Raw genomic sequence first — 72,089 nt, 5'->3', positions numbered from 1 at the left:
TCCCACTCTAGGGAAGCAGGAGGTTGAAATTAGTGAATCAGTCATGCTTGGTGGTGGTGGTGGGAGGGGTTCTGCAGCACTATAGGGAATGAGTGTTTGCCCTGGGCTAGGCCTAGCCTTGGGTCTCCTGGGCCTTGGTCTGCCTCACCTCACGCCTCTGCTCCTCACCTGTGCTCTAACTGCCTCGTGATGTTGCTTTGCTGCATTTGCTGTTCCCCTGCTGCTTCTCAGTACTATCATTCTCCCACTGAAGACAGGCTGGGTTGCTTCCAGATTGGGGCCATTATGAATAAAACTTTAAAAACATTCAAGGACAAGTTTTTGTGTGAGCGTAAGTTTTCAGTTCTCTGGGATAAATGTCCAAAAGTCTAATTGCTGAGTCACTCTGTAGTTTCATGCTTAGTTTATGAAGAGGTTTAAAGTGTTAAACAGTGATTATTTCAATAATACCAAATAAAAAATACATTTTCTCCAATTTTCATGCCACCTGGGATGGATTATTTATAGATAAGACATAGTTTATTTTCTAGCACTTCCTCCCCATTACTTTCTTAATTCTAGACAATAAACAAAACAACAAATCACGCTGTGATCTGCAACATTTATCAATTTTCCTGGTATAAATTTTCCTGCCACGTTCTATTTCAGGCTGCCAATTATATATAAATGAACATAGAGATGGGGAAAGATGCTCAGTAGCATGCATGATCTAGTAATTCTACCACATGAACACATCAAACATGACCCCAAGAACATAAACAATAGTGCAATTCAGTAAAATAATTATGAAGTGGTGGTTTCAGGTTTTTTTTTTTTTGGTCTTTATTTAACTGTAAGGTCATATATAATTTAATTTTTAATAAGAGCTGTGCTCAGCAACTAATTTGCAAAGTTCCTAAAACTTTAGCACTCAGGCCTCAGGAACTGTTATGAATTGGCTTCAGACAACAAACCAGTTAGTTATTCTTTAATTTTGTACCTAATTTTTCCCCATATTTTCTGTGTGTTCTGGTATAGTGGCCAAAATATACTGTACTTAGCTTACCCTCCAGATTAGCTCTTAAAATGGTCAATTTCTCTTCTGCAAGCATTTATTTTATAGGGAACCATATTTTTAAATATGATAATATTTGCTTTTTTCTTGATTACATAACTAGTACTTATTGGCTGTGGAAAATTTGGAAATATGAAGACAAATATAAAAATCATTAATGATTTTATCACCTCCATAATATTAATTTCCAAAATATATTGGAATTTTATCCTATGCCTAGTCTTAGTTGCAGAGAGCTAAATAATGATTTAATCTTTGATTATTTCTTCCCTAAAACACATTCTCCCTCCCTCTCTCTCTCTATACATACATATATGTATACTAACCTCTTAATGCATATGTATGTACATACATGCATTTTTCGGCTGAGAAATTCACCGTTATTAATTCCCACACATTTCTTCCCAACAGTAGTAAGATTAAGTTTGCAGCATCTTCATGCCTTTCTCTAGGATTTGTATTTCCTTAGGCCAAGTAGACAGTCCCATCCTCCCTTTTTCCAGTCTCTCTTGTGACTAGAAATGGCCCAAGTGAACCATGTTGGATAAAAATTCAAGTGGGCCGCTAAGTAGATGCTTATCTACTTTTATTTTCCAGATAAAAGTTGATAGGTGTTTTAAGTCAATGCAATTTCTCCATCTTCCTGCCTTAAACATAGATGTCTGGAACTGCCTGACACCCAGAGAGGATATGGTAACAAACACAGAGGAAAAGGGAAGGAGAATTTCAGAGATGTCAGCTTTGACATCTGTGAGCTATTGAAGCGAAGCCAGAGCTTCCTACCTCCAGAATTCTTTCCAGGGAAGAAGAAAGAGTCTTCTGTGTTTAATCCACTGTTAGTGAGGCATTCCTACATGGTTCACCTGCCTTCCCTTTCATAGTCTGGATTCTAGACATACTGAGCCACTCTCTCTTATGTTTTTTGTGCTTCTGCCTTACATAGGCACCTCTGACTAGGAAGTGCTTTTTCTCCTTTATGACACAGCTTTCAGTGTAAGGTAAGATGTAATTTTCCGTGTAACTATTTTGACTCTTCCTTTAATCATCTCTCCGTATCAGATTGAAAACAGTTTCTCTTTTGGTCTTTACTGTACCTTATGCGTTTCTCTGAGATAGTGACCGCATTGTCCACATTTGTTTATATCTGCATCTCTATGATCTTTCTTGAACACGGTAGTTTTCTTTATTTTATTGTTCTCCCTTTGAATCAATTTTGTGCTGTTTCTCGCCAAAATACCTTTTTCTCCTCACTGATTTTAGTAAAACGGATACACCCTGTATCTGTTTATGTACTTAAATACATATCTGGTTTTATACCCAAAAAGTAGTAAGATTCTTCACTGCCAGAAGAATTCATTTTTACTCACTTTGGGCAATATCACCTTTGTTGAGATATATGCTGTAGCAAAATGCCTACTTCATAGTAAGTATTCTGTAGACATTTGGGGAATTAGATAATTTTGACTTTTAGAAACTCAACTCAAAAGATATGTCTGCATAGGGCAAGCAGATAAAATTGTAAAGAAACTTCTGATTTATTCTTGCAAGTTATTTCTGTCCTCTGCTTCTCCCTTTTATCTCTATGAGTCTTTTGTCCTCCTTGGGATTCCTTCTGTTGAGAATTATAGGTATCTGGACTCCAAAGGCCTAAAGCAAAAGAGATTTTATTGCTTTCAGAGATGGAAAACATTGGGTCTGATTTGACTTCAGGCATAGCTTGATCCAGATTCTCAAAAAGTATCACCAACATCCTATTATCCTCTTTCTTTTGGGTCTGTTCTCTTCTCCAAGTTTGATTTAGTTCCAGACTTTCCCTGTCTGAATTTGCCATCATCTTTCCCCTGGCTCCTGGGTTATGATCCTGTGGCTTTTACAAGACCAGAGTAAAAGACTTTCATCTGCTAGGGGAAATTACATTGCATTTCATTTCATTGCTTGGACAAGTGCTCATCTGTGGACTAACAGCTGAAAATCGGAGAAAGCAAAACTGCACTGAGGGGTGGTGAGTGAGGACTGCAGAGAAGAACTGTGAACGGCAAGAACAAGCTGTAAAATAAGAAGTGGAACTTGCAGAAGCACTGGAGTGGGAAAATACAAACTGGGATTACTTTAAATGTGTGCTGATATAGGCTGAATTGTGTGTCCCCAAATTCATATGTTGAAGCCTAAACCACAGTACCTCAGAATGTGACTAGATGTGAAGATAAGTCCTTAAGGAGGTAACACAGGTGAAAGGAGATCATTTTACCTCAGTGTGACTGATATTCTTATATAATAAGACAGGATAGAAGGATAACCCTGTGAAGACTGAGGAAGAGTACAGCCACCAAAGTCTAGGAGACAGACCTTATAAGAAATCAACCCTGCTGATACTCCAGCCTTGTATTCTAGCACCCACAATTTGAGACAATATATTTCTGTTTTTTAAGCCACATAGTCTGGAGTACTTTGTTATAGCACCCTGAGCTGACTAATACTAGCTCAGTACCTTCCAAGAAGGGACTTGCTCATTGACTGCAGAATTAATTTTGCTCTTTCGTGTCTATGAAGTGAAGAGACATTAACGGTTTCCACAGCAGCTCTTCGCTGAGGGAGGTTATTGCACTGGGATATGTTCTCTCAGTTTTTGCTCCAAGGTACTCTCACTGCAAAAATAAATTGACGTTTAAGGCCTTTTCTGAGGTGAATTGTTATGATGAATTTTGACACCTCAATCCACTTAAATTTGGTGCCTTAATGCAGCTAGAGAAGTGGAGATTATTTTTGGTCAGCTTTTCTTTTATAATCCCTTAAAGGTTGAAGTGAGTGCTTTGAAGAGTAGTACACCTGGCAGGTTGAAGGGCAAGGCCAGAAGTCCAATAGCTGAGAAGGATGAAGGGATTCTCTCTTCCTTAAGCCCCAGAGCCTGGGTGGAACACAGAGCCTCTTCCAAAATGCCAGAAGTATCTTTCATGGCAATCTTCTTTATTGTGCATGTTTAACTGAAATCTGCATTTGTAAACTTTCTTACAAATGTTTCTTTTTTGAATGTTTTCTCTCTAGGAAGTATAGCTGGTAGTTAAAGGCACTGCTGTTGGCATTGAAAAACAAACAAACAAACTTGGTTTAGGACCTCATTCCCTTCGTCATAGTTGCCTAAACTCTCTTTATTCATCTGGAAAATTGAGAGCCTGATATGACTCACCTGATAGAACTATAAGGATTACATTTGATAATGCTTTGAAAACATCCAGTATGATGCTAGGTGCATATGGAGGGTGCTTGTATGCTAGGATAGATAGTATTAAATGGGAGTTAGTACAGTTGCACAGAATACCACAGACCATTTTGATCGCACTGAAGAAAGAACACGGCTTCTTAATATAGCAAGCACCATTCAAGAAGGAACAGGGAATAGGATCCTCATTAAGCATGCATTTACAGCTAAAGGATATCTATTTGTCTAAAGTGTAAAAATTCAACTGTTGTTATTTCAAGGACTAAAAAAATTATGCTAAAAGGGGCCTGTGCTTGATGTATCTTTGGCTGACTTGGAGTTTTTGCTCTCTTTATTGGTAACTGGTAGGTTTTATTTTTTGGTATTCCAGTTTCTTAATTTCCCTGAATTTTAGGAGGGATTCCTTCAGGGCTCTCTTTTGTGCCTGCCACTACTGCTGAGGTATTATTTTGAGGGTTTCAGTCTTATTTCCTGCTGGTGTTCCACTTTGGAACAACTTTTTGCTATACTCTCTGTCTAATTTTTTTTCATTTTAATGCACACAGTGAATGAATCTCAGTTTCATATCATCGTATTTTGGTCTTGAATAAAAATAAAAGCAGGCTAAAAAATTTAGTGGAGTAAATTATAGTGTAAGTAATTAAAACTTTAGGAGACATATTGAATAGTATTTACTTGGATTAATTTTTCTAAGATTTCACACTGTCATAAATATTTTATGTCTGATATTTTTATTAGACTTCTTACATACTAAAATTATGTAGCAGTTTTGAAAAAGGCATCATATAATATGATGTAGGCATGTAGAGAGATTATTTATTTGTTTTAGCTAAATATTATATAGGTACCCATATCTCTATGTATGTATCATACATGTGTACCATAACCAAGCAAAGTTTATCTGCCTATCTATGTAATGCACATACACATGCATATATACAATATGTAAAGTAAACAACAAATACGCTATGGATGTTTAATAAATGTGGCGTACATTTTGAGTACAGAAACTCCATGGCAAATTATACTAAAATTGAACAGTCTTTCCAGAGCTAGTAAATCTTATCAAGAATAGTCTCTGTAGCAAGGAGGGACAATTGTTGCAGAAAACACTGTTAGGAGTCTTTTGTTCTGGGTTTCATCATCATGAATTAGATATATAATCATAAAATACTTTTTATGTATAAATTTGAGTATTCTATGTGCAAATAAGGTGAGGAATTTTCCAGATATCATCTGGTTTATGCCACTGCTGATAGAAAGCTTATGACACATAAAAGTGAATATCAGGGATGATGTTTTACATAGAAGGGAAAATGAAATAGGAGTTTGGAGAAATTAGCTTCCAATCAGCTACCATCCAGAAATAAATTTGTGAAAAGTCTTCCTTTTCTAGACCTCAGCTCCTCGTCTACACAAAATAAGCTGGGGGGAAATAAGCATATCTACAAACCTTCCTCTTGTAGGGTTAATGATTCTGCCTTTGGATTGACTGTTGTTGATATTCAACGACAGTCATGTGGCTGGAAGACAGTGAGAAGATGGAGGAGCAGAAGGAGACATTAGAAATAGCTTTATGAGTGACTGTGGTAAAATGGGAAGCTCAGTGGTCTCATAGTCCAACATAATTAGGTTCGAATCCTCGGTTTACAAGTCAGAAGGAATCATCTGATTTCTCCAACTCCACTTTCCTTATGTGTAATGAGACAATTTCCAGTGTTTGAATCCCCACCTCACTCCAACTTCTTCAGTCACAGCATCCATCCCTCTGGAGCTGAGTCTCCCAATGAACATGCATTGTCTCTAAGACTGGTAGAACAAAAACCCATGGGAACCACAGCTGACCACGCAGCTAATTTCATCTTATTTTGCAAAGTGCATTGCATTTGTGGCAACTACTTATTTTTCTTGAGGAAGATAGTGGGACACGGCCTTGCTCTTTTTAACTACCCACTCTTGTGGTGACGTAGCTCCTTCTTTGATTCCATAAGTCTTGTACTAAGGACATGTAGGAAACATGTTAGATAATATTATGAACTTTTAATGTACAGAGGTCAAATGTGTGTCTTATCAATCTCTTACTCTTGAAATCTCAAGTATACAGTCATGTCTATAACAATGCTCAATAAATGTTGCCTGAGTAATTCACTTGATAAAAATTATGTAAAGTGCTCATGAATTTCTGCATAAGTATATATTTTAAAGCATGTTAAGTACAGATTATTTTCCCTTTATTATTTCTACAATGTCAAAAATTCAGAAGCCTATGTTTTAAGTGCATTTTTTTTTTTTTTGCATTCATGAAACAGACATAATAGATTCCAGGCTTCTGTTTTCTACATAGAAATTTTCAAAGTATTCTAATAATAAATCCTATGAAAGGTTTTGACCATAATGGCTTTTCAAAGCTTCCACACAAAGAAACTCAGTTAAGACCAGGCCATAAATAAGACCTCACTGCTGAAGCAGGGGAAGGCCCTGTATATCTAAATCCATTAAATGAATCATTTATTTTGCTACTCATCTGTCATGTTTTGAAGGTCACATAACAATGCTTATTTCTTACGGCCCATCGGCAAGCTGTAGAATCAGAGGCTGAACCAAGTCCTTGAGTCAAATACTTGAGATGGGTAATTGTATTTTCAGGACTAATACCTATAGTTGTCTTCACAGGGTAAAATCGAATCTCATGCCCCGGGAGGGCACAGCATACCTACAAGGGCAGGAAAAAGATTTCTCTACATCCTTTTTCAGGCTCTGAATAGCTATGTCATACTGAAATATTTCTGGACCATGGATCATAGTTAGCTTTTTTTTTTGTCTCCCTAAATACATGACAGGAGATTTTTACAAGTTGAGATGATATGCATAATTGCGTGGACAGGAAATATATGTGCAACAGATGGATTTGGGTTTGAAATGCTGTTAGAAAAATCCTGTGCTGCCTATCTTTGGTTGAATGGTGAACCTCTCTGAACCTCCTCCTTATCTATAAATTGAGGCCCTTGCTATCTATCTTATAAGACTGCTGTGAGGATCTAATCATTTAACACATGCAATGTGATTTCCACTGTGCTCAATGCAGGGTAGATGTTCAGTATGTGTTTCTGGTCCTCATTCTCCTTCTCTTCCATATTGCCAGACTCACTTAATGGCTAGAATCCTCCCCTGGGATACGCAGGAGAGCCTCTGGCAACTCCAGTAAAACCAACTTTGCACATTACTAAATGTTCTATTTGTTCTTTCATATATTTGTTAAATGGTAATTTATTAAGTTATGACTTATATATGGTGAGGGGAACAAATGTATATAGCTCAAAGGATTTTAACATAGACACACACCTGAACGACTGCCACCCTAATGGATATATGGAGCATTTCCAACCTCTAGGAGGTCCACTTGTGCATTTTTTTAAAGTCATTTATACTCAGAATCAGATGCATAATCTGCCACTCAGAGTCAAAATGAAAATTTGTGTCTGTGTGTCCAAAGAGTATTAAGAAGTCCCCAGACAATGAGAGCATAGCTTAAGACTAAGCACAGGACCTAAGTGTGGGCTTCCCATAAAGCTTGCCTTGATTAATTCCCTGCCACCACCACAATTAGCTACTATTTCAATCTCATTTGCTATCAGTTATGCTGGTGAATTTCATGTAAATGGAATTGTAAGGTGCACACTAATTTGTGTCTAGGTTTTAAAAATTATTACCATAATATCTATGAGGTTCATCCATGATGTTGTCTTATAGTATTTTTTAATTTTCTTCCTGTGTACATTCTACTGTATAAACATATACTTTAATTTATTTATCTATCCTCTTATTGATGGATATTCGGATCATTTTCTGCTTTTGACTATTGGAAATATGACTGCTTCTACATATATCTTTTAATGAATATATGTGGATTATTTCTGTAAGAATGTATTTTGGAATGCATTTGATGAGTTATGAGCAAAACATCCTTAGTAGAACTTTCATCTGAAATGATTACACATCAAGGAAATGTAAATTAAAACCACAATAAGATCTCTCTAAATACTCATGAGAATGGCAAAAAACAACAACAACAAAAAAAAAAAAAAACAAAAAAAAAAAACAAATAACCCAATCCACAAATGGGCCAAGGACCTGAACAGACACTTCTCAGAAGAGGATATACAATCAGTCAACAAATATATGAAAAAAATGTTCATCATAGCTAGCAATTAGAGAAATGAAAATAAAAACTACTCTAAGATTTCCTCTCACTCCTGTCAGAATGGCAGATATTATGAAGACAAACCACAATAAGTGTTGGTGAGGATGTGGGGGAAAAGGTACACTCATACATTGATGGTGGGACTGCAAATGGGTGCAGCCAATATGGAAAGCAGTATGGAAATTTCTTGGAAAATTGGGGATGGAACCACCATTTGACCCAGCTATTCCCTCTCCTCAATCTATACCCAAAGGACTTAAAACCAGCATACTACAGGGACACAGCCACATCAATGTTTATAGCAGCACAATTCACAATAGCTAAACTGTGGGACCAACCTAGATGTCCTTCAATAGATGAATGGACAAAAAAATGTGGCATATATACACAATGGAATATTACTCAGCATTAAAAGAGAATAAAATCATGGCATTTTCAGGTAAATGGATGGAGTTAGAGAAGATAATGCTAAGTGAAGTTAGCCAATCCCAAAAAACCAAATGCTAAATGTTTTATCTGATTTAAAGAGGCTGATTCATAGTGGGGAAGAAAAGGGGAATGTGGTTGGAATAGATGAACTCTAGATAGGGCAGAGGTGTGGGAGGGGAAGGGAGGGGGCACGGGATTATTAATGATGGTGTAATGTGATGAACATTATTATCCAAAGTACATGTATGAAGACACAAGTTGGTGTGAATATGCATTGTATACAACCAGAGATATGAAAATTTGTGCTCTACATGTGTAATAAAAATTATAATGTATTCCACTGTTGTATATAAATAAAAAAATAGTTAAAAATACTTTTATACAGCTATGCTAATGGTCAACCTCTTGTCAATTTGTGCCCCTGAATTTTCAGTTTCTCAACCTAAGTTTTTTCTTCAAAATCATAAACAGATCAAAAAAAACATTGATGTTTTTGAAGAAAAAAAAAAGAATAGCTAAAATTAAAGATTGAAAATACCAGATATTGGCAGGGATGAAGAATAGCAGCTCTCCTATGTACTATAGGTAGTGTGAATTGGTTTTATTGTTTTAGGTTGGCAAATGCCCAGCTTTGAGGAAACAAATCAAGGGAGAATTCAACATGCATTTTTGCCTGATCCTTGACTTATTGAAATGCTACAGTGGCCTTTTGGACTAAAGGTCAAGGGGTCAAACCTAAGTTGCTGGTTGTGTTAGTCAGCTTTCTGTCACTAGGACCAACACTTCAGGCAGCCAACTTATAAGGAGAAAAGGTTTATTTTGCCTCACAGTTCTAGAGGTTCCCATCCAGAATTGGTTGGCCCCATTGTTTTAGGACTGTGGTGGCATATCACGGCAGGTGGGTACAGCAGAGGAATAACCCACTGGCTTCATAGCCTGGAAGTGAAAATGAGAAATAGGAAGGGATGCAGATTTCCACAATTCCCTACATGATCACACTCCCAAAGATCCAGGGACCTCCCGCTAGGCGCCAGCTCTTAAAGACTCCACTACCTCCCAGTGCCAAGCTGGGGATGAAGCCTTGAACCGTGGGCCTTTGGGAGAGATTCCCTGTCTTAACTATGGCACTGATCGAGGTGGTTAGCTCTGCATTGTTTTTTGTTTATTTAAAATTTCTGGCCCTATTCCCTCAGTCTTCCCAGCTGTAGGCAAGAGATGGGTCAAAGCCTCAGAGACCAATCACTGAGAACCATCTTCCATTTCCCCCTTTCTGATAACTTAGTGGTGGAGGAAAGCAGGGAAAAGACATGTAGGTTTTTGAGGTTTGGTGAAGCACAGGTTAAAAGCCCTGGGTATATCCCTAAAGAGGTGAGCACAGGCTGATGTGCAAAATCTGTTCAGCAAGTTTCCCGTCACAAATGTGAAATCCCACAGCATCAGGCTCACTCTCACCTACATCCTTAGCTCATTGATTTCTAGACACTGGACTTGAAAATTTATTCTAATGTCATGAGAAAATCTTAAAAAATTCACATTCCCTTTTGTTATCTCTTAGATATTCTAATTAGGCAGAACTGTGCTGGAATCTAGACTCTACATTTTTTTTTAAATATATAATGCTGCTTTTAATACTATATTTATTTAAAGTATTTTTTTTCTTTTTTATTTTTATTATTAGTTGTTCAAAACATTACATAGCTCTTGACATATCATATTTCATACATTTGATTCAAGTGGGTTATGAACTCCCATTTTTACCCAGTATACAGATTGCAGAATCACATCGGTTATACATCCACGTTTTTACATACTAAGGTGCCCTTCTGATGGTATAGTAGCAGAACATGTCATGGTAAAAACTGTACAAAGTTTAGAACTTCATTGAGCCTGAGTCTACTCAGCTGAAGCATGAATACCCAGACAGACTTTTGCCAACTCCCTCCCCAGATGAATTTTTCATTTTCGTAATCACCATGGAAGCCAAAAATTGAAGTCCTAAGAATTGACTGATGTCAGCACTACCATAACAAGAGTACGATCCATGGCTTTGACCATCTCCTTCAGCAGATCTTGCCTATTGAATGGATCCTTATTAGAAAATAAATGTCTAAACTCTTTAGCTAATTACCATGCCCTTTGCTTTCTCAGGAGTCTTTGAGAGAGACCACCTCTGTAGCTGAGCCAGGTAACGATTAATAGTATTTATTGAACATTTACTTTGGATTAGTCCCTTGGCACATAAATCATCTTGCAACAACCTTTGTGAGCTTGATGCTATGATTATGCTCAGTTTATAACAGAGAAAACAAAGACTCAACAGTTGTAATCAATAGTGAGAGTGCTAACCTGGGTGCAGGGTTGCACTCCTGTAATCCCAGCTACTCCAGAGAATGAGGCAGGAGGATCAAATTTGAGGCCAGCTCACAAACAAAACAAAACAAAATAAAACAAACAACAGCAACAACAACAACAAAAGCAAAAAATAACAAGAGTGGTATAGAACTACTAAACACAGCCTAGGAGGAGTGTATTGGGGGTTTCTAGAAAGAAACCAAATTTGAACCCAAGTCTTTCCAATTTTCTAAACGATGGTGTATATCTCTAGTCTGAACATCTTTTGCTTCCTTGCCCACACATATTATGGCTTTTATTTAGCATATTATAAATGCTTGACTTGAGAGGTCCGGGATTACAAAGAAAGAAATCCTTACTCCCTCCTATAGAAATGGTCTGTATTTTAGTAGGCATGTCAAAGTGCAGGGATCAGGGGTTATTTCAAAATGAAGCTTCATGGCAGGGTGTGCGTAAATCGGATTGTTCTTCTTAGTTATGTTTTTTTGAAGCCCACAGCAGGTTGACCTAAATGAATAGATAATTACTCAGGCTGTTACAAACATTCCAATCCATCGGGTGATCCCTTTATTAAACGAAACAGGCCCTTTTATTTCTTTTCTGATACTGCCTGTTAATAGAATAATCTCAAAGCTATTAGCATTTAAAGAGGAATTAGACAAAGTTGTCCTGAAATGTCCCTTATCCTGGCTCTTGGTGCTCATGGGACCCTTGCTTTAGCTAATTAGCCTGAAATGAATATTAAATGCATTGATCTCTATCAACCACATCACAGAAAGAAAGCTTTTGTGAAAGTCATTTCAGTGGCAGACTTAGGTTGACTATACCAATATCTGTCTACATTTAGAGCAATCAAAAAGGTGCTGAAGACATTCCTGAAAATAAAACACACACACACACACACACACACACACACACATATATATGCAGGCGCATGTGCGCGCGCTCACACACACACACACACACACACACACACACACAAGATCACATGAGAAGGGTTATTACTTTTCTTCAAATGACCTTTCTTAAGCTTCAGATCTCTATAGTTTACTGTGATTTTTATAATAACTAAGCAGAAGAGAACTTTACCTTTTCTTCTCTGCTCACCCCCAAAATTTACAATTAGTGTATCTCATGGTATAGTACCAGGAAAGCTGTGGAAACAGAGTCCTGGGTTCAAATCCTGTACCGAGAACTAAGCTTCGATACTTGACAACCACTAAGTTGTTTCTCAAGGGAAAACACCCAACACACACACTTAAAAACTCGGATGCTCTTTTGGAGTCATTTCCACTTCCTGCCACTTGACATTGATTCAGAGAGTAAGACTGTGTGAACTCTGTTCTGCTTTCTAACTCACTCCAGAGCTTGGAGAGACTAGAACAATATATGTGCTTTTCCTGGGGCTAGGAAAGTATCTTTTCTAATCACCAATAAGAAACTTAGGCCCTGCACCTACAGTCTGTGTCTCTTTAAGCTTCCAACCAGGCAAAGCCACCTGGGGGTTTCCCTCTAGATATTCTGACTTGGATTCCTGCACTTCCCCAGACTTCTCAGTCCTCTAACCACCGTGCTGAGCGCTGCAGGGTTCAGAGCCCTCCTGCTGGAGCTGCAGGACCAGCTGCAGATCCTCCTTAATTCCCCTCTTCATCTGAGCCACGTGTGTCTCAGTCCCAATAAGGCACCTGTCCCAGCAGTGCCCTTGTTGCCATGACAACCAGCACAGGCTGGGGACCAGGCAGGCGGCACAGAGGGAGGTCTGGGCTGCCACTCTCCTGCTGGTGGTGCTGCTGACATACAGTCCTCCCCACTGCTGCCTGGGTGGCCTTGCCCTGCACCCCTGGGGTGGGAACAAGGGATGGGACTGGAGCTAGGGCTAGAGGTTAAATTCCAGGAAGAGCTTAGGTTTGAGAAGCAGAAGTTCTGAGGCTCCTGAGAAGCAGAGGGTGGGCTTTATTTTCCTCTTAGCACTCTCTGAGTTGTAATATTTTAACAGGTGAGATATTTCTTCATGATTAGGAAGAAAGAAGAAAAAGCAAATTTTGGGGTTGGGGAGGGGTTCCTGGGGAGGGATTGCACCCAGAGGTGCTTAACCACTGAGCCACATCCTGATCCCTTTTGAATATTTTCTTTAGGGACAGGATCTCACTGAGTTACTTGAGGCCTCTAAATTGCTGAGGCAGGCATTGAACTTGTGATCCTCCTGCTTCAGCCCCCAGAGCTGCTAGGATTTGTAAAAAGGAAACTTAAGGAGTTGTTTATTGAGGCTACCTTATGTTTAACTATCCACTTCTCTCATCCCCCAGCCACCACCATCAAATGAACAGCACTGGACAATTAAACACAGTAAAATATGCAGAAGCTGTAGACTAAGAGGGACAGGTTCTAATTCCAGCCCTGTCACCAACTGTGGGACTTTGTCAACTCTGGAACTTTTGGAGGCTTTCGGATTAGGCACTGATTACTAATCAACAGACCTACCACTGATTTTCTATGAGGGTTAAAGGAAGGCAAAAACTATTATATGCCAATAAATGTGTTGCCAGGCAAGAGATGTTAGATATGAAAATGCCAATGAGCCAGATGGACAATGATTTGTGGGCTTTTGTTTATTACCATGGACCTAGAAGTATCCATAAGTCAAAATTAAGACTTTTAACATCTTTGATCTGAATGTAGTGGTAACGGACAGAAAAATTTCACCAGGATCTTCAGCATCTAGTATTGTGAATATTCGTTGTCCTCTAAAATGTGCTCCCAGGACACAGTATTAGCTTCTTATGGAGGCTTCAGGCAGAGGCAATAACTATCATGCCCATCACTGTCATCATTACCATCACTGTCACCATCACCTACTGTCAGCGTCCTGCCCACCAGACCAAGCAAACCTTGTCAGACTTCAGTAGGTACCAGGGCAGGATGCCTGTTGACCACGTACACCCCAGGTTGACCAGTTGTACAGCGACACATGCCAAAACAACACCTTCACAAGTCCCCTTTAATGACAGCCATTTGAACCAGAGGTCACTTTCCATAAATCAAGACAATGTGAAAACTTTTCAGGAATGTGTCTCTTTTTCTCCACCCGTCTAGGTCTATTTTATGAAAGACAAAGGGATAGGAGGAAGAAGAGAAAGAGGCACTGAACACCAGAATATTTATCCAAAGTGATCCGACTGTTAATGAAATAACAATGCTTACTTACATTTGGTGAAAACGGAAATAAAGCAAGCAAACAGTAAACACTTATGTTGGAACAAGGTGGAAAACAAAAATTTGTCTTCTCTAAGCAGATGGTTGAGTTTGCTCGGATTTCCAATCAGAAGCAATTAAGGTTTCATTTTTTTTCTTATGTGAGTCATAGAATATAAATGTCACCCCTCTCAGTACCTGAGCATGGCATGCTCGACTCAGCTTTTCTTTGGAGGAGGAAAGTGAGACTCTCTGTCATGTCAAATGATCCACACGAAGGGGTTTCCCTAAATAGAGAGGAATTTCTGATTCTGTGAGAGTGCTGCTGCTCAATGAATATGGCTGAATGAATATGTATGTTCATTTATGATAAATAAATATCTCCATACACAAGGAAGCATTCCTATGAACACTTTGAGATGATAACATCAGGCATGTGTTTCCCTGCCAAATAATGTACTTAACTCTATTCCTCTGATCACACCCCAAACTGAACCTTTTAACCTTTATAAGTTAAATAAGGACCAGGTACTACAGAGTCCCTATGGCTTTAGTGACCTGTCTCATCCATGTCCAGCTTCCTTCTTCCTCGTTCACGTGGGCCTGGACATGCTGCTGTTCTCACTGTGCTCAGCAGAGTGCCCATGTTTTTGTGCTAAGGTCTTTGCAATGTCCTTGCAGCTTGCAGTGGTTTCGGTAAGTGGCCTGCAGGGGTCCATGTGTTAAAGTCTTGGTCTCAGCCATGGTACTATCAGGAGGTGGCTTTTAGTTCACTGGCCCATGTCCCTGAAGGGCACTGCTTTCTCCATGAGTTTAGGGGTTTTGCTTTGCCACACATTCTCCCCCATGATGTGCTTCCTTCCCACAAGCTGACTTGCAATAAATGGGACCAATCAATCAGAGACTGGAGCTTCTAAAACCATGATCCAAATAAACCTTTTTTTTTCTTTATAATTTAATTATCGAAAGTATTTGTTACAGGAGTAAAGTTGACCAACCCATGGAGTGAATAGCCTTCTCCCAAATACATGCAGGGTTAGGTCTCCCATCTCTTCCAAGCCTTTGTACAAAAGCTGAATTTTCAGAGGCACACACTCCTCATCTTATAACTAGAGGACCCAAGTACTTCACTTTAAAACTAGATGACTCCAGTACTTCACCTCAGAACTACTTGTCTATCTTGCTGGCTTTATCTTTCCTCCTATTGCATTTAGCAATTTTTGACACACTGTACTATTTATATACTTTTGAGTCTGTAGTTTGTATTTTCTTTACCTTCTGCAGGAGTCATTTTTGCCTATTTTAAAAAACTCTTTCAAACTGGGCACAGTGGTGCACACCTGTAATCCTAGTGATTTATAAGTCTGAGGCAGGAGGATGGAAAGTTTGAGGCCAGTCTCAGCAACTTAGTGAGGCCCTGTTTCAAGATAAAAAGTAAAAATGGAGTAGGGATGCAGTTCAGTGGTGGAGTGCCCCTGGGTTCAATCCCTAGTGCCCCAAATAAATAAATGAATAAATAAAACTGTTCAATTCACTAGGGTAGTACCTTTAACATACTAAACACTCAGCAAATTATATGCTGAGTAGTTTAGTCAACTTTTTCACTGCTGTGACTAAAGGGCCCGACTGGCACGAATTATACAAGGGGAAAAGTTCATCTGGGGTCTCATGGTTTCAGAGTCTCAGACAGCTGGCCTCATTCCTCAGAGCTGGAAGTGAGGCTGAACATCATGGCAGAAGCGTGAGGTGTCGGGAAGCAGCTCACATGATGATCAGGAAACAGAGAGAGACACTCCACTGGCCAGATACAAATATGTAGCCCAAAGCCATGTCGTAATTCCCACCTCCTCCAGCCACACCCCACCACTTCAGATGCCTCTCAGTTAATCCCTATCAGTGGATTAATTCACTGATTGGGTTAAGACTCTCACAACCCAGTCTTTTCTCCTCTGAACCTTCTTGCATTGTCTCATACGGGACTTTTTGGGGGACACCTCACATCCAAACCATAACACTGAATGAAGGAGTGAGGAATGATAGGGTAACCACTCAGTGAAAACCTTCTAAGATGTCTTTTGTAACGTTAATAATAATTAGTCTCTAAAAGACTGCTGATTTTTTTTTAGTGCATTCTTCTGTAAAGATATAACTTGATAGATATTTGTACCTACTATCTCTAAAGATACCTTTACTTTTGCATAAAAAAAAAGAAAGAAAGAAAAAGAAAATCACCTAGTTATCTTTAATAGCAATTAGCTAGAGGAAAGGCCAATTGCGAGTTCCCATTTGCTTCTCAAAGATGTCGCAAGCTTTCTTTGAGATTTGGGGGGGCTGGTTTACCCATAAAAGACACCTAATAAAGAAACGTCCTCATGAAATGTCACTGGCACCACTCGTCTCCAAGAACTCATTAACATGTCACGTGTGCAGCATGTTGCTTTACTTTAACTACCTGGGTCCCTTTGCTGTGAGGTACCTCATGACAGGGAGGTGGTGCATCTCTTTGATTTTTTTTCTTTTTCCCGTCTCACGCCAGATCTCAAGTGAGAAAGATTGTCCTCGATCCAATGCTGATCCAGATGGGTTGAGAGGCAATGATGGAATCTTCAAAAGAAACTACGGTGGCTCTTCTCACGTGGAGTCTTTCTGAGATGTGAATACTCAGGGCCTTGGGTCCTTGGGATACTTTTGTTGCTAAAGAAACTGAATTCCTTTCAAGTGTGGTTATATTGAAAAGAGGAACAATGTTGGGGAGCCATTGTTATGCCTTTCTAGACCAAATGTGCACAGCTTTCAAGTTAAAACCATATATTTGAAAATCTGAAGGCTGCTTTCACGGACCTTTGTATTAGCAACTCTCTGTAACACATGGATCAGTGGGAGGCTTTGGAACCTGTGGCTATTGTGCCTGTATAAAATAGGCCAGACCCCACCAGGAGAAAAAACAAAGAGTAAACTGTCCATGCACTTGGTGGGACTGGGTAGGGGGAAGGGTGGGGGGTTAGTTCTTTCAGAAGATCAAGTCAAAATACAAACATAGGAATATAAGATATGAGGTAATAATGTAGAGAAGAAGAGCTATTTACGGTTAGTATGTCGGCCATTCAGATATTCGATTTCTCATAGAAAAATCCACTTGATGTAATTTTTAGTGTCCCTTTTAATTGATGTAAACATGAACCATAGTTTGATTTTATAAAAGCATTTCTGCCGCAATGACCTTGTGTACTATAACATTAAAATATGAAAAACAGGTGCTGGGGCTATAGCTCAGTGGTATAGCGCCTTCCTTGCACATGTGGGGCACTGGGTTTGATCCTCAGCACTACATATAAATAAATAAATAAAGATATTTTTAAAAATATGAAAAACAGAAGGAAATTGTACTCACAAATGTATGTTGAGTTTTAAAGTCCAAAATGGAACAATAGCTTTATCAGACACATGCTTCACAGGTTTTTTAGTTGGTTTATCTGTTTTTCAATTTTTATTTAGACACTCTGGCATAAAGACGATTCACTGCATAGGATTTTGGTGACCTAAACTTGGTTGCTGCCAAAATATGAGAAAAATTTTTTTTCTTAAATACTCATTTTATGTTAGAATCTATTAAGTGAAAAGACTTTATTTCACTAAATCTATACAACTCTGAGAGATTATTATCTCAGTTTTTCAAAAGATGAAACTGACTCTCAAAATATAAGTTATTGGTTCATTATTTCACAATTTCCAAGTGAGGCAGTAGCCACTAAGTCAACTGCTCTTCTGACCAATGAACTTAAGCTCTTCACCTTCGCATATGCATGCTCTCCAATGAGAAAAATGATTTTATTTCCTGCCAGAAACTGAATCTATTTGTTACCACATTAACTAAAATAAATAAATAAATAAATAAAGTTTTTAAAATTGCAAGAAACATTACTGATGTCAACAGTTTAAAATAAATATAATCATGTTTATATGTAAATTTAGGCAAATGTATTTTTCAGTTATTATCAGTATAGAGTTTTATATTCTGTTTTTAGAATTTCATGTCTTACCTGATTTGCATGGTGTTGCAAAGTTTTAAAATGTTTTTTAATGTCTATGCAACATTCTAATGAATGAGCAAATAATAGTGAGTGCATTAGTTCCTTTTCTGTGGTAAAGCAACATACCTACAGCTAAGTAAAGGCTTATTCAGCTCATGGCTTTGAAGGCTAAAATTCCAAACAACAAAACATTGGCTCTGGCAAGTTACCCTTGTCTGGGTCACCTCATGGCAGATGGCATCAGAGTTGAAGTGAGTGCAAGAGGCAGATCTTGCACCTTAAGACAGAGAGCCAGAGAACAAGGAAGTGCTCTTTTATAAAAAACTTGCTCTCAGAAGAACCCAGGGTCCCATGAGAACTATCTTGATAGCACCCCAATGACCAACCAACCCCCACTAAAATCCATCCTTTGAAGGTCCCATCAACTCAACACTACCACACTGAGGGCGAAACTTCCAACATGAAGGAAGGAAAAAAGTCCTATACAAAAGGTGTCTCCTGGAAAATTCTTGCAAATGGCATTATTGCCATATCTTTATATCTTTTGATAAACATATGTTACTTTGCAATAGATAGAACTACATGACTATTGTATGAGAAATTGAGTTTATAAATTTTACCACTACCTCATCATCTTTGGCAATTGTGATTTACTTAAAAATGTATCTGTGCAATATCAATGAAATGTGACCTCATTGTTCTAATTTGCATTTATTTGATAATTTGCAAAACTGAACAATCCCCTATGTATTCATTTAGAATTTTCATTTTCTCTTTTGATCATGCAGATCTGTGGCATTGCTTAAGCACATTATTTTGTCATTTTTAGTATTCACAAAGGATCTTTCTAAAGATATATACATATATATTTATGTGTAAATATATGTACATTTATAAATACGTGTACATTTCACTTTCAGGAAAGAGTAAATCATTGCAGAGCACATGATTTGAAAATTGAAAAGATTATTTTCTCTGATGAAAATGAAATACTAAACAGTCTAATGTCTTTGGTATATACTACTGAGGACTTAAATTATTTAGTTATTTAAATGAGATAATTTATTATACTTTCCTTTAACTTTCAAGTTTCAAATAACACAATGATACAGTCACACCAGTCTTACTATGAAACTAGAATATCACTGGTCTCAGGCTGGTGGCTTCTATAGACAAGGAAGATGTAACCAGGAATGTAGAAGGTGGACACCACACCTGGTGCAGTCACGGCACCTGGACCCACTGTCACACATCTGCCCCTGGGACCTGGAGCTAAGGTTAGGCCCAAGATCTTCATCCTGACTTTTGGTTCAACTCACAACATGAAAAATAAGTTCTGAATGGTACACACTGCAGCTGCCACCCAGAGATGAATTTAGTCATAGGCATTTTTTAAAATCTCATAAACTTATGTAAAACTGTGGCCAGAGAAAGAATTTATAAAACTTATAAGTATAAAAGTTATCCTTAAAGTAAGAACAATAGAGTCTGTATACTTGTTGGTAATGCTACCACCATAGGAATAAGTACTGATGCTTTAGAGGGATGAAGGGCTTTGTCAACACAGACTACAGGATTGGGCTTTCCCAGTAAGCCCAGGGCCACACTGGCAGTACTTCACAGGTTCTTTGATCAGCAAGTGGGCAATGTAAGGTCATGATGTTTGAGGGAAGTAAGAAGAGCATGTGACACTAATTTTTCATTTTCGCTTCATAATTAAACCATCTTTACCATTAATCAAGAACTTAACACTTGTATGGTACTAGGAATTCCAAGAAAGTAGAAGACTTTAGAACTGACATCATTCATTTAAAAAAATAAGTTCACACTGGGTGTGGTGGCTTACACCTGTAATCCCAGCAGCTTTGGAGGCTGAGGCAGGAGGATCTCGAGTTCAAAGACAGCCTTTGAGGTGCTAAGCACCTCAGTGAGACCTTGTCTCTAAATAAAATACAATATAAGGCTGGGGATGTGACTCAGTGACCCAGTGCCCTTGAGTTCAATCTCCGGTGGGCCCTCCCCACAAAAGAGTTCATTTATCCTATCATTTATTTATTAACCATAGAGGCAGGGTACGACATGTAATATTGAAAACTTTCTTCAGTGTTGTCTGAAGTTCTTGGTCATTTTTTTAGTTGATATCTTTGAATTAGATATACAACATATAGGTATTTAAAATTTACTGACCTGATTAAATAACCAATAACTGAATAACATCTTCCTGGATATATCCACTATTTTTGCACATCAAGCTGTAACATCTCATAAAATTATTTGTTTTTTCTACTATTCACATACTATGCTGTTAGAAATCACCTGTATCTGTAAAAATGTTTCCATAAAGGGTAGACATTTTTTGTGTGTGCCAAAGCTTTAAGGATACTAATGTCATCACATTTAAAGAGCTGATTCTTGAAGCAATCATTTGTCTGTTTGATGTGTTCTTTTCTTTAATAGGTGTTTCTTTTCAACAAATATACATAGTAAGTCAACATGATTCATCATGGAGCTAGAGATAGAGCATTGAATGAAGGAAATGTAAAAAACAAAACAAAACTGTCTTTTCTACTGTAATGGATTTTTAAAAAAAATTCTTCTTCAAATCATCACCAAAAACCTTTAGTTCTGATTGCAAAGTCCCATGTCTGTCCTGATAGCCTCTCACATTCATACTTTCATTCTTCCATTCATATGTGATCGTGACAGTTCTCTATGAAAGTACAGGCAAAAGAAGGTAAAGATTAAGAAGAGGGCTCATGTAGTTAGAAAGATTGGGCTTTGAATTCCAATTCTGCTATTAGCATTTTTTGGCTAAACACTTTACATATGCCATTTTAAACCGAAAAATACATGGGCTTCTGCTGGGTGCAGTGGCACATTCCTGTAATCCTACTTGTAATCCCGGGAGGCTGAGGCAGGAGGAATGTGAGTTCAAAGCCAGCCTCAGACACTTAGTAAGGCCTTAAGTAATTCAGCTAGACCCTGTCTCTAAATAAAATATAAAAATGTCTGGGGATGTGTCTCAGTGGTGGAACCCCTGGGTTCAATACTCAGTAACCCCCCTCCAAAATACCCTGCCTTTTTTTATGCATATTTGAAAAGAAGGTGCATAACTAAATATCTAACAGAGAAAAGATTTGATAGACAAATAATTATTTCAAGATTAAACCTTTTAAAATAACAACATCAGTATCCTTAAAGTGTTTGCACATTCACATAATACCTGCACTTTACAAAAACTCCTTTGTAGATGCAAGAGATTTTTGAACTTAGCATCTAATAAGTGCTATTTTCATTTATATAGGAGAAAATTAAAGCTCAGAAAGGTGGAGATGTTTTCCCAAGGTCATACACCTAGCTCTAAAATATAAGACAATGTAACTCATAGAAGGTTAGTAACTTTTTTTCTATAATAATAGTAATAAAATGTTTCATATTTCCCTGACTCTTGATAGTCTGCAAACCTCTAGAGGTAGTGCAATAGTAAGGTCTCTAAATACTTCTTCGCCTTATTAAAAATCAACATTCTCCTGTTGAAAGAGTTGCCTGGCTGGAGAAAACACTTTTTCTTGCTTCTTAATGGAAATGCAAGCCTCCTGATTAAAACAGAGTAATAGTTTCAAAAGCTTCCTCTTGACAAAGCATTTGCTTTCTCATTTCCTAATGAATTACTCCCCAACAAAATTCTTTACATTTCAAGGCACAAGGCTCCCCAGAGACCTCCCCACCTCCACCATTCACTTTAGAAAATGGTCATCACTTTCAAAAATGGTCATCATTTAGAAATCCATAAGCCTTGCCAAATTCACCAAATTGATCCCTCCACTCTTTTGCTTGCCAATCTCTCTTCGTTCTATTCTATGATTGAAAGAAATGCATTCTACTGTCATGTAGGACTAATTAAAACACATTAATTTTTTTTTTAAAAAGAGAGAAATGTTGCCCCTTAGATAAACAGAAAAGGAAGCCTTCTCTTACTTACAGATAAGGACTATTGTGCTGAGAAGATAGGAAGACATGATAATTATTACTACTATGATGTTTTGTTATTATTACTATTATATTAGTTTGGAATCATTCCTCATTGAAGTGTAAACACAAAAGTTTTATTTTGTCTGGTAAGAACAACAATGATCAATGATCAAATCCATTGATCAAATCCATGCTAAGGATCAAATCCATTGCCTCACACATGCGAGGCAAGCATTCTGGCACTGAGCTACAACCCTAGCCCAAATTTCTTTATTTAGCTCCTAAGGTTCAGACCTTTTAATTGTAAAGCCCCAGACCCCTGTTTGAAAGAAACCTCTCCTTTTCCTTCCCTAACCATGAAAGCCCCCTGTCATTCTGTTGCACCCACATAACATAGCTAAAGCTGGGGGAATGAGGTAGGGTGTCTGCTCTCCTTTAAGCCATCCTTCGTCACTATGGTAACGTGATGGGTACCCAGTGAGAAGAGAGGGCCAGAGAACATGTAAGTTCTTTTCTTCTTCCTTTCTTTTCTGGGACTGTGTGGTCTGCTTTCCTACCTTGTGAGTATGAGCGTGATAAGAATGGGTGCTGTCTTAAATGTTTCCTACTCATGGAGATTCAAGTCCAGGCAGCCACATTGGACCCTGGATTTGTGAGGCTCAGCCCCTAAGTCCTGTTGATGATCTCATGCTATCTTTTTTGGTTGTGTGAATCTTCCTGCTTCATACTCCTTGTTATGGCTTAGATAATAGGTATCCCCCCAAAGCTCATGTGTGAGACAATGAAAGAAAGTTAACAGGTGAGTATACTCATACTTTACCTTTACCCTTTACCTAATCAGTACATTAATCCTCTGATAAGGATTAACTGGGTGGTAACTGTAGGCAAGGTAGGGTGTGGCTGGAGGAGATCATTACCTGGGGACATGCCTTTGGGGTTTATATTTTGCTGTTTTTGAGTGGAGCTCTCTCTGATTCCTGGTACCATATTTCCAGATGCTTTCTTCTGCCACGATGTTCTGCCTCATCTCAGACCCTGAGGAATGGAGCTGCCCATCTATGACCTGAGACCTCCGAAACCGTGAGCCTCCAAATAATTGTTCTTGTTACTCTGGCAAAAACAAAAACAAAACCCAATTAAAACACTCATCTAAAACCAGAGTCTGATCTCACATATCTCTTACCCTCGCCTCTGATAACTTTCCCTTCTACCATGTAATTCTTCCTCCAGGGCTTTTCTTTGCTCTGTAAGCACTGAGTAGGTTACCCAGACTAATAGCCTCCAGTGATAGAAATGCCACTCTCTCTTTGTAGGCATTTCCTAAGGCTATCCTAACAAATGGCCTTGAATAGAGCTTAAAACAACCAATTCATTCTCCTATGCTCACAAGGCTGGAAGTCCAAGATCAAAGTCATGGTAGGACAATAGGGTCATACACTGTCTAAGACCCAGTATCCCCCTTCCCTGCCTGAAGTTAGCTTTTGATGGTGGCTCTTGATCCCTGGCATTCCTTGGCTTGCAGTCACATCACTCAAATCCCTGTCTTGGTGTCACATGGTCTTCCCCCTGGGTCTCCCCACTGTCTTCTCATAAGGATTTGTTAGATTTAGAGGCCACCCTACATGATCTCATCTAATGTAACTGCTATAAGTTCATGTGCAATGACTCCTATTTCTAAATAAAATCAAATTCTGAGGCATTAGGTGTTTGGACTTCAACATATCTTCAAGGGGGACACAATTCAACCATTACAAATTTTCTTCCTGGCGTTTCTGTATTTGACAAGTGAGCCTATTATTCTGTTGGCTTTGAGAAGCAGGAGTAATTTGCAGGATGACCCTCTCCCTCAAATGGAATATGTAGAGAAGAAGTAGAATTTCTTTTTGCATATTGGGTTATTCAGAAAGATAACATTTTACCCTTTCCCAGTAAGTTTTTATTTTTTTGAACCCAGGGGCCCTTAACCACTGAGTCACATCTCCAGTTCTTTTTCTTTTTGATTTTGAGATTAGGGTCTCACTAAATTGCTGAGATTGGCCTTGAAATTGTGATCCTCCTGCCTCAGCCTCACAAATGGCTGGGATTCCAGGCATGACCCACCAGTACTTTCATTTTTAAACATAAAAAAAAAAATTCATATCTTAGAGAGGAGGAGTTTCCCCATTTGGGGCTCATGGTTTCAAAGGTCTCAGTCCACAGATGGCCAACTGCATTGCTCTGGGCCCAAGGTGAGGCAGCTCATCTTGGGGAAAGAGCCCAGTAGAGGAAAGCTGCCCAGCTTATGGCAGGGTCAGGAAGAAGAGAGAGAGGTAAAGAGAGAAAGAGGAAGGGAAGGGGCCACAGGGAAGGTGCACCCTCCCAGGGCATTTCCCTAGTGACCCACCTCCTCTTCTTCGTTTTTTACTTTTTCATTTGGAAATAATTTTAGCCTTGCAAAAAACTGTTACAAAAATAGAGAGGTTCCATCTGCCCCTCATCTCACTTCCCTTAATATTCATATCTTAGGGCTGGGGATGTAGCTCAAGTGGTAACGTGCTCGCCTGGTATGAGCGGGGCGCTGGGTTCGATCCTCAGCACCTCATAAAGTAAAATAAAGATGTTGTGTCCACCGAAAACTGAAAAATAAATATTAAAAAATTCTCTCTCTCTCTCCTCTCTCTCTCTCTCTTAAAAAAATCCATATCTTAGAGAGGAGGAGTTTCCCCATACAGTGCTGGGCTCTGCCAGGTTGGCTTTGGGGTCACCTTATCTTGGAGCATCCACTCTGCAGGTCAGCATTTCCTGCCAGAGAAAAAGGTAGGAAGGAGAGCAGAAATTTCTAGAGAAAACCCAGCTACTATACTAATGGGGGCAGGAGATAGGCTGGCCTAACCTGGGTAACCTAGGGAGCAAAGGGTAGTAAGTGGTGCCTTGAGATATCTTTATAGCAACAGTGGCTGGAGGAGGCTGCTCAGGGCATGTGAGCAGCTCTAGGAGCCTGGGGTGATTGGAGTCATCCAAAGCCAAGGCACTCCAGTGCCTTATTTTTTAACCCCTGACTAGGCAATTCTGAAACCATCCCCATGCAGGAGACCAGACAGTCTACTAGGGTATCCCCCACCCTGGTCTCAAGAACAGAAGAAGCTCTCTCAAGTGCCTTTCCCCATTGAGAGGAAAGCCATAGGGGAGCTGAGCATGGATGAGGAACTGATCAAGAACTGGAAGCCCATTGGTCTCCTGCAGTTCCTGGGAGAGGAAGAGATAGTGCAGGTAAAGTGGCTTAGAATAGGGCCAGGAGTAAAGCTGAGCAGGCTGAACTTCCATCCCAAGGAGCATCCATTCCTGCCTGTCTTGTCCCTCCCACCTCTCCCTGCATGTCTTACAGACCACGCTAGGCATCTCAAGCAGTACACAGGGCCGCGGAAGAGGTGTCCCATTTTTCTTTTAATCATTTTACCTCCACTGCACATAGTCTACTTAGAATGGCACCTTGAGCCAAGGTCCTTAGTGCAGACAAGGGAAGGCCCTGAGCGTGAAAGGTAGAAGTCCTGTTTACTAGTGGCTTCTTCTTCTTCTTCCTCTTCTTCTTTTTTTTAAGAGAGAGAGAGAGAGAGAGAGAGAGAGAGAGAGAGAGAGAGAATTTTTAATATTTATTTTTTAGTTTCGGTGGACACAACATCTTTGTTTGTATGTGGTGCTGAGGATCGAACGCGGGTCGCACACGTGCCAGGTGAGCGCACTACTGCTTGAGCCACAGCCCCAGCCCTACTAGTGGCTTCTTAACTAAGGACCTGCTTGAGTAGGGGATGGAAAATCTCTGCTAATCTTGGCCATGAAAGAAGCAGAAAAGATTCTTTGCGTTCCCAGAGCCAGGCCAGGATTGAATGTCACCTGCATGGGATTTACTAAACAAAGTAACAAACGTTTCTTACCTTTCCCCAGAGAAGTTGGCTCCAGAAGGTTGAAAATGTACCCTAAGTATTTACACATTATATGTACTTTACAATAACTAGCTAAAGAAATCAATCACCCAATCAATGGAGCTACTCATGGGCTTCTAGTGATTGTTGAAATAATCCTATATGTGGGCATCAGAAAATAAGCCCTTCCTCACACTAATGTCAAATTAGCACCTTGACTTCTACAGGGTAGGGCGCCTTATCCTCTTGTGTATTTTAGAATTCTCCATGAGATTCTGGGCAAATATTTTGTTTCTACTATATGTTTCTATATTTTAATGTATATTGTAGTACCAGAGAGCAAACCCAGGTGTGTCATGTACACTAGGCAAGTGCCCTACCACTGAACTACACCCCAGGCCTCTTTAAAATGAATTAATTAATTATCATTATTATTAATTTGGGAATTAACCTGGAAATTGAACTTAGGGCAGTTTACCATTGAGCTACATTCCCTGTCCATTTTATTTGTTATTTTGAGAAAGAAACACTAAGTTGCTGAGGTTGGCCTCAAATTTGGTTATCCTCCTGCCTCAGCCTCCAGCATTGGTTTCTGGGATTATAGGCATGCTTACCACAGTGTCTGGCTTTTATTTTTTAATCTTGAAACACAGTCCATAAATTGCCAAGGCTGACCTTGAACTTGGGATCCTCTTACCACAGTCTCCTGAGTTGCTGGCATTACAGGCATGAGCTTCTGCAGGTAACTTTTAATCTTCCCTTTAGTAACAAAGTAAAAAGGGAGACTTTAGGGGAGAGGAACAGACAGTTGGTCACCTTTCTGGGATTGTGTCGAACAAGTTTGGTTTCGTTTTTAATTGCACATTACTCCTCATATTGATCTGAAAAAAAAATATTTATTACACTTGTACTCAAAATGAGGATTTTGAGCAAAATGTTAGGGCCAACTAACTGCAACATGACTCAGAAATCAGATACAGTGATGACTGCACACACCAGAACATGAAGAAGGGGCATTTTACTGCCACAAAACAGGAAGGCAGCAGAGCAATCAAGACGTATTTGGTGACTGAATGAATGAATTAGTGCCCATTCTTGATCATTCACTTATTCTCCAGATATTGGTACCTCAGTGGTCTAGGCTGGGGATATGGATCACAACTATGTTTTTATTTGAGATGGCGTCTTGCCCTCTTGCTACCTAGAGTTACTTAATGCATGCATGCTGATGGCTTCCAGATTTCCTCCTTGAGATCTCAACTCCAAATGCAGCCACCCCAGCATGACCCCCACAGAGTGCATGTCATCTCACACTACTGCACTATGCACAGAGCTCTGCGTTTGTGTGTCTGTTGGAGGGCCACTACAACTTGCTGAAACTCAGTGCCCATCAAGACTTGTGTTACAAGCAAGTTGTTGTGGTTTGGATGTGAAGTGCCCCCCAAAAACTCACATGTGAGACAATGCAGGAAAGTTCAGAGGAGAAATGATTGGGTTTTAAGAGTCTTAAACCAATCAGTGAATCAATCCCTGGTGGGATTAGTATAAGTGGTGTTGTGTGGCTTGAGAAGGTGGGAACTAGGGTGTGGCTAGGGGGTACATATTTTGTATCTGGAGAGTGGACTCTATGCTTCTGGATCATCATGGTGTAAGCTGCTTCCTTCTGTCACCCTCTCCTGCCATGATGCTCAGCCTCACTTTGAGCCCCAAGGAATGGAGCTGGCCTTCTATGGACTGAGATCTCTGAAACCACAGCTCTCAAATTAACTTTTCCTCCTCTACAGTTTTGCTGGTTGGGTCCTTTAGTTACAGCAGCAAAAAATCTGACTAAAACACAAGTTGTATGGGGGAGTAAGTAGCCACCCACCCCCTAAGAGTAACTTCTAATCTTTTGGGGGTTTAGAAGGCTCTTTGAAAATATTAAATAATTTGGAGACCCTCAGGGCCTTCATAGGACCTGATTTTAAAACCCATCCCAGGTACTTCAGAGTCTGTTGTTAAATCAAGCCACACCCCTAGAAGTGGTGCTTAGATATCCTCAATTAGGCATTCTAAAATTGCTTTTTCTAATTGTATTTTGTCATGAAACTCTACTGGTACTGGAGGGCATTTTGAATCTCAGATGCCGCTGTTCACGTGTCATGTGTACAGATCTCACTCCTGGCTTTATTTTATTTTTTTTTTCTGACATCATTTTTCTTCTGTATTAATTTCCTTTATTTGATTTTAACATAAGTGTACTTTTTTTTTTGTAAATCACTTTAAATCTTTTCTAGAATAAAAAAATAGTGAATAAAATAAATGTTGGCTGGCAAAAAAAATATTCATACCCTTTACAACTTGAGTAAAATGATTTTAAAGATCAGGAAATTAACCTTGTGTAACACTATTAACTAAATTAAAAATGTTTTTGTATTTTACTTGTTTTCTCACTGAGATCCGTTTTCCAATCCACAGCCTTCTCTAGGATCCTACATTACATTTGGTTGTTATTTCTTTTTAGTTCCCTTTACTCTGTAATTGACAATTGTGAATAAAACTTTCTATGTGGACATCAGTTTTTCAGTTCATTTAGATATATACATAAGAGTATGAGTTTTTACTCATAAGTTTATCTTTGGCTTTGGAGAAAGCTGCCAAACCTGTCTTCCAAAGTGGCTGTACTATTTTGTGTTCTTCCAGCCGTGAATGGAAGTTCCTGTTGCTTCACATTCTTGCCAGCATTCGATGTTGTCAATGTATTTCTGACTCAGTGTTTGTCCTCACATTTCCAAATGTTTGAGAATTTTTGATTCATTTTAAGTGTAGTGTTATAGTTTTTGTAGCTTCAGGATTTGGGTGGGGGCACGGGAAGGAAAGAAAGAAATTTCACTAATGTGGTTTTATTTGTATTTTCTATTATTATGTCTGCAGTTTTTGTGGATAGGGTCATAATCCTTTGCCATTTCCATTCAGTTTTGTTTTTTTCTTCATAGATTTATTGAGGTAAAATTGAAGTACAATAAAATGCACATATTTGAAGTATGCAATTTGATCAGTTTTGACAAGTTTTGACATGCATGTAGCCAAAAACGATCAGTATAAAAAGCGTGTCCATTACATTTTTAAACATTAAAATCATGCTGACTGTGTTTCTTGCATGATTTATTACATTAGAAATCAATCACCTTAAGATATATAGAACCCTACCACCATATCTCAAGTACTTCAAAATTAAGTGGCACACTTATAAATAACTCACGGGTTAAAGAAGAAAGCACAAGAAAAGTAAATAAAAAGTTCTTTGAACTAAGCTTAAAATATCAGAATTTCTGGGATGAAACAGTTCTCATATGAATATTTATAACTCAAAGTATTTGCATCAGAAAGAAGTTAGATTAAGAATCAAATTATTTTCAAATTAGGTAGTAGGAAGAAAAATTAAGAGTAGGAGCAGAAATACATGGAATAGAAAATAAATAATACAACTAAAAGTTGATAAAAATTAAACAATTCTAATCAAGATAAAAAGGAAGAAAACAAAAATAATCAATGTCAATGGGAAGGCAGCTAGCCAAACAATCCTACAGAAGCTAAAATACATTAAGGTGATATTACAAATATATGCCAACATATGTGATAGCTCGCATTCATGGTGTATATTAAAGAAGGATCTGTGTGATGCTGAGAAGACAGTATGTTCAGTCATTGATGGATAAGATAGTCTATGTCTATTAAGTCTAAATTATCAATTGTGTTTTTTAGTTCTATAGCTTCTTTATTTCGTTTTTGGTTGAAGGATCTATCCAGTGGTGACAGAAGAATGTTAAAGTTACGCAGTATTATTGTGTTGTGATCTATTTGATTCTTGAAATTGAGAAAGGTTTGTTTGATGTAGGTAGATGCTCCATTGTCTGGGGCATAAATATTTCTGACTGTTTTGTCTTGTTGATGTATAGTTCCCTCAAGCAGTATGAAATGTCCTTCTTTACTCCTTCTGATTAACTTTGGCTTGAAGTCCACTTTATCTGATATTAGGATAGAAACCCCTGCTTGTTTACATGATCCAAGCTAGTGATATGTTTTTTCCCATCCTTTTACAGTCAGTCTGAGGATGTCTTTATCTAAGAGGTGAGTCTCTTGAAGACAGCTTATTGTTTAATCCAATCCCCAGTCTATGTCTCCTGATAGATGAGTTTAGGCCATTGACATAAAATATTATTATTGAGAAATGACCCTTGTTTCCTGTCATTTGGTTTGAATTAGTTTCTCTTTTGACTATTCTTCTAGTGTAGTCCCTCCCTTTGCTGTTTTTCAAGTTTACTTTTCATTTCTTCTTCATGAAATATTTTATTGAGAATAGTTTGTAGTGCAGGCTTTCTCATTATGAATTCTTTTAACTTTAATTTATCATGGAATGTTTTACATCATCATCAATGCTGAAGCTTAATTTTGCTGGGTACAGTATTCTCAGCTGACATTCAGTTTCTTTCAGAGCTCGGTATACATTATTCCAAGAACTCCCAGCTCTGAGGGTCTGGATTGAGAAACTGGCTGAGATCTGGATTGATTTCCCTCTCTAGCAGCCTTTAAAAAAATGTCATCTATATTCTCTGAGCTAGGCATTTTCATAATAATTTGCCTTGGTGTGGGTCTGTTGTAATTTTGTATATTGGGGGTCCTATAAGCCTTCTTTATTTAATTTTCCATTTCATTCTTTGGCTTTGAGAAATTTTCTGATATTATTTCATTGAAAAGATTGTGTATTTCTTTGGTTTGTATCTGCTAGCCTTCATGTATCCCAATAAATCTTCAATTTGGTCTTTTCAGGTTATTCCATATTTCTTGAAAGTTCTGTTCATGATGTCTTAACATCTTTTCTCCATGGTCAACCTAGTTTTCAAGATTATATATTTTGTTTTCATTTCCTGAAACTTTTGTCTTCCAAGCAATCTAGTCTGTAGATGATGATTTCTATTGAATTCTTAATTTAAACCAGAATCTCTATTTCTTTGTTGAGGTAATATTTCACTTAATAATATTTTTATTCTGATTTTATTCCCAACATCGTCCTTTACTTCATAGATCAGTTTGACTATGTGAATTCTAAATTCCTTCTCTGACATTTTTTCCCACCGTCATGTCCTTAGATTCTGTTACTGGAGTATCTTGGTTTGTTTGGGGTGATTTTTCCCTTGCTTTTTCACATTATTTGTATATCTACATCTAGCAGGATGGATCTGAGGGAGTAGAATTTCTACCCTATAGACTTATAGTGTCCCTGAAGGTTTCCACTACCTCACAGCTTAGGGGGAGACAAATAATAACAACAACTTGCTGAAAAACTCTGTGTCTGCTGTCTTGGTTTTACATCATGGGGCAGCCTGAAAAGTGACCTTCTCTATTCCGCCATCTTGAAACCCTCTCCATTCCGTCTTAGCTCAGGAACTCCTTATCCCCTCATTTGTGCCCTCTCTTGTGGTCAGTTTCTTTTATGGTTGTTGATGGTGGTAGTATGGATTTGAGGAGCCTCATTTCTTTTTTGGTTCTATATAAGATCCTCAGTTTCACCTACCTTTTCCCTTTGACCATTGCTGTGTTGGATTTTCACAAAATTTCGCTTTTTCTCATTCTTTCTCTCTCCATGAAGTTCCCTTAACCTATTCCATTCTCCATGGATATGGTCTTGAAGCAATGGGTAGAGACCCTGTTGGAATTTCTAAATCGACTACAGTTAACTTTAAAGTGGTGCCTTTTTATTATTGTTATTCTAGTTGGTCAGGACATATTCTTTTTGTTTAGGTTACAGATTGTTTTGGTGAGGTGAGGGTAGTAGATTATACCATTATAACAAATTGCATAAACCAGGTGGATTAAGCAACAGAAATTAATTTTAGAATTTGTCACGAGCTGCCCATGGGCTGTGTGTGGACTGTTGCACATAGTAGCCTCATGAGGGGATAAATCTGGCACTGGGAACTTCCTGTGGCACGCCCCCCGCCACAGGGATTAACCAGCTGATGCAGGTGAACTTCCCCCTCAAGCTCTGCCAAAGATCCCACACAGCAGCTGAGATAGATGTGACTTGCCAAGATGTCAATCAATCTGCTGACTGAAAGACACCATGAAGCAAGACTCTGCCCTTGAAACCTTATCCCTGCCTTTAATGTACTTCCTTAAATAAACCACCAGAGCCATCTTTTCTTTGTCTAGTTCCAGAACCCATGTGGACTAGATCTATCAGTAACTTTGCCTATTGTAAATATATTTCTGAGTATTTGTGTTTTGTTATTCACTAATTATTTGAGATTTTTAATTTTAGGGTGGCTTATACCCTCCGGCGCAAGAAGAACCCCCAATGAGATGCTGGCCATGGACCCCCCAAAACAGCCTAGAAAGTCCACGCCATTGGCATTTCTGATGTCCAATGAGAAACTGCTTCCTGGATTGCATATGGCTGTTCTCATACCTCCAATGGTGGCTCCATCCTGCATGAACTAATTACTCTCTAGGGCACCCAGCTACTGAGGCCATCACAATAGGAGTTAGAATTTCAACGTAATGATTTTAGAAGGGCATATCCATTCGGCTTATCACACTAGCCAAAAGGTTAAAAAAAAATAGCAGACAATTAATAAGTAAATAATTTCTTAGGGAAAACAACATTTTGTGTGCATTCATCTCATTGTACAAATGACAAGTGTTCAACAAGGTGGAAGAGGTGATATGACCTGTATCTCAGTTGTAAAGGAAACTCACACCAAGTCTAAAAGTTTCTGAGACACTGACTTGGTAGGATGAGTGATGATCAGGGCATGAAAGAGAGAGAGAGAGAGGTATAAATTAGGGAAAAGGAATCTCATTCAGCCTGTGTTCCCTCTACTTGGCATATAGAAGTTTTCTGTGGGTACAAAGGACATTGTATAAGGAGACAGAGCTTAAGATATACTGAAAGCCACTTAAATGAGCAGATGGGTATACCGAGCTAACAAAATCAGACAGAAAATGAGGTGGCCTATTCCTTGTAATTTGGAGAGACAGATGAACCATTTCTTCCTTCATCATCTTGCTATAGAAGTACTCAGAGAGAAGATGTCATGGACTCCCAATTAACCAAGTGTACATCCAAGTTTACAGCAGCACTTTAGAGGGGTCAGCAGATAATTAATGCCAGATGAGAAACTGGCAGGAGGTAGGGGTGTGGGAGATGAGGACAGAGAAACAATAAGTCAGTGAGCCTGGGTAGTCACCCTCAAAGCTGACATTGTCCTGCAAGGTAGAGCATTTCCTGTATTGCTACCTCCCTTACACACACACACACACACACACACACACACACATACACACACACACACACACACACTCTTATTCTGGAAAGTCTTCCTACATGTCTGGCAGTAGATGATTGGGATGGAGTATAGAAGATAGTAATGATATTTAGAGCTGACTAAATAACTAACCAAAATGACCCTACTTCAAGTGAGAAGAGAAAGGTTTGGGAGTGAGGTTTATCAGAAAGACTGACATACAATTAATTGCTTTCTCTCTCTACTCTCTGCCCAGGTAATTTGCAGAAAGTAGAAATAAAACAATAATAAGTTTGTATTATTAATAACCAAATAAATCAAATCTGCCATTGATATTGTATTCCACAGTTCTCTGTTCCATTTCTTATTACAAAGACTAAAACTCTGTCACTAGAGGGTCATTCCATTTAGATTATAAAAGTGACTAAAACTTGGGCTGGGCATGTGGCTCAAGCGGTAACGCGATCACCTGGCATGCGTGGGGCACTGGCTTCGATCCTCAGCACCACATAAAAAAAAAATAAAAGATGTTGTGTCCATCGAAAACTAAAAAAGAAATATTAAAAAATTCTCTCTCTCTCTCTTTAAAAAAAGTGACTAAAACTTGTTCATCTGTCCTTACATATTTGTTGAAAAAAATTATCATTGTCAGGTGTAAAATAATCATACTGCTATAAAATAATAATGGAGATGATGAAAACTTGTATGTAATTACCATTGTAAGTTGTAAAATAACTGTACTGCTGCCAAATAATGGTAATGATCATAAGGATAAATCATACTCTCAATTAAAGTCTGAGTTAAGAGAGGTCCTTTATAGAATTCTATAAAAGACTAAACTTTTGTTTTAGTCCATTTATTTCTAGCCACTTTGTGAACCAATGGGAGACTCAAAAGCCAAAAGTTGAGGAGAAAAAATAATTTGATTAATAATGAATGAAAATAAAATGAGTATTTCAAACAATTTTTGGTGGATAAGCAAAGAATAGCTCCTCAGCAGTTTGTAAAACAAAGCAAACACAATCAATAAACTGATCTTTTTCTCTTTCATTTGGTCCAGCAAGAAATAACACTTTCATTACCTGCCTGCCTAGAGCTCTAGATACATGCTGAACAGAGCTGTCCTCCTGTATCAGAAACTTTTGATGGCCTTTAACCCGCTTCTTTATAACTATGCATGCCTGTGTTTTGAGTGCTTAATATGTGATACTCGCTGTCTTAAGGAACTTCTATGTGTTGTGTTATTTTAATACCCACTAGGAACCTATAAAGTAGTCACAAATGTTTTTCTAACTATATGCAAGGGAAACTGAGATGCAGAGGGATTAAATAAATTGGTAGTCATACAGTTGTAAATTATAGAGGTAAAGTTCAAACTCAGCAAGTCTGAACCCAGGCCACAGTCTTGATTATTAACTTAAACTGTAACTTTTGTGGTTTACTCTCCTGTTTTTAAGCATAGATATTTGTAAACTTTCCAATTTAAGTGATAGTCTGATTGCTTCTGAAATGAAAATGTATTCCTGCTCTTGCTTATCTGTTTAAATTTGCACACACACACACACACACACACACACACACAATTTCTTTTAACTTTGGAAAAACTGCCTAATGAACTAACCGTCTTTTTCCCCTGGATTCGTTTTATCTTTAAAAATGGCCTAGTTTAAGGATTCATATTGCCATTCATTTAAGAGCACTGGAGTAAGAATTATTCTATCCAAGGCCACCGTTTATTAGCTCTGCATGTCCTTGGGTGAGTCTAAAACTTTCTGAGCTTTAATTTCCTTTTCCTTAAGGAAAAGTACTTCTACTCACCTTGCAGGTGGTTTTGGAGATTATGCTGCTTGTGAATACTGAAGACTTTTGTAAATGAATGGTGCTTCTGATAGCTAATTTGTCTTCTATCTTCTATATCATCTTTTCTTTTCTCCTTGAAAAATGAGATTTCCCTTGGCCTTCCATTCCCTGCTCCTACTCTAGAGTTTAAGCAAATAACCTAAGTTTCTCACATGGCAACTTCACCAAAGTAGTAAGAAATATGTATTTGGAAGTACAGAAAAATGAGGCCAAGGAGCCATGCAGTGGAACTGGACCCAGGAGCAGTTCTAACACATGGTCTAAATTCATTTTCTTTAGATTATAGTGGATCCTTTTTCCTCCCTCTGTGATTTTTCTTTCATTTTCTCACTATAATATTTTCACCTCTACTTAGGGCTAAAGAAGGAAAAGATGAAACAAAAATTAATTCAACGCTCAATTCAACAAGGTCTTTTTCATCAGTTTTTGGGTTCTTAGTTCTGTGTTTACATTTAAAGGATATAAATTGGTAAGAACTGAAACTTCTGTGGTCTTTATTGTTTTAGAACATTCATAGCAAAAACTATTCAATATGATTTAAGATAGATCAAATAGATGGAATCATTTCTATTTAAAAGATAAGAAAACAGAAGCTCAGAGGAACTGGAGAGAACAAACTATTGGCTTAAGGTTCACAGCTAGTCAGAGGAAGAGATAGAGTGAAAGGAAAAAGATCTTAAAAGATAAAACAGAATGCAATTCCCTTTTCATCTGAAATGTTACTATATACCACTTGATCAGAACTATTCAATTAAGAGTTTCCAAACTTGGACCAGAACTTGATAACACATGAAACCCTCTTGTTTCTTCATTGCAATGGAAAACATAGAGCTCAAAAACCCATCATATCCAACCCTGGCTGGCTAGGACTTTAAGAAGAGTTTCAAATAATATTGTACTTGGTAAATGATCGTTGTGAGCTCCAGGCACTTGCTGGAAATGTTCTGGGGAGAGGAAACATTTGTAGAAAGAAAGCAATTTTCAGTATATGATAGGTAATCATCTCACATATATTTGAATATCTGAGTACTATTGGATAATTGGTGTATATGATTGTTTTCTTCCATTAGTAATGAGTATGCTGTTTGTTCTGCTTCTCTGCTTCACACCACTACCAAATGTATTGCTGGAGTCCATTGAGCCCTGCAGAGCTATGCCTGAGGTTTGGAGTCTCCCTCAAAGAGTTCACTGTACAGTAGAAGTGCTTTCAGAATTTCAAAATCATCTTCAATGGAGAAAACACATTCATTTTTTTTAATATCTGGAGAGATGATAAATCATGGTGATTGTAGTACATGGTAATGGAAAAGAGGGTTTCTGATTAATGATGATACCTTGTTAGGCTTACATAGTCCTAAAAAGCATTATCATTTTGCATGGCAGCAGATAACCAACATGTACTCTTTTGTTGGTATATATAAACAATGCTCTAGTTAAATTTTATGATGGCCACAAAATAAAGTGGCATGACATATCGGCTAGAGTCAGTCACAAACAAGCAAATAACCCCCCCCCCCAAACTCCATGTAGATGATGCATCTTAAATGACTCTATAAGAAGGAAAAGGTAGAGGTTGAGATGTTGGGGTATATCCAGGAAAAGTTGCCAGGTTGACCTTCAAGAAATCTAATAGGTTGATATTATTTTAGAAGTAGTAGTCTTACAAAAGTCCTACTAGAGACCCTCAGTTTTGAAAATCCAGAATCTTGTCAATGCATCTGAGTTTGGGTTGGTTCAGAAAGACTGATCCACGATGAATAAGCTCACAAGAGACTAAAATATGTGTACAAAAATGAAAGCAATTTGTTAATTTTTTTAATAATGAAAACTTTATGCATCTCCTTGTTGGAAAATAATAATCAAATATTAGCTTGTTGAATATATATTTACAATTAAAATTAGCTATAAAACCTGAAAAAATTAAGAGTATAGGTCCCTTGAGGACTAGGGTATTAGTTAATTTATTTAGAACTCTTTATTTTGATTAGAATTTAATTTCATATGTTTAAAATGTGGCTAAGAAAAAAAATTCTAACCCTATTACTTAATATATGTTCAGATTCTTTATTTTTACTTAGCATCAAACTTCGGCTTGATCTGGTATTTTATTTTTTTCACTTAATATATTACATGTGATGCATCTTGGGTTGATTTTGTAGTTAATCCTTGATAGGTTATACTACTTTCTGTTTATAAACATTATAAAAACATATTTTTGTTTCCATGCAAAATCTAGGGATCTTTCAGAATAGTTGGAATCAATAGAAGCAGTTGGAAAATTTGGGAGCATTTCCAGATTTTCCTAATCAGGCTAATAGTAAATCTAATGGCATGAATGAGAGTGAAAGGTAGTAATGAGTGGTATGGGTGAAGAGTTGAAGAAGACAGGGTTGACCTGAACAAGCAAAAATTATAGTTAAGTTATGAAGATGAATTGGATGGGTACCAGAGAAAGATGGTTTTGAGGTATGAAGTTGCAGAGATTCTAGAGTGGAATACCAAGGTTTGATAAAATATGGACCTCAGAACTTTTGCAAGCCCTTACATAGGAAAGAGTGAAGTGGTGTTATTTTCATTATGGAACATCTATTGATTGAGTACCAGTTTGTTTCTAGCCCCTTTGGGCCCTGGGGACACAGAACTGGAAGCTTCCTGTCACAGAATCTAGAGAAGACAGACATTAAAACAATATAAAAATTCATTTAATAGTCATAGTATGAAAATGCTATAAAATAGAACTTTAGGATTCCATAGGAGTGCCTCACCATGGGAAGAAACAGAATCTATGGGGGAGTTATATTCAGAAGCAACTCTCTGTAATAATAGATTCACTTGTTTATAAGTAGGAATCTTCAATTATTAGCAGGAAAAATTAGAATGCCTAAAAAGTGAAGTAAGATATGAGTTGCTTATTGGGAGCACAAGAGGGTTTGACATTCTCTTAGTTTTATTTTTAAAATACCAATAGCAGAAGCTGATGTCCTTGGGCAAACATTTCAGATTCTCAGTGAATGCTCAGACATGTCTGGGTGATAACTTTTCTCCCTGGGATTCTATACTTTATCCAGCTTGAGTGCATTTACTCAATGACCCTATTCATATTACATATTCCAAATGTCAATTTTGAGAAGTTACTACCTTTAAAAATATGGGGAATGTGTCAGAGACAGGAGCAAGGAGACAAAGCACTAATGAACTGTACTTGGAAACAAAAACTGAGGTAGGACCACACATAAAGTTCTTGGTCCTCATTCATACATTCTGAAATTATTATTCACTTCCAAATATGAAGCCAAGATGGTAGTGAGATTCAAGGAGAGTAGTGTTAGCAGATCATTTCCTCTCTCTTCTCCTGAAGGTTGAAATGTTACCAGAACCCTGATGTGAGATAGAGAATTTTAATGTACATTCAGGTATATGATTCTTTCTATTATCATTTTGATTATTATTAACATTATTCACATCCTATTAGCTTTTCACCTTGAGTTAATGTGACATTTCAGTACTATGGAAAATCAATGAGGCAAAAGTTTCTCATGCTACCACAAACAATTACTGTTGATTTAAGTACAAAGACTAAATACCACATGGACAATATGGATAAAGAGATTAAAATGCACACACATACATTATATCCATTACTGAGAATCTTTTAAGTGGTTTTCAAAATTAGTGTTTTCTGCTGGGAAGAAAAGATTCCCTTATTGAATGACCATAACCTGAACTGAAACTTGCTTTCAGCATAATTAGCCATGTCCTCACTTCTGATAACGATACCAAACTTTGGATTTAATTAGACTCTAATTGCTGTTTTAAATTGTCTCCTGCCTCTCTGACTTTGCTTTCTTTGCCATCTCATTCTTTTTTTTTTTTAATTTTCTATTTTCATTCTGGTATTGAGACCACAAAACCAAAACAGTTAGTCCAAAAACTTTTTAACAGTGTTGTTATAACAGAACACATTTTCCAAGATACTCCTTTTGATACTGATTTTATGAAATAGAGAAGGGCTATAATTTCAGCTTCTCTTGGGAAACAGTTCTCCCATGATTCCTTTCACTTAGGTGTGGTCATGTGACTAAGTTCTAGCCAATGGAAGAGAAGCAGTCCTGGTCCATGAAACCTTTCACAGGATTGTCCATTATGTTTCTTCCCTGGTCTGCTGACTGAACGGTGATGTCCAACATATCTTGAAGGTTGTGAATAGTGTCTAAGCTTCTGTTAAGTTCTGTTTATTCCTCATGCATCTAACTAATGGATTTTCATTATATGAATGTGAAACAATCTTCTAATGGGTTAAGCTATAAAGATTTGAGGTCCATCTGTTATAGCAGCAGGGTTTACCGTACCTTAAACATTTTGCCATGTCTCTCATGACCATGCACAAATGGTTTGATATATTGCTGTATCAGGTAAAAATCTCGAGAAGAGAACTATATCACACTGGTTTGTGTTTGTGTGAGTATGTAAAATTTATTTAGTGGAGACTTACAAAGAAGGTGCTGCTGTAGTCATGAGGTAGAAGAGTTCTTTTTCCTCAGGGAAACCTGAGTTTTGCTCTAAAGGCCTTCCAACTGATTGTATGAGGGATCACACACATAACTGAATGGATCTCCTTTACTTAAAGTCAACTGACTGCAAGTTTTAATTCACATACAGGAACCACATTCTCAGTAACACCTAGATTAGTGTTTGAATAACAAGGTACTATTGCCTAGTCAGCATGATACATTAATGTAATCATCGTGCCCTGAAAGCTCTCTTTACTTAAATCCAGAAACTTAAACTCTTTGTAATTATAGAAGAGCTTCTTGTTAATTTAACTGAAATACCTAAACCTAAAGCTTTTCTGGAAGATCTCATTTTTCTATTAGAGAAACCTATACACATATACACTAGGTGTCATAATATAAAATCTACAGTAGCCATCCAGAGAAATACATAAGTGGATAAACTGAGGAATTGGAATGAGGGTACTACAAAAAAACTGGAGGAGATAGTCAAATTCACAGGTTTTAATATATTGTGAAGGGGAAACATTTAAACTATCTGTAGGTTGGCTACAGTTACTCTGTAATATCAAAATAGTGACATATCTTGTTTTTCTCTATGAATATTGATATTATTGTACTCTAAATATCCCACTTAGATTGGTGACTCAGGTGATCCACTGTAGCATCATTTGATGTGGAAACTTAGACAATTGAGAGAAATAGGAGAGAGCCAGAGTTAACTCTCCACTAAACATTGTAATTTGAGTTGAGACAAAATGCAGTGTGAAATGATGGTAAGTAGGAGTATGTCCATGATTTTTTATGAACTTTAGAAGGCAATTATTTCAAATCCAACATGCAAATAAAGTCATGGAATTAGAGTAAGACAAGATTATCATCAAGTACCTTCCTTGTCCCTTATTTGCTATGTGAATATGAACAAATCACAAAATATTTGAACCTGTTTCCTTATCTGCCAGCTAAGTGGATTCGATTGCAAGGTTTTTAAGTAGGGACCATCACATGCTTTATTAATTGTGCTTGATATTTGTTGAATGTATGATATATCTCCCCCAAACAGAGGTACCTCTTCCTACTTCCTGGCTATAGCAAAGTATTTAAAAGTCCTTTAGAACTTATCATCCTTTAAAAATACATATCTGAAATAGTAGCATCTGCTATTATTTGCTGAGTGCAGCCTTAAGTGCCCCAATAAAGTTTAGGAGACCAAATCTAAGACGCAATGTGTATCATTAATTTTTGATGTCACACAATTAAAGAGTGGCAGTGCCAGCATTCACAACCAGGTATCACTACACCCGGATCCTTATGCTGTCCCAGGTGGTCTTTACCTTGGGAATTCCATGCAGCATTGCCCCCTCCAGTTTTATCTACACATCACAGCTCTGTCTACAGTGGTGTCCACAACTATCTTCTTTTTCTCTCCTCGTGTACCCTAAACGGTCCCTTCTGTCTTTGCCACCTATTAATGACAGCAGGGATGCTTCCCACTTGCGAACCGCTTTTCACTTTGACCATTTCCCAGCAGTTGGTGTGAAGTTTACAGTTTGTAAAAGCAGCAAAGGGGCAGCACATAGACAGAAACCATTTTCCCCTTTTCCTGAGACTTTGTAGTTGGTGAGGCAATTTAGAGAAAAAGAGAAGAGTTGAAATGAAACACAGTAAAACAGAAAAGCAGAGAGATTACTTCTGAAAGGTGGTTCAATTGCCTGGATCAGTGTCCTCTATGGAAAAGCTAATGGCATCTTTCCTGAGAAAGCCAGTTCCCCTTCTTGCAATAAAAACAAAAAAGAAGAAGGAGGAAAAAAACTCTTTCAGGATCATAAGCAGCCCTCTCCTAACCCAGTAGAGTCAATCGTGTCCTCTCCTCATTTATTGTTAGGTGCCTGCCCGACCAGGGCTCATGCACCCACGGTGCTATGAAGTGGGAGGGATGCCTTCATTCATATCCTTTTAGGAAATGTTTACACAAATTATCTCTTTTGATGGGTTTCTTATTATTGGTCTGGTGCTTGATGCATGGCAAATGTGTCTGAAAGGTTCTCTGTGATTCCAGGTATACAAGATTCCCGATAAGACTCAAATATATGGATTGCAAAAGTTGGCATGATGATTCTTTTTTCCTCTAATGCACTAGTCAAAACTCAATTGACTGTGGTACATTAGATTTCTTCATCAAGTTCCCATCTGTAAATACCTCTAAAAGTTCTGGGGAGTACCTACACATTGCAAAAATTCAGTCTGATTGTCACTATCCACCTCAGCCCTGTTGCTCCTCCCTGGGACTTTTGCATTATTATTCCTGCAATTTGGAATACAGGCTGCTCTTACCTGTGTGATAGCTTTCTATTGCTGCCATAATAAATTACTATGGGCTTTGTGACTTAGAGGAGCCCCATATTTATTATCTTCCAGTTCTGTAGGGTCGGAAGTCAATTGCAGGTTGTTAGTAAGGCTGGATTCCTTTCTAGAGTCTAGAGAGGAGAGCTCATTACTGTTGTTGGTAGATTTCAGTTCTTTGCTATTATAAAACAGATATCCTCATTTTCTTGTTTTATTTTATCTTAAATCTATTCTCCGATTCTAGGGACCACTGCAATTCTTATCTTTCTATCCCTTTCCTCCACCATCAAAGCCCACATTTGTGGGTCCAGTTCTTTTCTCATGGCATCTGTCTTACCTACTCTTCTAATTTCCTCTTTCACTTTTAAGGACTAGAATAAACTGAGTCCACATGAATCATCCAGGATCATCACCCATCTTGAGGATCTTAATCTGAATTACATTTGTGAATTCCATTTTGCCATGAATCGCAACACATTTAAAGTTTTTGGAGCTGAGACTGTAAACATCCTTTTTTTTTTTTTTTTTTTGAGTTGTTATTCTGCCTTCCACAGTTTTGCAGTATCTTTCATGTTATTCAGATATCAGTTCAAAAGTCATCCTCAGAGAAGACTTCCTTGATCATATAATGTATTGTTTCCACAGCAGGGATAATTGTCTGCTTTTATTTTGCTTATCTATTGTATTTACTTGTTTTATGTCCATATATACAGTGAGAATAAAGACTGCTTAAGAGAAGCTCTTACTCAACTGCTATATTCCAAATACCTTAGTAGTGACTGGTACATAATAGCTACTCAATAAATGTTTATGGAATGCAAAAAGATGGTATGAATGGAAGTGTTCTTGAAACTAACTGGTAGAGAGGACTATAGTTGAAATCCCCACACTAGCTAATTATTTCCCAACTCACTCATTTTATCCAAAGAACATGATTTTGTCCAGAATATTAGACTGTTGTATTACAAGTAAGAGATATTTAGGTTTAGGGTTTTTGGGTCTGAAAAAATTACATGAAACATGCGTCAGTAGAACATACAGATTGGACCTCCTTCTTCTCTACCAGGTTTCTGTGGATCATGATGTGAGAATGTGCCTCTGAGTACTTAGCATGAGCAAATGTCTGCCCTCAGTGTTCAACGTGTAACAACTAGCCTCTGCATATCTCCCAAGAACTTACATATTTTTGGGGGGGACAGAAGTGTTTAACCCATATTTTGTACAGCAAAATAAAAAATTAAGCAATTACAAAAATCAAGACGAAAAGCAAATTAAGTTTATGCAGCGATAGAACTATTCAAGGTGTTACAAACAGAGTGACTTGACTCTACATCTGGCACGAAAAAATAGTTGCAGAAGAACACAAAACAAATTTTAAAAATGACTTAAATTGGAAGGAAAAAATATTCATTTTCATCGACCAATTGAGCACACTGTGCCCTTCACAATCTTTGTATTTTAAAGTCATTTTATACATAATTTACAGAGATAAGAATAACAACAAAAAAGAATAACAGATTAGTGTAGAATAACATTGTTAGAAATGTTAACAAGATATTAAATGCAGCAAGCCACTTTGTATTAAGTATATTTTTGACACATAAACATGAAAGATATGAGAATGCAGTCACATGGCCTTTGAACGAGAAGGGATTGTTGAAATATTACCATGTTGAATAAGAATGACTGTCATCCTTTTATATCTTTAGAAATATATTTCTTATTGATTCTTGAGTTTGAAAGATTTATCTAGAATATTGTCATCTGAAGGCTTATAGTCCAAAATTTCTCTTGTGCTATCAACTTTATTATTTTAATTAGACTTCATAGTGCTGCTGTTTCTTTGCATTCATCTGATTTACCTAGTATCTGTGATACATTTTCCCATATAAATTTTATTTTCTTTACTGTTACTGGAAAAAAAATTAAAATATTATCAGCTGTGTTTATTGAAAGCTAAAAATACCCTTATAAAAACTGTGGTCTTTTTAAATGTCTTGAAGGATGATGTAACACCTTGGGCTGTCATTAAGATAGATGAAAGATGATCAGTATCAAGGAATTATTCATTATTGCACCTCCTTGCCAGTCAATTCCAACAAGCATTTGACCTTTCATCACATAATTAAGAAAAATTGATGATCAATGTGAATAATGATGAAATAATTACTAAAATGATGAAATTGCAAAATCTAATAAAACACAGGAAAAATAGCATCACTAGGATCTAACAATATATCTGAGAATTACAAAGGAGTTCAATGGATCTACCTAGTAGTTTTAAGAAAAGTGAGTTATATTTTATTTTTTTTAAGTAAATTTATTCTCTCTTTCTCCCTAATAGGTTATTTCAAGGAAGGAATGGATGAATTCAAGAATTCATAAATGAATTTCTAGATGAACAATTAACATTTGTGTCTTTATTACTTCATTGAAGACCTATTTTACCCTGTTGTTTACAGTTGATATATTTTATAATGGAGAGATTTGACAAAGTGAAAACTAAGAGGAACATTTTATTGGCTCTCAATGTCCAACAAAGAACTTTTTCTTAGACTGGCATCTATCCTCAAATCCAAATGACTTCATGGGAAGCAATTCAGAGCTTTAATATTAAACATTCTGTTTGAAATACTCTGATTAGTTTCCTTTTAAGAAATTCAAACTTCACCCTTATTAATATGGTAGATGAGGAACTCAGAGTTCTCTTTATTCTCATTCAAGCACTGAGGTGGTTCAGCCGTGCATTTAGCAGCGACAGACTCAACTATGTGGGATTAATTAAGAAAAAACATTTATTTTTTTCTTCATTATAAAAGCACACGTGAATGTGAATAACCTCCTTGAAGACTGAACAGGTTCTAGGAATTTCTTTTTTAATAAGAAGAGGTAGAGTTTAATTTCTTAGAGCACCTCTTCTAGATTGGTTTTGTGGTTAATGGAATGAGCTGATTGACTACAAGTGAAGAACTGAATCTCTCTAGCCCAAGAGTCATTATGGACATATTGCAGTAGAGACCTTTGTAAATTAGATATCAAGCTAACAGCAAACTTAAAATGAACTCTAATCCCCTTCAACATAGAAAGGACACTTTTGTTGGGCCAGGAACTGATGGAGAGCAAACCATGAAACAACAAAAAACAGCAACAACAACAACAACAAAACTCTTTCCTTTAAGTGATGACTTCTAAGTGTGGGGAAAAGATCCATAAAAACAAAATTGATGTGATGCCACAATGATTGATGTGCAAAAATAATTCTATGGTATTCCAAACATGGGTGAATTGGCTTAAAAAATATGAATTCACTGTTGCTTCTAAGATGGAGTCATAGATATATATATATATACATATATATATATATCTGTCTTCCAGATCTAGGAAGATGGATATATATATATATATATATATATATATATATATATATATCTTCCAGATCTAGGTTGGCCTGATTTCTGTGCCTAAAGGAGTATAGTACAGGTAACATTTTTATAGTTCTGATTGTAGACCTCAATATGCCTTATCACTTCTGCTCCCATTTTATTGGAACTCAGAGCAGAAGCCCAGCCTACCTTCATTGAAGAGGAGTGACCAATGGAGGGGGGCAGTGTAGGAATCAGACCATCCTAGAATATCCAGCCTCAGCCCAGCCCCAGCTGGGTGTTAACTGATTCAATAACTCTGGGGAGGACCAACTAAAACACTGCCCAGCTGTATCCAACCCAGATTGAGGATCTACTGATGAACAAGTACATAAACTGGTTGTTTTAAGCTGTACAATCTTAGATGCAGTTTTTTACATAGCAATATATAACTCGTCATTATTATTCACTGCTGTACTTCTAGAGTCTAGTTAATTGCCTGATACATAATTAGTCCTTGTCAATGTTTTATTTATGGACTGGAAATTTTGCTTCCTTATTTTTAAAAAGTTTTTATTAGTGCATTATAATTGCATATAATAGTGGGTTTGATGGTAACTTATTCATATATGCATATAACATCATTTGCTCTATTTTATTCCCCAATACTTTCTCTTTCCCTCCCCTCCTCCCTACCCCTGATCCCCCTCCTCTGCTCCATTGATCTCCTTTCTATTAATTTGTTTATTTTCAATTGGAACATTATAAATAAAGTAAGATTCTTTATGATTTATTTTTACATGGACTTAGCATATTTCAGTCAGTTTCATAGTTAGTTTCATTCCATAGTCCCTCCTTCTTCCTCTGTTTTCCCCTTCCTCTACTATTCTCCCTTCTATTTTTTGTGAGAACCCTCATTTTTTATTCCTTATTTCTCTCTAGATTCTGCACATGAGAAAATATCAAACCTTGACTTTCTAAGTCTGGTTCATTTCACTTAGGATGATGTTCTTCTGTTTGATCCATTCACCAGCAAATGATATAATTTCATACTTAATGGTTGAGTAGAACTCCATTGTGTATATAGACCAGATTTTCTTTATCCATTCATCTATTGACTGGTGTCTGGGCTGCAATAACTTGGTTATTGTGAATTGTGCTGCTATAGACATTGGAATGTAGGTATTGCTATAGTTTGCTGATTTCAGTTCTTTTGGATAAATACCAAGGAATGGAATAGCTGGGTAATATGGTGGTTAAATTTCTAGTCTTTTGAGAAAATTCTGTACTGATTTCCATAGTGATTGTATTAATTTGTAGTCCCATCAATAATGTGTGAGTCTTTCTCCACATACCATCACCAGCATTTATTATTATTTATATTCTTGATAATTGACATTCTAACTGGGTGAGATAAAATCTCAGTGTAGTTTGCATTTACCTAATTTCTAGGGATGTTGAACATTTTTTCATATATTTTTGTTCTTTTGTATTTCTTATTTTTAAAATATCTGTTTAGTTCATTGGCCCACTTATCAATTGGTGTTAAGGTCTGTAAACAAGTCAGATTGGCACCTGTTATTTTGCCAGAGAAATGTTAAAGTCTGTAAACAAGTCTGGATGGCGCCTGGCCAAATGCCAGAGGGAGTGGTTTGTAAAGTAACAAAAGGGAGCCATTAAATGTGGAGATTCCTGATTGGTTGACTGCTGTATCTATTTTATGCTAATTAGATAAGCTATGTAAAATGTTTAAATACCGCTCTTACCCTACAATAAATGGCTCTCACTCCTGCTGCATCAACGTACACAAGTTATTTGTCACCCCCCACTTATTCTGCTGCAGCCGGACTGCGGCAGATGGTGGCCCGTTACGGGGAGCCCCGGGACACTCGGGGGTAAGTGACGAAAAAAGCTGCCCGTCCATAGATAGGACGGGAGCAATCTGCTCGTCCCTAGACAGATAGGGCAAGAGGAAAAATGGCCATTTCGAGAAAATGGAGAAGATTGATACAGTATGTTTGTGTCTTGTTTTGTCTTGAAATGTTGTATTGTCTTTGTGATGAAAATATGGAAGGGGTGAGAAGTAAATTGATAAGAGAAAAAGGCACCCCAGTGGAACCAAGAATAGTTAGGGCATGTGTTGATAAAAGCCCAGAAACTCTAGTCAGAAAGAAAAAGAAAGTTCAGAAGAAGAAGGATTATCAGGAAAAAAGTTGCAGCAAAAGGCTATTATTGAATACTTTTCGATACCGGAGGGTGCGTGAATCCACAAGGCGGCTGCCACCTGCCCAAGCTGATCATGGCGCAGCAAGAATTTTCCAAGCGGCAGTGGCCGGCTCTTCCCCGCCCCCCTGCCCGGGGGAGCGGAACGCCACTGTGAGCCCAAATCTAGACCTGACCTGGAGGCACAGTCTCGCAGGCTTTTGCTCCCTGTGCCCGGAAGCAGTTTGAGTCTGGGACTCTCCCCAGGGCCACCTGGGGCTGCCTGGGATGCTACAGCTGGCAGAAGACGCTACTGGCGTCCCTGAAGTTTGATCATTTCCAAGGCCAGTAACTACAATGGGTCTCCCACACCTGGAGGCTGATGAGTAATGAGTACTATTAAGGCTTATTTCAAATGTAAAAAACCTTGAAATAATGTACTAAATTGTTCAGAAGGTTGTTTTCTTAGTGGAATGCTACAGGATTTTCTTTAGCCATCCGGAGTTCCTGCCTTAGTCCCAGTGCGGGTGAAAACAAAGGTGAAAGAATTTACAATGTTGCTGAGAACTTGAGGAAACTTCGGCTGAGAACCCGAGGAGACTTCGGAGCTGTTGCTGTTTCTGCTGCTACAACTTAAGCTAGCTGCCTGCAGAACTTACCTGGACTGTGATTTACCTGGACTGTGAGTTAATCTATTGAGACACTGCTTTACCTGGACTGAGATAACAAACTGTAATCTACAACAAATTGTAACTCAGTATCTTTGCTAATGGTGTCATTGCTGGTATAATTTTTCCAAGGGCTTCTTGCATGGAGCCATCAATTGGCTTGGTATTGTAACATTTTGTATCCTCCCTTTCTGTTTCTAGCAGGTTATTTATGGTGTTTCTGTAAAAGACACTACGGTGGTTATTTAAATTAAACAAAAGGGGGAAATGTTAAGGTCTGTAAACAAGTCAGATTGGCACCTGTTATTTTGCCAGAGAAATGTTAAAGTCTGTAAACAAGTCTGGATGGCGCCTGGCCAAATGCCAGAGGGAGTGATTTGTAAAGTAACAAAAGGGAGCCATTAAGTGTGGAGGTTCCTGATTGGTTGACTGCTGTATCTAGTTTATGCTGATTAAGATAAGCTGTGCAAAATGTATAAATACCTCTGTTATCCTACAATAAACGGCTCCTATTCCTGCTGCATCAACGTACACAAGTTATTCGTCACCCCCCCCCCCCCCCCCCCCCCCCGTTATTTTGCTGCAGACGGACTGCGGCAAATTGGGTGATTTTTTTTTTTTTTTTTGGTGTTAAGTTTTTTGAGTTCTGTATATTTTCTGGGTATTAATTAATTCTTGGTCAGAAGAGTAAATGGCAAACATTTTCCCCAATCTTTATGTTCTCTTTTGATGTTCTTGTTTGAGAAATTGTGCTACTTATCAGAATTATACAAAGCAAATATGATTTCCTCCTTTTTTTAAAATAAGACATAGTTTTGAGCAAGTAACTTGGTGTATATTAGAATGCCCACAGAAAGCATGACACATGGAAATCAGGTTAAATTAAGGAGAATTTAGCACAAGGGCTATTTCTAAAGACACGGAGAAGGAGTTAAATTATCTAGGGGCTATCACATAAGATCCTTTACCACTAGGCCTGAAGAGCCGAGAGAAACAGCAGCTCCTTCTCTGATGTCTTACTGATGCTTCTTGGTGGGCAACCTGTACCAAAGTAGAGATTTGAAGAACCTTTTGAGGAATCCATGTGAGCAGCCTCCTAGGCAGGGAATGGGGTAGAGAAGTACAGAAAGCAGATTTGGAGAGGAAAGTGGCAGATATGTAGCACCTTATCCAAGTTCATTGTCTACTGGAACTCTGGATCTGGGGACTCTGAAGACTATGCAGCATGCATTTGTCTGTTTGAGGTTAATTTTCAGATTCCTACAATATAATAACTGATCTGAACACCTCTTTCCTAAATGTTTGGTAAGAATAATTACCTGAAACCTGTCTGTTTGGAGAAGAGGTAGTTCCTTGCTTATTAGCAATTTAAATAGTCCCCAGAGTTGGACAGGAGGGTAGAAGATGCTCCTCAAGATGAGAAAGCCATCTTATTCAGACACTCATTTTTTAAATGATATTTGTACACAGAGTGTCCTGAGTTAGACTCTTCCTCATGCTTGGAGAATGTTTTTTCTTGATAATTTGATATTAATTGTAGTATGGCAAATACTCTTTTATTCATTCTTCTTTTTTTTTTAGTGACTACCTAGATAAATGTAAATTTTAATTTCTTTTTTGTTTTCAAATTTTTATTCATTCTTGTGAAAGAAGAAAAGGTAGTTGCTGCATGATTGCAGAGAAAGGCTAGGAGAAAAAAAAATAATTCAGTTACTGTTTACTTCCTTTTTGATCGTCAATTTTATTTCATATAATGAAAATGGAAATGGAGTGAATTCCAATCAAGAAAAACACATGGTCATACAGCCACACAGAGAAATTCCAAATTTCTTATTGGCAATGTCTGCAGTATGGTACAGTAAAATATGCTGCCTTTGGGGGATCTAGTCCTACCCTCCTTCCTGAGAGACATGTTGACATGATCCAATATTTAACCTCCCTGAGGTTCCTTTTTTCCATCTATCAAAATATCAAAACTATGCCAGACCATTTTTCCTCAGCAGGTAGGGGATTATAACCTCCATACAATAACATTTGTATATATATAACACGTGAAGAATATGGAACTCCTTTTGTTTGTAAGGTATTTTCCTCCTCCACAAATGCAAATATTTTGCAGTGCCCCTGGAAAACATGAAAGGAACAAACATGTGGCTTTGTTTCTTTGAACAAATCCAGTTACCCTTGACAGCCTCCCCTCTGAACTACTTCTTTGAAGCAGTACTTTGTGGGGAAAGGCGACAGGTTGGTCACACAGAGCCTTCACCTTCTGTGGCATTCCTTTGTGTTTGCTGCGTGGAAAGCAAAGGGCTTAGCCACAGGTAGCCCTCAGGGATCCCACTGAGAGCAAGTGATGTTTGATTCATAGAGCTCCTGGGATGGAATAATCAGAAGGGCCGAGAAGAGCCTGGCCAGGGTTACAAGAATTATGAAATATAAAATCACCAGTGGCCTCTGTCTCTTCTTTCCATTTCAGTTACAGTTTAAGAGCTCAGGTTGGAGGAAATAGAAAGGAGAGAGAGAGAGAGAGAGAGAGAGAGAGAGAGAGAGAGAGAGAGAGAGAGAGAGAGAGAGAGAGAGGCAGAGCACAGTAGGCAAGGCTTGCAGTGATTCATCATTCTTTTGGTCTGAATCCAGATGGTTATTTGTCCACAGCCCAGTGTTTGCCTCTAGAAAAGGAACCATATGGGAGTAGGAAGAAGCAAAGGAGGAACAATCAGTGGAGTGAGGACCACACAACAGGGATGTCTCCAAAAGGTATTTTGTAGGAAAGAAAGTGACTCTGTTCTCACTGTTCCCTCTGTTGGAGCTTTCATACCACTCAGATAAATGGAAAGAAGCAGAACTGCCCTAGTTCCAGGATAGAGGGTCAAATGTTGAGAGAGGTTTGATATCAAGTATATTAAAGGAATCTTTTATTTTGGTTAAATGTGCTGCCAAAACTGATTACAAGCCCTAAACAAGCCAGAGGAACACAAGGGCAGCAATTATTTATATTCTGGTCACATTTTCTGTAATTTGTTCTTCACTTACATTTTTCTTATGTCTTGTCCCATCCCAATTCTAAATACTGCAGATGGATGTGTGTGCATGTGTGCGTGTGTGTGTGTATTGGTGTTGCTTCCTGGCACTTGGAGGCCATTTACCTCATAGGAATATGAAATTGTCTCATCCTCCTATCTTTGGCTACTTTATAGCCTCAGAGTAGCTTTTTCCCTTTGGCTCCAGTTCTGCAGATGCCAGTCTCTAACCATGGCACAATTCAATAGCCTGGCACATACAATGGCCTGGCACAATTCTGATTCCACTCAGGCAAAATGAAAGACAGATTCAACTTTTGAAACTATGACGAATTAATTCTTTATGGGTGGTTTTATATTTGCTTACCTTATCTGGAAAACCCACTGGAGTGGCGGCTGTAACAAACACCAGGGACAAGGTGGCTCAAGCAATATTTCTCACAGTTCAGGGGTCTGAAGTTTGAGATTAGGTGCCAGCGGATCTGGTGCCTGGTGAGGACCTGCTTTCTGGTTTGCAGATGACCCTCATAACCTAGTTTCCTCTTATGGACACCACCTCCTAATACTGTCACAATGGGGTGGTCTGTATAGGGGTGGGGAGGGAGAGAAAGGGGGAGAGAGAGAGAGAGAGAGAGAGAGAGAGAGAGAGAGAGAGAGAGGATTTGACAGATGCACTTTGGAGGGACTCAAACATTCAGTTCATAACAACACATAACCTCAACTTGCATGAGAAAAAAATATAGCTGTGATATACTTGTTTGGGATATTGTGTTTCCAACAACAAATTGGCTTTCTGACTAAAAATTCTTAAGATTTCATAGAGTACAACTTTGGGATGATGTTTCTTGTTACTTCTGTGAAGGGATTTTAGAGGATTTACAAAAAAGCAATAGCAACTGCAGGGTTGCTGCACATATTGGGTATGCTAGGCACTGTGTGTGTGTGTGTGTGTGTGTGTGTGTGTGTGTGTGTTTAATTCTCCCAAATAGTAACTAGAAGACAATTTTATAGAACATAGAAAAAAATTGATGCTAATAAGAGGGATATGAATCATGTATAATTGTCTTCACACTCAAAGGAAAAAGAAGGCTTATAAAAATTTTAGGTATGAAATGTACACGATGTGTCTCTGGGTGTAGTGGTGGCTTATAGGTGAACAAGGCTTTGCACCATTTACTATGTTTTGTGCTCTCCCTGGTTGGCCTTAGCTACCAGAAAGGCTGATTTTTCTCTTTTTGTTTCATTATCATCAACTGAATGTTTGCTCAAGTAATAAAGAGCCAAGAAGTTTTCATGTACCATTCTCCATCCATGACAGAGTGGTTCTGTTGTATTTAGTCAATTAAAAAATATTTGCTGATTGCTCTTTAAATGTCAAGACTGGACAAGATAGAGACATGAGAGTGAAAAATCCTTCTTTGAAAAATGTGTAGGAAAACACAATTAATTAAATGCCAATAATGTTGAACTTCCTAAATGTAGCTCTTCACCCTAGCCACCAACATGGGATATCTGCTTATTTTGTTCTCGTCGAAGTGGCTACATTCCTGCTATCTTATGACAAATGTCTTCCAAAAACTTAATTTTGAGCAATAATATTAATTACAGATACAGATGAAGATGAGGTTGAGGAGGAGAGAGGAAAGAAAGAAGCAAGGAAAGCAAGGGGAAGGAAAGAAAAAGGGATGTAGAGAGGAAAAGATGGAAGAAGAAAGGAAAAGGGAAAGAAGGAAAAAAGAAAGAGAATAAAATCCTCTATAATTCTTTGAATTCAGATAATACATCATTTCCTTCATTTGCATTCTATCATTTTTCAAATGACTCCAAATTATCTTAAATTCTTGTTAAATTGACATTTTGGCAGAATGATTTAATATTGCCCTTCCTATTATTTTGTGGATATTTGCAGACAAAGACATATACGCATCATATCTATATTTTTGTAAACTATGTCCCATAGGAAACACAGCAATTAAAATTTAGTATTTGGGGCTGGGAGTATAGCTGAGTCTAGCATGTATGAGGCCCCAGCTTTGATCCCCTGCACCACAAAAATGTAAGTAAATAAAATTTAGTATTTGAAATTTCATTTTCGTCCCTTGAAACTGACAAAGTTGTGCTTTATTACACAGTTAATTTTCTAATTGGGAAACTGATATACAATTGATGCAGTCTTCATGTTTGAACAGTATTTATATTTATTTTATTCTTTCCAGGAGTTTTATTTTTATGTTCTCAATTTTTTAAACAGTCTATTGAACCCAGGGACACTTTACCACTGAGATATATCCTCTGTCCTTATTTATTTTTTTAGAGACAGAGTCTTGTCAGTTGCTGAGGGTCTTACTATAGTCACTGAGGCTGAGCTTAAATTTGCAATCCTCCTGCCTCAGTTTCTGGATTCACTGGGATTTTAGGCAGGCACCACCATGCTCAGTTAAACTAAAACTTGTTTGATCTGGGTTATGAGACACGTGATTATTTCTGTAAAGATGAGATGAATAGATGAGAGGTAAATGTGTAGTCTTGTAGGTAGGTACTAGATTACTGTCATCAATAATCCATTCAGCTTGCAAATAGCAAAAGGAGGCTATTTTTTCATATTTAAATAAGAAAATTATAATACATTACACATCAACACCATAATCACTTACCAAAAATGTAACTAAAAAAATAAATTACCTCAATTTAAGCCTCAAACTATATTGTAGAATATAAAATACTTAAAATATAACTTTCCAAAATTCCTTTTTATGCATCATCTTTTCTTCTACAGAAATTGTTTTTCATCTTTCACTTGATACTTCCTCTACATTTTCTTTTTGTGTTGTGGGGGAGTCATTAAACACAACTAGGCAAAAACAAATGCTTAACATAATATGTATGATGGAAATTTATTCCAGACAAATTTGTGATGGCAGAAAATGGCCTGCATTGTATATGATACTCAGATGCCTCTCTGAGCACCATCATATTGAGACACATATCCTCTTTGTTGATAGAGTGCTTTTTAAAAGATCTACCCAGGATTCTGAGTGTCAGTCAATTGAATTTGGAATGTAACTCATAACTGTTACTATGCATTATATTTGCTACATACTGTTTTTTTCAAATGTTTAGAATGGAACTGTAGATATGAATGTTTTTCCCAGGAATATTGGCTGAAAATAATATTGTGCATTCAATAATAAGTGCATTCAATAAAGTTGAGCATTAAAAACTAATAAGTGTTCAACAAGAAAAAAAATTCTACAGGGAGTTTTACATACTGTTCCACTCTAACAAAATACAGTTCTCTGAGTTACTCTGAAGGTTGTTATAATAGAATGTTCCATGGGTAGGACAGAGAAAAAGTATATGAATATTGCTTAGTTTTGGTTAACTCAACTGGAGCAAAACAGAAGATGGAGGAAGAAGAAATGTCAGATGCAAGATGAAAAGTCTTTTAGAATCACCTTATATCATTGTAGTTAGTAGACGTTATTAAACTCTTGACGTGTTATAGACAAATTTTTGTATTAAACATATTTTTATTGCCGCACATGGCTTATATCGAATGGTGGGTTTCATTTTGGCATATTCATAGAATTCACAAATACTTTATGGCATCCCTATGTTTATGGCATGTGCTTGTCATTTTCCATTTATTATAATATTGAATTTTCTTTTTAATATAAATTTATGTAAATTAAGTATGATAATCTAATGACATAAAAATATGACAAAAATTATGAAGATTTTTTTTCAGATTTAAAACTTCTTTATAGAATATATATCATAAGCAAGGGTAAAACTTATCCAGGAGGAAATTCTTTTTTCTTTTTTTTTTTAATTGATTTTTAGAGACAGGGTCTTGTCAGTTGCTGAGGAACTACATTCCATTAACAGCAGTGGAATGCATTACAATTCTTATTACACATATAGAGCACAAGTTTTCATATCTTTGTATATAAAGTATGTTCACACCAACTTATGCCTTTATACCTTTACTTTGGGTTTTTTTACATTAAAATTCCTTTTAAAATTTTTTAATATTTATTTTTTAGTTTTCTGCAGACACAACATCTTTATTTGTGTGTGGGGCTGAGGATCGAACCCAGCGGAGCGTGCATGCCAGGTGAGCGCACTACTGCTTGAGCCACATCCCCAGCCCCGCATTACAATTCTTAATACACACATATACCACAATTTTTCATATCTCTGTTTGTATACAAAGTATGTCGACACCCAATTCAAGTCTTCATACATGTACTTTGTATAATGATGTCCATCACATTTCACCATCAGGAGGAAATTCTTATGCAAAATTATACAATACAAAACAGACCAAAAATAAGCATATGAAACTTTTGTAATCTTTTCCTTTTATTTTCTTTGTTATAATTAGTTTTACATGACAGTAGAATGCATTTTGACACATCATACATAAATGAAATATAACTTCTCATTCTTCTGGTTGTACACAATCTAGAATCCCACCAGTCTTGTAGTCATATGTGCATTAGGGTAATAATGCTCGATTCATTCTACTATTCTTCCTAGCCCTACATGTTATCATAGGCACAGGTAAACTCAGAGGTGGGGCAAGAGGATGAGGCAGTGCAACAGCAAAGACTGCTTTAGTGTTTCAAACTCTTCCAACTTCTCGTATCCCATAGTGAGTTCACATTTCACCAAAGTTTCAATGTGGTGGCTGGACACAAAATGTAAAATATTTTCAAATATGGATGTTACAGTAGAAGTTAAATAATTTACATCTATCAACAGTTCTATCGCCACCTCTTCTATATTCCGTTAACCTATGGCCATTGCTTCCACTTGTTCTGTTTTTACTTTGCTCATTGAAAAGTCTAAATTTCACATTTCAGCATTTGATCACTGCTTGTGATGTTTTTATCAGACTGCAGTTGCTATAATTCTATTTAAAGCTATCATAAAGCACAGAATTCCAATAATATTTCTCCATACTTTTGTAATGTACCAGTGAAACTGGTCATGAAAATGAAGTTTGATTATCTTTCACAAGTATGATATTTTCTATGGTTTCTGTTCTGTTAACACTAGGAGTCTAAAGCAACTAGAAAACAATAAATTTGTGAAATCATAATTTATCTCCCAATGAAGGTATTCCCAATGGAGATAAACACCTTTAATCCAGTGAAGACTCCCTTTGTTAGTGTATTGGTTTTGTAGGCAATCATAACAAAGTGCCAAATCCTGGGTAGTTTATCTGAACAGAAATTCATTCTGTCACAGAGTAAAGAAAGTTTGAAGTCTGAAATCAAGACTTTGGGAAGGGCCATGATCTCTCAAAGGGTCTAGAAGAGAATCTGTCCCATGCCTTTCCCTCGGCATCTGGTATTGTGGCAATCCTTGGTATTTCTTGGCTTATAGCGGCCAAGCACCCATATCAGCCTCCCAGCTCACGGGACATTCTCATCTTGTGTGTTTGTCTTCTGCTGTTTTTATAAGGGTGCTGGTCATATTGGATTAGGGCTCATTTCAGTGACTTCATCTTGAATGGATTTCATCTGCAAAGACTCTATCTTCAATGTTATGTTTTGGATGTCAGGTGGCCCTCAAAAGCTCATGTGTGACATAATTCAAGAAGGTTTGGAGGAGAAATGATCAGGTTACAGCCATAAACTAATCAGCGAATTAATCCCTGATAGGATTAACTAAATGGTAACTGGAGGCAGGTGGGATATGGCTGGAAGGAGTGGCTCATTGGGGGTACCATATGTATTTTGTATCTGAAGAGTGATGTCCCTCTATGCTTTCTGATCACCATATGAGCTGCTTCCCTCTGCCACATGATGTCCTTCCTTCTTCTGCCATAATGTCCTGCCTCACCTTGAGCTCTGAGGAATGGATCTGGCTGTCTGTGGACTGAGACCTCTAAAACTGTGAGCCCCCAAACCAAATTTTTTCACCATATAATTCTTCTGGTTGGGTCCTTTAGTCACAACAGCAAAAAAAGCTAGCTAAAATATCCAAATAAGAAAACATTCACAGGATCTGGGGTAAGTATTTCAGTATATTTTGGAGAAAGACAATTTAACCTGCGAAAAAGACAAGATATCTCTGAGTTGTTTACTAAGAATAACAATAAAAGAGACAAATACTAATTTTACTCTTAAAAGTAGATCTAAAATATTTACCTTTAGGTTAGTTATGTTGTTGGTCTAAAGAATATGGTGTATTTTAGAGGACAGTGCTACAATCATATTAGCCTCAAGGTGGCCCCTTAGCCCAGATCTTTAAGAGACCATTCCAAAGTTCAGTCAGGATACTGTTATTTTTTTTTTTTTTTTGAGAGAGAGAGAGAGAGAGAGAGAGAGAGAGAGAGAGAGAGAGAGAGAGAGAGAGAATTTTTATTTATTTTTTAGTTTTCGGCAGACACAACATCTTTGTTTGAATGTGGTGCTGAGGATCAAACCTGGGTTGCACGCATGTCAGGCGAGCGCGCTACCGCTTGAGCCACATCCCCAGTCCAAGTCAGGATACTTTTGAGTCAAGCTGCAAACCTCAGGATCTATTAATTCCATGGGCACATGCCCATTATTGAACCTTCTTAAAAATGGAATTGCTCTTTATGTCTGAGGCCATGTTAGATGGTATTTTATGTCAGTATTCAATGATGCTGAATAATGATACTGGCCTAGGAAATGTTGGGCTTGGAAGGAAAGATTATGTCCAGAATAAATAACAAAACTTGTAGGAATGAATGACTATAAAGCCAAGATCAATGGTACTCAAATTAATTCTTTTTTTCCAAGTAACTGGTTGGTTTCCTCAAGGGATGTTACCTTACAATAGACCAGTGTACATTTTTGCTATGGATACATGAATAGTGGCAATTTCCAGATACGCATCACTGGGAGGAAGTTCATGCAAATGTGACCCAAAATAGTCTCCATTTTTGGCACCAGGGGTACTTTTTTTATGGGCTCATTGTGCAAGCATGTGGGTGTTCATGGAAGGAGGTTGGATAACCACCCCTGGATAAGTCATACTTTCTGTGTCTTGTTTAATACTTCATCTGAGGTAGATGCTTTCTGATGTGCTTTGAAAAAAGACAATCATGACCTGGACTATCTGTGCTCAGTTTTGAAAGCCCATCTGTGTACCACTTCCCCAAAACTTATCTTCCAGCTTCTTGTCTTGCTTTCTCCTGCTCCTCTCTACCATTTGAGCCACTCTCCATTACCCAATGGTGCATGTATTCCCAAAACTTAGATGAATTCTTCCTCTAATCGGAAATCAGTTTAGATTATATATATTTTAGACCATATAACTTTTGTTGCAACTACTCAGTTTTCTCATTGTACTGTGAAAGCAGTTATAGACAGCATGGAAACACATGATTGTGGCTCTTTTCCAATATTTACAAATTTTGGTAATTGTCTATTTTGGCTTGTCGGCCATTGTTTGCTGACCCCTTCTCTGTATGGGGAAATTGACCATACATTTCAATAATCTGCCTATTTGGAGGATTGTCCTCCATCAGTGGCTACAGAGTGACTGCAGCTCTATTTTTGGAAGTACTACCAGGAATGGGAAGAGTAAATTCTTCATTCTTGCAAAGAGATTTGGACTCTTCTTTAAGGTGTTCACTTTAGAAACTTAGAAATTATACTACGATGTTCTCCAGGCCATTTGGAAATCACTCTAAGAGAGACCTGGAAATTAACAACCACACTGTAAGAGAGTGAATGTAAAATGCTGATATTTCCATGTGAATGAAAGCTGCTTTTGATCCTCTTTCTGTTAGGGATTGAAAATAACACATTTAACAGATCCATGACCCCATTCTTAGTGATAAAACTTATGCTGTTCTTAAAATATCATATCCAGCAGAGTAGATGTAATTGGGGCTTCCATTCATTTTTTTAAAATTATGGTGGTCTTAATCTACCATGATTTATTTACTTCTTGCACAGTTTATTCCAATGAATGAATTAGAGATACACTGGCAATTTCCAACTCCTTTAGAAATGTTTACGGGTAACAGTTAAAGATTCATTTTGCTTCCAATTTACTCACTTGGCCAGTAAGACAGTTTCAGAGGCTTTCATGGGGCTCTTCCCGCCAATATTTGCACCAAGGTATTAGCTACAAAAACACAAGGAAATTCTATGTGTCCATTGGGTTCACTCTGAGATAAACTAGAGATGGGATTTTACAAGTCACCGAATCATGTTCATCTTTATTCTAACAGGGAGTCAAGGTAGCATTGCAGATTTTCTGGTTGTCATTTGTCAGAACAACCCCTGTTGATAATGATAAAATGATTTTTAAAAACTCCCCCTCAGGTAGATTTATCCTGAAAAAAATGTTCATTGGACCCATTGGACATGATTTAAAATAATATTTTATAAATGTGCCTTTATTGTCATTGTAAAAGTCTTTCCTCAAGAAAAATCACCTTTCATTTAATACATAGTCTCCCTATTTAAAAATGTAACAGATCTGGAAATGAGTGAGATATCATAATTTTTACTGCTGTGATTGATATCAAACTTGTATATACAAACTCTTTTTGTAAGTCCAGCAGTCCTTTGTTAGCGGCCCATCTATTTTTGTCACTAGGAATACCAAAGCTTATTACCTATTGCAACAATTCCCTGAGGTTTATTTATGTGATTCACAGTAATTACATCCACTTTGCCTTGGAAGGTGATCTGTGCCTCTGTTCTCCCAGACACATACCACCCCCACTGCTTTTAGTGACTTCTGACTCATAGCATCATATTATATTATTAATTGTGCTTTATAGAGGAAAGACACCATTGCACTTCTTTTGTGTGTGTGTGTGTGTGTGTGTGTGTGTGTGTGTGTGTGTGTATGTGTGGCAGGGACTGAGTCCAAGGAGGTTCTTAACCACCAAGCCACATTCCCAGTCCTTTTTTAATATTTTGAGACGGGGTCTTACTAAGTAACTTAAAGCCTCACTAAGTAGCTCAGCCTGGCTTTGAACTTGTGATCCTTCTGACTCAGCCTCCAAGCTTCTGGGATTACAGGTATGGGCCACAAGGCCTGGCCAATTGCACTTTTCAATGATGCCATTATGCCTCTCCCTTACTAGTGTACTCTTATTGTTTTAATAAATGAAGTTCACTCTGGACTCTCCTAGAGAACATAATCAGCTGGTACATCTTTGGATTCACAAAATAAATCTATTTGCTTGTTAAATTTTATTTTTGATTCACACATAATATCTGTACATATAAAAAGCATGGGATAATGTTTTGATTCATGTATATATTAGTTAGTGATCAACTCAGGCTAATTAATATATCCAGTACCTAAAAGCACATTAAAATTATTCTTTCTAGCTGCTTTCAGATACACAATGCATTATTGCTAATTATATTCACTCTGTTGTTCCTTAGAATGCCAGAACTTATTTTTTTTTTATCAAACTGCAGCATTGCACCTGTTGACTGACATATGTAATAAATGTATTCTAGTCATCACATCTCTGACCCCTTCCTAAACTTCATACCAAGTCATCTCTGGAACCTAAACCTCATTTAATACAGGTCATTGTACTCTCAAAACTATCAGAATCATTGCATTTCAGTGTTTAGACAAGCTCCAAGTGTCCTTCCTGATACTGAATCATGAACCTGGGGCACTGCCCTATCAATGACCTGCTGTCAGCTCCAAGTTCTGATAAACATCGTGATAAATATCATGAAGATCCACTCCTACAAAAGCCTCACTAGTTATTTTTCACACATTATCCAAATCCTATATATCAGTAAGTCATTTTCTACCAAAACCGGGCCTCAATTCTGTTTGTGTTATTCTGGGACCTGATTTCAGTTTTTAGTCTAAAGGCAATGAGGGGAAACATGAATGGATACTGAGAAAGTCAAGCATTATTTAGTGAAAGACAAATCTCATTTAAGGCTATTATGGTCCCTTGTGTTACACTTTACTGTAGGAGGGTGGCTAATTTATTGTTTTATTTTTATCTGTACTTCTCTTATGATTAAATCCTTGACCTGACACTCCAGTGACAGGAAATGTGTGTCTGTTGCATTCTGCTTTTTGCAAAGTAACAGAAGTTAATAGTAGATGATCTATCCTTCCTCTGTTCCATCACTGAGCAGAAAGGGCCCTCCATTGAAATAATTTGATTAAGATCTGTATGATGTACACTTGAAAGAAATGTTAGCTAAGAGAAGTCTTTAACTTCCATTATACCCACTTGTATAGTTCTCAACAAGATACTGTCCCTAAAACTATTCTACTCCTCTAAGAGGCCTCATTTTAGACATTTTTAAAATCATTTCTTTGGCTCTTCTCCCTGAGGAGTAAGACCTATCTACCAGAATATAGTTGATGGAAGACTTTATTATTTACCACTACTGGACAGTGAGGATTATTCTTGCCTTGAGGCAAGCTGAAGCTTAAAAATGGACTTCTGCTCAGGAAGATTTCTGCTCTCTGCTCCCGTTGCTTTTTAGTCATTAAACAGTGGTTGCTCTCTTTAGCAAATCTTCCCATTTTCACATACCCTAATGTACCTTTATTAGTTTAAGCAAGTGCTGCTTTATTATGCCAAGTTTTATGATACACCAAAAGCATTTCTTTTTAATGACCCAGCTCTATTAGCAGCTACTGCATTAAGGAAGCTTTCTGTTCAATATATGCAGTTATTTTTAGATATAAACTCTTCCCAAGCTCTATGAACAATTTCTATCTTCTGCCTATATTTCATTTTGCTACCTCTCTTAACCTTTTGTGCTTCATTGTTCTGGGAAAATATCCAGATTCACCGAAGGAAAACAAATCAGGACACGTTGTATTTTCATGCCACCCACATGCATGCCAAACATTGTAGAAAATAACTACCAACCCAATGGGAAAATTGTTAGCACAGACATATTAATTTTTTACAAGAGCATAAAACTTGGATAAAGTACGTCTCTTTGGGGTATCAAGCAATAGGAAAGCTAAGTGGGCTAAGAACAATCAGGCCCTGAAGGTTTTGATTTTTTATTTATTTGTTTTTTTTTTATTTATGTTTAGATGTGTGTTTCCTTACAAATTTAGATTTTATATTTCACCCTGAGATATTTAATTAATCCTGTTGTAGATGAATTCTGAATCACTATCATGATTCTCATTGAAATATAATGAAAATGCTGAATAAAGATTTATGAAAATTTGAAACCCGCTGCAGTGCTACATGCCTTCAATCCCAGGAGCTCGGGAGGCTAAAGCAGGAGGCAGAGTTCAAAGCCAACCTCAGCAAAAGCAAGGTGCTAAGCAGGTCAGTGAGACCCTGTCTCTAAATAAAATACAAAATAGGGCTGGGCGTGTAGCTCAGTGGTCAAATGGCTCTGTATTCAGTCCCCAATATCCCCCCATAGAAAAAAATATATTTTTAGAAGTTTAGTGTAAATGGATTTTATAAATTCATCTTCACATTTTTAAAGAACATAAAACAGATTTTCAGAGACTTTAAGCAATCTATGAAGTGTCACATTGTGATAAAGCCAGGGCTAAATGTATATGTTTAATTTTCAGTCAAGGCTTTGTTTTGCTACATATATTATATGTAAAGTGAGATCGAAATTCCTAAATCTTGGATTTTACGACCCCTCTCAAAATATATATGAGGAACAGAGAATTTTGGGACAAACTTTCCTGGCACAATCATAAACTCCTCAACCTGGGGTTTCTAAAGGTAGTACTACTTTACCTTAGGGTTGTCTCAGGAGTCTTATATAATGGTGAAAATTATAGTCCATGATTATGTCTAATCTTCCCAGTGTAAATAGAATATTAACAAATGCTGTATTTGTCAAGCTTGTATCTCTATAGCAAACTATCTGTGATAATAGACTTATAGAGAAAAAAGTTTTATTTGGGCTCATGGTTCTGAAATTACCAGTTGATGATCTGTTGGACCCATACCTTTGGGCCTCCATTGAGGCAGCCCATCATGGTGATAGTCTGTGGCAGAACAAACCTCTCATCTTATCAGCAAGAAGTAAAGAGAATGAAAGTGGCTGTGGTCCTGCAGTCCCCTTCAAAGGCACACCCCCAGTCACCTGAAGACCTCCCATGTGACTCTGCCTTCTAAAGATCCTACTACTTTTGTACACTGCCCCCCTGGGGACCAGGATTTTAACACAGGGGCCTTTCAGGGAACCTCAGCAAATCTCTAGCCTAGGAGGATCTGTGTTAAAATATTAACACAGGATACTTTCTCCTGAGCTATTTTTCAGGAAGTTAACATTGCACTATCTGACATCTACCACTTAAGAAAACTTGAGATGTGTATTACTGAGGGTTGAATAATGAATAATGTGCGTTCACTCCATCCAAGAAGAAGCCAACTGTGCACCTTAAAGACAGTTTTTCTCTTTATTTTATCATCTAGAAATCAATTAATATATTTTACTCAACAAATGTTCACTGAACCACCTCCATATCCTTGTATTGTTCTAGGTATTGGAAATATCTATCAGAGCTGAGTGTTGTCCTGTTAAGAAAAAAAGCTGAGACAAACTCCAATCAAAAGAAGGTACAAAAAAATTTCATACATGATAATTACATACAGAATTATTAAATCACAAATCTTTGGAAGGATGAGAATGTGTAACATTTGTATCAAAAAGGAGGTGCTTGTTTGACTATCAGGAGGGACTCTTCTGAAGAAATAGTACTTGACTTGAGAACTAAAGTGAAAAGGTAGAGAAAGAGAAAGATTATCAAAGGGTGAAAATCTCATAAGAAGAGCTATTCAAAAATAGGTCCATATATGTAAATTCCTGTGGTGAGAGGGAGTGGGTTTTAAAAAAAATTATTATTTTTTCATAAAAAGATCAGTGTAGACAGAGAGCTGACAGAGTGGTCATAACGTTCAATGAAACTGAAACAGCATTTAGTGGTCCCCCCATGTGAGTCATATTAATTATTTTAACAGTACAGTAAGAACAAAAAGCAAAGAGAATCAATTGAAACGGAAGAATTTTAAGCATACGTAATATACCACCAGATGTGCAGGGAAGAGAATGAATTAAAGGTGGCTGAGTGGAAATGAAAAATCATGAAAGGGGGGATATTGTGAAGACAAGAGAGATGTGAGGTTATTTAGACCAGGCTGGATGGTGGTGATGGAATAGAGATGGATGTATTTAAGGTATGTTTTGAAGACATGGCATTCAGAATTTATTAGTGCAGATAGAAAAGGAGAAGAAGTTGTCAAAGATGACTTCCAGGCAATATGGCATGCAGTGAAGGATTAAGAGCAGTGTCATTCATTGAAGAGATGGAAAATAGAAAAAGAAAATTAAATTGTGTCATGGTCAACAACTCCAGTTTTTGGATGCATTCAATCACGGCTATTTGTAATGTGTGAACAGAGTAGCTGGAGGTATCCTTCTCAGAGTCTCGGAGAATTAGCAGTCATCAGTATAGACATGGAGATTGAAGTTATGGGTATAAATAAGTTTTAACTTATTTAATATATTTTCAGATGAGATAGGCTTAGGAGTATTTAGATGAAGTTGATGAAAGTACAATATTGAAGATGAGATTAAAAAACATAGAGAGAAGAATAAGTTTATTTCCTAATAAGTCAGAAGAGAGTAGGAAATAGAGCCTAGGAGAGCCTTATATAGTAGGGGTGTTTCTGTCATGGTAACAGGGATGTGAAAGAGCTTGGGGAAAGAAGGAAGTAGGCTTGTGAGAGGCTGAAGGTGTCTCCATCCTAGGTTTACATATTCCTTTTGTATTAGTCATGGAAATTGTGGTGAGGAGCTGCCTAGTTAGAGTTTTATAGGGGACACAGGAATTTAAAATAATTGTTATAAAAAGTGGGCAAGATTTATTGACCAGGGAAATGTCTGATAGTTAGCAAGTTTTTTGTTGCACTTATTATGAAGAATGGGAAAAAAACTAGAACATTAATCTGCTTTTTTTAAACGTAGCTTCCACACAGTATTCAGCTACTAGGATGAAAGTAGAAGAAAAGAGAATAATTGGTTTTATTCAAGGTTGCTATTTTTCAAAATGGGTTTAATGAAACACAGATGGGGAAGGAAGTTTTTTGCAAAAGTGTTTTTGAAATAATGAACCAAAGAACCTAAACTGATAATGAGGGAATTCATGAAAGGGAGGAGACTATTGAATTTAGAAACATAAAGGTGCAAAGAGGACAAAGAAGTATGATAAAAAAGGGATTTACTAACAAAGTTGGACAATAGAGGATTGTGAGCATGGGCATGAGATTCAAGGAGCTAAGAGTAGATTGTAAACTATGAGCGAGGAAGGAGAATTGGTAGCAAGCAAATAAAAACAAATTACTTGAACTCTAGTCACTGAGTGGGGGTGTTGGAGGACAGAGAAGTGGGGTTGGTGGTTTTCAAAATGGGTTATTTCTGGTGATGACAGGTTCTAGTATTTGACTTAAAATGGCTAAGGTGTTATGGTGGAGAAGATTCTTGGAGTTGAAAAGATTCCTACAGTTGACACCAATGAGCTGGATGGTTTACCATGTAAATGGCAATGAAGGCAGAAAGGAAGAGTTCTCAAAGCACCAAAGTCTTTAATGCAACAGAGCAATGTGCTGGACTATGGAGAAGGAGTGATAGAAGAGAGACCATATTGGAGGGAAATGGCAGAAGTTTAAAAAGGCAGACTTTTTAAGACAGTGGAAAAATTTTGGAGATTGACTCACAAATCTCTTCTTTTTCTTAGTCAAATAGGAAACTAACGGCTCTCATCCTCCCTTGCTCTGTGACTGATTGGGCCCCATAACTGAGTTCTGGCCACTGGTGTATTAAAAAAGTGAGACCATCAGCCTTAGTAGCCAGAGTTCTTCCCTCTGCTTTTTTCCCTCCATCCACCTCAGCTGGTGATTTTCAGACTGAATTTAAAACTGTGAAATATAATGACCATAAGGTAAAACAGATCAATCTTTGAGTTGATTCTCAGAGATGAAATGCTCAAAATGCTTTTTATTGGACTAGGCAGTGATGTGAGTGAGAATAAAGAATCTTCCAAACTGAAGAGTTCAGGGCCAAAGGAGACTTATGGACAAGTGTGTCTCCCAGAAAGCTGGACTCATAAAACTCTAAGGTGGGAACTTTCACTGTTCTTCCCCAGAAATATGTCAGAATTTTTTAAATCAATGACTGTGGTGATTTTTTCGTTCTTTACCCTTCCAAATGGGAGTATATTTTTATGCCAGTATCCAGTCCCTGTTTCACTACTGTATGTGGTATGGGCATCTGTGAGGGTGGTAAGAAAAATAACTTATCATTTTATTCTAGATAATCAAAATTTGAAGATAATAGTGATGGCTGGTTAACATCTACTGATTCCAGAAATCTAGCTACAGATAACAGAAGGAACATTAAAACAGGTCATTTTTGACTTGAAGATTTAGGAATACTAGAAGATAGAATTTCTCAACCTCCTTTTACTAATTACATAGGAGTCATTTCATTAATGATAGACAAGTAAAATTGGGTTAAAATGATATCAGCTATTATCAGGCTTGAATTTTCAGATCAATTAAAAACTCCTTCCCTTCTCATCTCTCTTCTTGGTTTCATGGTTGGTGGGGGAAAAAAAAAAAGAAAAAACCCACAAGTGATGTAGGGATGTGACAGAAGAAAACAGGACACATGAGTCACCATATGGAGGAGAATGACCAGTAAACTACTGGACCTTTCACAACTGGTTACAAAGTGAGAGAGAAATAAGCTCATTGGGTTAGGTTGCTGAAATTTTGAGTATTTAGTCAGCAGTTGGCAGATTCACTTTAAGCAGATGTGAAATGATAAATTTTTTTTTTTTCCTGCAAATCCATGACACTTGCTTAGTAGTAGGAAAACAAGCAGGAAGACATGATGTTGGGAGTCTGTCATAAGGAAACTCATCTTATGTTGAGGTTAAACATTTGGAGAATGTCACCTCTGGTACTCTTGGATGCGAATGATTTAATGAAACTGGCAAGTCGAGTGGAAGACTTTTGAAAATATCATACCATTAGTAATTATTGGTGATTATCCACTGCATTTGGCAAAGTGTTTATAAAAAGAAATGAAATAATCAAAAGTCTGCTGGCTCTCTAGAAGAAATGAAAGGGAGCGGATGAAGTTCAGAATTCTGGGTCGTTTTGTGTCACAATAGCCTCGTTCTAGGCCCTGCACAGTTAAAAATAAGATTAAAATCTGTTTCCCAATTGTCAATTTCTCATTTTACACAGGTGGGTCAGGGTGGAGATGAGCTAAGCGTGTGTGGTCTGTGTGTTTATTTCAATAATACATCAACGTCATAGTCATTAAGCACAGGGAAAGTCACAGCTCAAGAATTATATCTAGGAAGAACTTAGGATAGGGCTACTGGGACATGAACTGGCCAGAGAAAGAAAGCATAAGTCTACTTTTTGTCAGGGGGAAAAAGATTACCAGGGAAACCTCAAGATAGGACTAAAAATATCTTATCCTGTTCTAGATATTAAGCACCTTCTTCCCCTAGTTTTTCACATGCTTGAGAGGTATCTTTAAGGCTACATTATCTCAAATTCACCTGCATTTTAGATGTAGGCAGGTAGGATAATGCACAAGAGAACAATTTCTAAAAGAAAGAGCTAGAAGTCATCGAGTATCCTTCCAAAGAGCAGAACCAATTTGTGGAAACTCTGCTACCTCTAAGTCTGGGAAAAGACCCAGTTCCACTGGATTTCAAAACCACATCTCCTATGAGTGTTTTGTGCCCCTGACCATGTATCTATGCCTTTCTTTTTCAACAGGAGTGTCTGATGTTAAGATCATATTCATAACCCAACAATAAATGTTGAAGTCGCACATACATTTTACCTCTGTAACAAAGAACCACATATAAACTTGATGTAGAGGATTGGAAGTCACCTGCAAAACGTGACCTTGACCTAGAAGTAGCAACCAGACAGTAATTTGAACTGTCCCACTTAGAGAGAGAAAATGTATCCTCTGTGTGGGAAAAAGAGTGAATGGTTATGTGTTTCTGAGAACATAAAGTCTTGACTGAGGTGAGAAAATATCTAGTGGGTTTTCCTCTCAATTATTTTTTTTTCTCTCTTTTGTTGGCTGGTGGACACCAAGGTGACTTTAATACCAAAAGATGATAGAACTGGTCTCAGGAAGGTCACCTGACTTTCTCATCAGACTGCTGTATGAATAAGACATGGGTTTTGTGTTACACTGTACAGTTTTAGAATTTCTTGATTACCATGGCTGTTTCTAGCTTATCCTGACTGATGTGGGGGCTTCGTGCTCTGCAAATGTCAGAGCTTAATGAAAAGAAAAAGAACTCTTTCTTCAAACCTATAAGACACGAACACGGAAGACAACCACCATGGAAACTTCATCTGTGATGTTTTCATTGAAGGAGCAAAATTAGAAGAAAAAAAAAGCTAATAAAAAATGCTGAAGATAAAAATGAACTTATGATAGAACAGGGTTTCAAGACAGAAGGGTAAAAAGTTTGGAAAGGCAAGCATAGTATAAGTTAGAATCAAGGAAATTCAGAGCATCTTCATGACACCAACTCTTAGGATAGAGAGACATGGGTTTCAGAGACTTAAAAAACACAGATGAATGACCTGGTGCGTCCAAGCTTCCCAGTTGATCTAATTAAACAATGTGGGCACTGGGCCTAATTGCTGGAGGATTTGTGCTACTTCATCGGGGGTGGATGACTGCCAGGTACTTATTTCTCAAAACCCTGAAGCCCTGGGTGGTGGCAGTCCCAGCAGCAGTCATGCTTGGGCAGCAGTTGATGACAGTGACAATCATTTTGATGCTTGTATTTTTTTTCCTTAATTCTTAAATTCATTGCTTCTAACCCTTCTCCTGAGGCTGTTCAAAGGTCAACTTGTCATTGAGATGGTCACTGGTTTCTTGAAGCATCTTTGGGCCAATTGCAGACATCCTTATGATGTCATTAGAAATTCCTGGTTCTGACAACTGTTTCCTGAAGACATTGCTTCTGATATTCTGAATCTGGAGAATAGTGTCCAAAGGACACATGATTCTTTCAGGCTTCTTTTGCTCTGAAAATCTTAATTTTTATTTCCCTTTAGCCAAACAAGTTTTCTTTTTCTCTAGGAGGTTTGAGAACAGCCTTGTCTATCACACTTTATACTTTTCTCCTTTCAAAGCTCTGCTGCAGAAAGTCTCTCTGATCTTGCTATGAGTAAAAACTTCTTTTCTTGGGTAACTGGATTGTGACTTTGCTGCCATTGATAATATAAATCATGTTACATTCACCTCGTGGTGTTGTTGGCTAGAGAGCTTTAGTGTGGAACACTGGGTCATCTCTTGCATGAGAAATAATTTTGGTATTAATTTTACTTTAGAGTCACATATTTTTAAAAATTTTTATTTTCTATTATCTAGAGTTCTTCAACTTTTTTTTTTTTCTTTTTGGTACTAGGGATTGAGCCCAGGGGTACTTATCCACTGAGCCACATTAACAGCCCTTTATTAATGTGGTTTTGTTTTTGTTTTTGTTTTTGTTTCTTTTTTTGAGACAGGAACTTAGTAAGTTGCTTAGGGCCTTGTTAAGTTGCTGACACTGGTTTTGAACTTGCAATCCTCCTGCCTCAGCCTCCCAAGTCACTGGGATTATAGGTGGATGCTAACACGCCTGGCTAGATTTCTCCAGTTCAGTTTATTTTTTAAATGTTCCTTGGATATCTTGAAATAAACTTGAAGATTTTTAAGTTGGTTATGGTTTTTGAAAGAATAGAAGAGACAGAGAAAGAGAGAAAAGAAAGGAATTAAGAAAGGAAGGAACTTACTGTCACTTCAGATCAGACTATTTGATTTCAATGTCCCTGGCTGGCTTCCCTCTACTAGTTCCCTTTGTGAACATTTCTTTATCAATGATCTAGTGCCTTCACCCCTTGATTGAGACAATTTATGCGTCACTTCCTATTTTGTATCATTTTCCAATTTATTCACTCGGTTGAACTCTGTGTTATTGAGCTGTTTTTCTCCTATGTATCACTTCTTTCTCTCTTCTCTGTGCTTTTCACTTCCCAAAGACATCCTCGCAGAGAAAACCTATGTGTTGAGATTTCTCTTAGGGAGTACTAACTAATAGAGAGTAAGAGAAAGAAGGAGGCAAGAAAAGAGAGAAGTAAAGGGGGAGATAAAGAGGAGGACAAAGAGGAAGAGAAGAAACAGAGGGGCACAGGAAAAATGCATATTATATGAATAGCATAGACTTGTATTTGCTATTTGGAGCTTTCTTCTCAGGTGGGGCTTTTTCAAACTAATTATTTACAACTAATTGTGTATTTCAGAATAGCTAGTAGAGATAATCTTGAATATTCCCAACATTTTAAGAAATGATAAATGTTGATATGTGTACAATGTTAATTTCCCTGACCTGATTATCATACATTATATTTAAGTATTGAATTGCCATACGTTGTATCATACACACTCACACACACACACACACACATACACACACACATGCACACATACACATGTGTATATAAAATCATTGTGCATCAATTCAAAATAAAAATATATTTAAACTTCTTGTCTGATTCTGAATTCTTGTTTAATCGTTCTTTTTCATATTCTCATCAGAACTTTCAGAAAGGATTTGACTGGATACCAGATCCTTCTTTGTGCTTTCTGGCAAGTGATGGGTCAGGTTTTGCCTTTCACCCAAAAGCTATTCATACTCAGTATTTTCTTGGGACAGATACAATTGGAGCCTTATGCTTCAACATTGGAGAAATTCTAGGTAATAAAAAGTCTTAATTGACAACATCTACTTTTTAAATTTCAGTAGAAAAATACCCCAGCTAATTTAAATGTTTGTTACACATTTATTCTAAAAAAAAGCATTGATACCTGAGGATGCATGGTTAACTTAAAACCAGTTTAAGAAAAATGACACATCACATAGATTTATTCTTTTATTTATTTTCCAAATAACATGGCATTGATTGGATATCAGACATGATATGATCACTAAAAATTCATTACATATGCTGACCTAAAAACCTAGCAATGGAACATAGTTCAGAAGTGAGGTTGTATAAAATATAAGTACAGGAAACAATATGTGTGGAATCTCACACATGTTTTTAGAGCTAAAATAAAAAGCCAGACACAAAATAATATATTCTTTTCTTCTCCCATTTTTATGATGTTCATAAACAGGCTATGATGTTACAAATCAGGACTGCACAGTTTTAGAAAGGGGGTAGTAACTGCAAAGAAACAAGAATTAGCTTTTCATGTTCTGCTAAGTTATTTCTTTCTCCCTTCTTTCCTCCCTGCCTTCCTTTCTTTCTTCAGTGCTAGAGATCAAACCCAGGGTCTCATGCATACTAGATAAGGACTTAATCACTGAACTTTGCCCTGAGCCCTAATTTCTTCATTTCTTGGAGTGGTTACTAGGTGCATGAGTGTGTTGGCCTTTTGGATATGTACTTATCAGCATGTT

Source organism: Callospermophilus lateralis, chromosome 2 (genome assembly GCF_048772815.1).
Source record: "Callospermophilus lateralis isolate mCalLat2 chromosome 2, mCalLat2.hap1, whole genome shotgun sequence".
NCBI lineage: Eukaryota > Metazoa > Chordata > Mammalia > Rodentia > Sciuridae > Callospermophilus > Callospermophilus lateralis.
The sequence above is the reverse complement of the archived record's forward strand: the minus strand, read 5'-3'. Positions refer to the sequence as shown.